The sequence below is a fragment of the Aquarana catesbeiana genome, linkage group LG03 (assembly GCF_042186555.1).
Source record: "Aquarana catesbeiana isolate 2022-GZ linkage group LG03, ASM4218655v1, whole genome shotgun sequence".
NCBI lineage: Eukaryota > Metazoa > Chordata > Amphibia > Anura > Ranidae > Aquarana > Aquarana catesbeiana.
Window position 1 is genome coordinate 682,114,707 of NC_133326.1, and position 70,099 is coordinate 682,184,805.

Genomic DNA, 70,099 nt, shown 5'->3' on the forward strand with positions numbered 1-70,099 from the left:
AAGTGGCGAAAGTTATGTTGCTAAAGAAACAGGGAGAAAAATCCTGTGTGATAAAGAAAATTGGATAAAGGAAATTAAGAAAGATGGTGATTGTATTCTGTATGTGTATCACAGAGTTGATGATACAGTATGTGAAATTACCACGCTATGTTGGAACTTGAAACAAAAGGAGGGGAGGGACAGCACTGCCCTCCGTCTAACAACCACTCCTTTCTCACCACCCAAGCACAACCCACTGTGACAACTCAGCCCGGCGGCCATCTTAGTGCACCCATGCCTTCACTTTCTACCCAGCCCAGTGCACTTCCTGCCGGTGGCCATCTTGGTACACCCAGTAAGCTTAACCACTTCCCTACCCGCCCATAGTCATATGACGTCCACAGATGGGATCTCCCATCCTGGGTGGACGTCATATGACTTCCTGGGATTCCCGGCCGTCTAGGGGGCGCGCGCGCGCCACGTTCCTCGGGACCCGGTGCGTGTGCCCGGCGGCCGCGATGTCCGCCAGGCACCCGCGATTGCCCGTTAACCGGGCCGGCATGTGGATCTGTGTGTGTAAACACACAGATCCACAGCCTGTCAGCTTTGAGGAGAGCGATCTGTGTTCCCAGAACGGAGGAACACTGATCGGTCTCCTCCCCTAGTGCGTCCCCTCCCCCTTCAGTTAGAATCATTCCCTAGGAAACATATTAACCCCTCATTGCCCCCTAGTGGTTAACCCCTTCACTGCCTGTCACATTTACACAGTAATCAATGCAATTTTATAGCATTGATCGCTGTATAAATGTGATTGGTCCCAAAAATGTGTCAAAAGTGTCCGATGTGTCCGCCATAATGTCGCAGTCACCAAAAAAAATCGCGATCGCCGCTAAAAAAAATAAAAAAAAAATTTTTTTTTAAAAATGCCATAAATCTATCCCGTATTTTGTAGACGCTAATACTTTGGCGCAAACCAATCAATATACGGTTATTGCGATTTATTTTACCAAAAATATGTAGAAGAATACGTATCGGCCAAAACTGAGGAAAAAATGTGTTTTTAAAAAAAAAAATTGGGATATTTATTATAGCAAAAAGTAAAAAATATTGTGTTTTTTTCAAAATTGTCGCTCTTCTTTTGTTTATAGCGCAAAAAATAAAAACCGCAGAGGCGATCAAATACCACCAAAAAAAAGCTCTATTTGTGGTGAAAAAAGGACGTCAATTTCTTTTGGGTACAACGTCGCACGACCGCGCAATTGACGTTTAAAGTGCGACAGCGCTGAAAACTAAAAATTGGCCTGGGAAGGAAGGGGGTGAAATTGCCCGGTATTGAACCGGTTAAACAGCCTGTACCCAGCCCTCCCTGTTTTAAACCAGGATGGTTCGTACCACACATCTGTCTTCCCCAATACGGAAGCATCACATTCCCAGGCCGGATATGTTAATGATGAAGAAGCATCTGAGTGGGAAGCCCAACAGCAGGCAGCAAGGCCACCCACTGATTTAACCCCCAATCCGGCTCCGGACTCACAGTTCCAAGAGGATCTTAAACAGATGCTGGCAACCGTAAGGAGTAGTGCCCCTTGCCAGCCCCCGCCCCAACAACAGTCTCGGTTACCAGAAGGGGCACCAGTGATGTATGTCGCTTTTACTCCATCACAAGCAGAGGCCTTAGTGACAAGTCTGCCTGACCCAGAGAAGCAGCCAATTCCCTTCTACCACAGGATAGTGCAGATACAAGAAACTTACTCAGCTGCCTGGAGAGACTTGATCAGCCTATGCCAAATCAAAGCAGGACATGTCTTTTGGCCAGTCATGCAGTCATGCAGCCGGCCTTCAATGATGCCTGCCTGACAAGTGCCACTTCCTACGCCTCAGGAGTGGAGTTCTGTGCACAACTCCACGACTGGGCAAAGGAGAAGTTGACGGATCAGAAGACCACAATCCAAGATATTACCCAAGATAAAGGGGAGTCTGAAGAAGTATCATGCTAGACTAGTACAGGCCTTTGATGATCTGAGTTTCTCCCACTATGAAAAGAGACACACACGTTTCCTGCGTGGGAGTGGATGGGTTGCCCCGCTCCAGTCCATTTGTAGAGCCACTCCAAGTGGGGACATTTCCTGATTTGCTTGCCAGATTTGTGGTGTCCTCTACATGTCCCTTGAATCTACTAGGAGCTGATGTGTTGTCCAGACTACAGGCCTCAATCAGGACACGCCTGAAGGGGGGATGAAGTTACATACTCCCCTATCTTTAGAAGACTAATCTGCTTTGTGTTCTCTGCCTCTCCTGATGACACTTAATGAAGCAAAAACTTCAAGTTCAATACTGCAGGAAGTACTTGACGGAATCCCTGCGTGCCTATGGTCCACAGGACCGGAAGACAGCGGTCACTTAAAGGTGCCACCAGTTTCAGTCAAGCTAAAAGAGGGCGCTTCATTGCCCCGGAAACCACAATAACCCCAAGAAGAGAACCCCTAAAGAAGAACCAGGTACCTGCTGTGGATGCCTTTGACTGCAAAATACCTCACAGAGGTGGACCTTACAAACGTTTTCTTCAGTGTCCACCCTCACCCCTCCTGCTGGTACCTTTTTGCATTCATCCACGGAAAGAAACTGCAACATACCTAAATAGTTGTGCCGCAAGGGGCACAGATCTTTCCAAGCCAGTTTGCAAAAGCTATGGCTATCATCCTTGACACATGACAAGAGGAACACCCGGAAGTGATTCTCTTCCAACATGTTGATGACCTTCTCCTTTGTGTAGCTGACTTACCCCCTGTTGAAGTCACCTCAGAAAGCCTGTTGTGCTATCTTGCCAACCAGGGGTGCAAAGCCTCAAAGCCCAAATTGCAGTGGTGCTCAACACCTGTCATTTTCCTTGGACACTGTTTGTCCCATGGGGCAAGACATCCCACTGAAGACAGGGTGCAAGTAATCTGATATCCCACTGCCACAAGGTTAGAAATCCCTTCATGCCTTCCTTGGACTAATTTCCTAGTGCAGAACATGGATTCCAGAAGCCTTCCTACTGATGCTCTGCAATCAGACCCTTCCAGATGTCTCCTGAAGAAATATCTAAGTTTGAGGCCCTTAAGTGCGCCACCTCCGGCGCTAGGGCTCCCAGCCTACGACAAAACGCTCAAGCTCTTTGTATCCGAACGTCTGGGACATGCTGCAGGTGTACTCACCCAATCACACGGCATCAGCCTACGCCCCATAGGATATTATTCCTGTTGGCTGGATGCGGTAGCAAGAGGAGGCCTATTGTGTCTGCGAGCTGGCTTTGCTATACAAGCCTTGCTTGACAAAACTTTGAACTTGGTCCTCGGACACTGCCTCGTTCTGCTTGCTCCCCATGACGTTGTTGCCATATTCAACCAAGATCCAGCCGAAACACTTGTCCACTACCAGACACTTGAGACTCCTGTGTTCCCTGCTACTGGACAGCATTACTCTATTAAGTTGTCAAACACTGAACCCTACCACCCTTCTTCCACTTCTCGAGGGGGGAAAGGAGGAGGAGGAGTAGAGTCTTGACTTGTCACCCCATGACCACACAGGACACGCGGTCACCACTGAAAACACTGTTCTACAAGCTGAAGCCTTACCACCGGTGATGTCTGCACAGGAGGCAGAGCTGTAAGCACTTACTACAGCATGTAAATGGGCAGAGGGAAAAAGAGCCATGATTCATATGGACTCAAGATATGCTTTCAGCATTGCCCATGATAATGGTGTTATCTAGGACAGAGGATTCCTGACGGCTGCAGGAACACCTGTGAAAAATTGATGCCTTGCTTCTCCCAACCCAAGTGACTATTCTGAGTAAAGCAAATGACAAAATGAACTCAAAGGAAGCTCGAGGCAATCATCTAGCCAATTCAGCTGCCAAACAGACAGCTGGTGGTCCACGGGAAGTGGACAGCAGGGTGGTAGAAGAAGACCACCCTGTGCTTACCTTACAAACTCTCCCAGTGGACAGAGTTTATCTAAAAGAACTACAGGAAACAACAAGTCCGGATAAGAAGGAAAGCTGGAAACGGAGAGGAGCAACTCTCAGAGATGGACTATTCGAGTGCAACAAGAAGCCTTGTCTACCCAGGAGTATGTACCCAGCCGTGGTGCAATGGGCACATGGAGCTGCCCACTTGACAAAGACTTTTAAGAACTCTCTTATCAACAAGTGTTGCACCAAGAGTTACTCCACTGACCGACAACTTCTGCAGATAATACATTATCTGCACCAAATGTAACCCAGGACGCACAGAAAAAAAACACAGAAGAAGCACCTGGCAAAAGCCCTATACCCCATTCCAGAGGATGCAAATTGATCATTCTCAAGTGCCAAGAAGTGGCAGATTCGAAAACGCCCTAGTGGAAGTGGTCATGACTGCCAGGACCACAGCTAAGAAACTACTGAGTGAGATAGTATGTAGATTTGGGGTCCCAGAGGTGATATTGAGAGATCAGGGACCAGCCTTAACAGCAACCCTTACAAAAGAGATTTGGGCAGCACTGGGGGTTCAGTTGGCACTACACATCCCATACCACCCTCAAAGTAGCGGGAAGGTAGAAAGGATGAATGGGACACTAAAAACAGGATGTTAAAGATGGCCCAACAGACTAACATGAGTTGGCCAGACAGTTAGCCCATTGCCCTGTTCAGTGTCAGACACACCCCCGGGGGAAACATGCCCTATCCCCTTATGAAATTTTGTTTGGTTCAGCTCCCAGACTTGGTTGTTACTTTCCACAACAGTTACAGTTGCAGTCTGATGTGTTGACTAATTATGTAACCACTTTATCACGAGAATTAACCTGAATGCATGTCCAGATGTTTTCTTCCATTCCAGATCCTGAATTAGATACAGGAACACACCAACTACTGTCTGGAGATCCTTGAGCCAAGATATGATGGTCCATTCCAAGTTTTGCTGACCACAGCCACCTCAGTCAAGTTGGCCAGGAAGAACACCTGAATGCACGCTTATCACTGCAGTAGAGCGTGTTTTCGGGTGCTGCATATCCTTTTTCTGTTTGATCTAGAGGGAATCTGGACCAGTGAATGTGCCCTTGCAAAGGTCATTATGCCCCCCCATATCCTAACCGAAGATACCCCTGATACATACACTGACCCAGCACACAGTCAGGGGAGGAAGCGAGCAGCTCTCTCCGGAAGCTTTGACCCTCATGTGTACATAGATGACATAGGGGTTACAAGGGGGGTCCCTGATGAGTTTAAAGCCAGGGACCAGGTAAAAGCTAGTTTTGAGTCTTTGATCCCCATAACAACTGTCAACAAGAATGTAGATTGGATTGAATACATGTCATGGTTATGCAATAGAGTTTGTCGATCAGCATACCTGTCTCCATGTGTTCCTCTCTAGAGACCAGCTGACCCTCACCTGACTGCTTTTGTAACCTCTCCTCTAAGCATGGCCCCACCCCAGGCCCTATCAGGGAACCCTATATTAACCTGTGCACTGCAAGCCAGCAGTGCTGATCAACCATTGTGTGTTAGCCTCTGTGTGTACTTGCTGTGTTTCCTACATCTGATTCCTGTTACCGACCTTGGCTTGTCCCTTACTTTCCTTGTTGTTCCAGCCTGCTGCCTCCTTCCTCTTCTCCTGTAGTCTACCGTGAGCGTGAGCTGTGAGACCCTGGGGGCCCCGACCTGGAGCCAGACTGCAGCGCAGTCCATCCTCACCACTAGAGGCTCTGGTGAACACCTGCTGGCTCTTAGACTCCGCGCCCTGGGGAATCTATGCTCTAGCTTCCAGTGGGATCTGTGTCAGTGATCCAGTAGACCTGCTTCCTGAACCTCCCAGGGTTCAATCCGCAGCAGTCAGCCGTAGGGTCCACTACCTTGCGGTGCACTCCTGATCCCAACGGTGTGCATCTGTCACCCAGCCTCTAGGTGACCTGACACTACACATATTATAACCAACAGAGATTTGTAAATTACACTAAAGATGCCCTCCAGGGAATTGCTGACCAGTTATCCCCCACTTCCTACATGACATTCCAGGACCGGATGGCCTTAGACATGGTGCTAGCTGGGAAAGGAGGTGTTTTGTAAAATCATAGGAAAAAACGGGAACCTGTTGTACATACATTCCTGATAATACTGGCCCAAATGGTAAGGTTACTTTAGCTATAAAGAAATTAGAAGATCTGTCATTGGAGTTGAAGAAGAACTCAGGTATCACAGACCCATGGGATCAATACTTTAGCTGGATGAGTGGGTGGCAGAAGGTGCTCGTCCAGATACGGGTAAGGGTATTAATAATCCTGGTTCTTCTAGCCCTGATTGTATGCTGTATTCTACCTTTTGTAAAAAGTTAATGAGCAAGGCTGTAGACAATAGCACACCTACATTTCTCCACCAAGAAGAAGAGGACCCCCTTATGATGGAAGATGACAAACCCTTCACTCCTCCACAGTCACTCCCTGTCCATAACCTCACAATCCTATAGGGTTTTAGGGATAGATAGCACCTGACTGCACCTCTCCAGCTGTATCGAGGAGGGTAGTGAACAGTTGCTGCCCAATTCTATATACAGCCTAAAAGAGTTGCTGAGGAGAAGGGCCAGGCCAAAGTAGGACCTTTAGTATTAGGGACAGAAAAGAGAAAATAGTCATTTTAGGGGGGATTGTGAAGGAATGTGATGTAGATAATAATAATAATCTGAAAATGTCTATTATCTTATGTGCATACATATTTTTCTGCCTTACTCATTATATAAGTATACAGATTTGCTCTGTTCCTATATTTTCTCAAAATGGCGGGTACCCCCTACATCCCACACATCAGAAGAACGCGGAACTGAAGATAAAACCAAGGACAGCCAAACCTCGTTATGAAGATTCTCCATCTTCTTCTTCTTCTTCTTCTACCAATGAGATGTATCTATTGAATAAATTAGAAGTGTAAAAAGTAACGGTGCTGAGCGTGTCTCAGAGTGTTTACTTTTATATGCATGCATAGCCACACTTTCCAATTAGAGACAGCAGCAGATAACCTTGGGCTCTATTGGAGCTCTTAATCATTTCCATAACACACCTGCCACATACATTAATGTTGTGCATGTAAATGGGAGTGGGGGGCTTTACAATTTTTTCGATGCTTTTTTTTATTTATAAGGTTTTTTGCCTGAACCTTCCAAAGGGCTTCAGCCTCTCTTACACACCAGGTTGTATTAAAAAACAAGTAAACAGTGAAGTATGGCAAATAAATCCTATTCCCCAATCATAGTGCTATATCAAAAGCAGTTGCCAAACCAGTTAACATAGATAATCTTAGGCTGGGTTCACACTGGTGTGATGTTAGACATCGCATGTGATTCGCACCACAGATCACATGCGATGTCTGTGCGATGCAAATTCAGCCATCTGTATGGCTGACTTTGCAACGCATTCCCACCAAAATGGTGCAGGACCCTTCTTTTGGTTCGACCTGGAATCGGTTCCTGCACCATTTGACAGTTCGCACTGCAATATGTGAACCAATCTGGGGGTGTCCATAACAGTGGTTCGAATAGGGCAGTGTGAATTGCCTGTGAGTCCTATGCGATGCGGAATTGCACTGGAATTGCTCTGTTTCTCGCATTGCATTAGTGTGAACCGGGACTTAGGCTCCATTCACACGCGTTTTTGAATGCATTTTGCAGAAATGCATGGGAATTTTCTAACATGGGTTCCTATGGAACATGTTCACATCAATGCATTTTTGTACCTCTGTGTTTTTGGAAAGGGTCAGGGACTTTTTTTCATGCACAATGCAGCATTTTGTATGTAATAGAATTCAATGGACCAGCATCAAAAACGCAAGTACAGTGTTTTTACAGCGTTTTCGCAGTGTTTTTGACGCGTTTTGCGTTGTTGCCGTTTTTTTTTTTTACACTGTATACAGTGTAAAAAAAAACTGTAAAAAAAAAGCCAAAAACGCAAAACGCATCAAAAAACGCAAAACGCATCAAAAACGCTGCAAAAATGCTGTAAAACCGCTGCAAAAACGCTGCACTTGCGTTTTTGATGCTGGTCCATTGAATTCTATTACATGCAAAATGCTGCATTTTGCATGAAAAAAAGTCCCTGACCCTTTCCAAAAATGCAGAGGTACAAAAAGGCATTGATGTGAACATGTTCTATAGGGACCCATGTTAAAAAATTTCCATGCATTTCTGCAAAATGCAAAATGCATCAAAAAACGCGCTAGTGTGAATGGAGCCTTAGGCAGGTTGCAGTTTGCATATTGCAGGTGCATTTTGTGTTTTTCAATACACGTTTTCATCCATTGAAGTCTATGGAACCAAAAACCAGAAAAAAGTCTCTGGCCTTTTCCATAAAATGCACAGATGTGAACTACATCCATAGGAAACCATGCTAAATGGACTGTAGTGTGTTTCTGCAAAACTGAAAATGCACTAAAAAAGATGTGTATAGATGTGCATAGATGTGAACCAGGTCTTAAAGCGGGGGTCCACCTATCTATCGTTTTTTTTTTTGGAGTTCATTCACAAACTTTTCTTCTCATGATTATCTACTCACATGTTCTGTGTAATAAGTCCACCTGTGTCCGATTTCGTTGTAAAGAATAACTTATAAAATTCACTGAAGGCGGTTTTTATCTTCATTGTGGGCATTTGAAGCCCACAAGCATGTATTTCCTGGATGCAGTGAATGCTGTGCTCCCAGCATTCACCGAGATGTTGTGATGATGCTGTTGCACAATGCATGCTGGGAAGCCTGAGACTAGCTCCCAGGGGACTGTGGGAGGTCTGGGAGAGGCTAGAAACACACCTACTCCCATGGGAGGAAAACCAGGAAGTGCTAAGAAGATTAGAAAAAAAAGGTAATTACGGCGATTTAAATTTTTTTACACAGCATGTCAGCATCTAGGCAAAGAGGAGAATGCATAGAGATAATATTCAAAATTTGGGTGGATCCCCGCTTTAATGTGATTGAATATTGTGCTTAACCCAAGCTTGGCAAATGAATCAATCAAATTAAATGAAGGTGAGAAAGTAAAAAACCTGACTGCAGCACTCACTGATATTCACACATACTGTAAATATCAAAAAACAGCTAAAAAAAATAGTGTTGTCGCTGTCGCTGAAAACTTCTAATTCAATATATATAGTGTGTAACAAACAAAAAAATTAATAAACTCTCCTCCTGGGGGAATTAGGCAAACAAATCAGAAGACGATATATCCTTGGTCAAAGGGTTTTCTACGAGCATGGGAATAAAAGCGGACGCCTTTTGGCCCGTACGATCCAAGCTTCCAAATCCTCAACCACAAAATCACACGCCCTGAATGTAACGCTTCCTACTCAGGAGGTATTTCACTGTCGGGATGTCTTTCCATTCCGATGGGAGAAGGAGGCGATCACATACTTGGAAAATCAGAATTACCACCCGGCTGTGGGACCTCTATATGTTTAACTTTCACATAGCCCTCACCAAAATTTAAACCCATCTGAAGGAGTGGATGGGCTTAAACATTTCCTGGTTTGGCCGTTCTGCACTGATTAAAATGATCATCCGGCTGAGATTACTTTATCTTATGCAAACTATCCCCATCCATCTCATCTCATCTCTTTTTTCTCAGCCTACCGCAAAACTTGTTCTGCCTTTATCTGGAAAAACTCTCCACCTCGCATAAAATATTCTCGCCTTACGCTGCAGAAAAAGGATGGGGGCATCGGCCTTCCAGATCTTTACAGATGCTACCTGGCATGTCATCTCACTAGGATAGTGGACTGGAACGTTCACACCACTAGAAAGACCTGGGTGGCCCTGGAAAAATCTCTTAAACCGGGTCCTTTACATCTACTTCCCTGGTTATCTCACAAACACTGGCCAGAGGCGACCTTCACACATCCTCTCATCCACCCCTCCCTTCTGGCCTTTAAGGGAGCAACCAAGTCCGGGGTTATCTGCCTCAGTGCCAGGCCCTTTAACTTCCCTAAGAGAGAACCCAGCTTTCCCCCTGCCCTCCACGAATGGCTACATGATGACGTCCTAGCTCTCCACTTTTTCTCGAAGGGAGCCCCTCTCCCCTTCGAGAGCCTGGTAAACATCTCCAAAACTACCTCATTCTCCTTTTGGTCGTATAGACAAATTCGTCATTTTCTCTCGACCCATTCACATCGGTCTTGTTGGGCCAGACAACTCACTCCCTTCGAATCCCTTTGCCACCACAAATCATCGCAAAGACACCTAATATCCACCCTTTACACTCTCCTCTCATCCACGCTGACCCCCTCTCCAGCCTCCTCCCAGATGGCTTGGGACAGAGTTTTTCAAACGCCCCTCACCGCGGAAACGTGGGATACCATCTATGAATATGCCCACAAATGCTCCCTAAATGTGGCCATTCAGGAAAATGGCTACAAAATTGCCACAAGATGGTACAGGACCCCTTCGTGGCTTCATAAATTTTCCCCCTCCGTTCCCAACACATGTTGGAGATGCAGAAGACAAGAAGGAACTATGCTCCACATCTGGTGGGACTGCGAACGCCTTCAACCATTTTGGAGAGAGGTCAGTGTAATTATTTCACATGTTACTACTTTTACCCTAGACTATACCCCCGCACAATTTCTCCTACATCACACATCTTTATCAAAGAAAAAATACTATAAGTCTTTGGCTATGCATATGGTGAATGCAGCCAGATTATGTGTCCCAATCCACTGGCGCTCCACACACACTACAACGATTGGCGACCTCTCCCTGCTTGCCCTACCTTTTCTATCTTAACCTTTTTGCCCCTTCCTCTCCCTTTCGCCCCATACCCCGTGTCTTTACCTTTTCTTCGTTGGCTACCTGATGGCTGACCATCACAATCGCATCTCACCAAGACCCTACCCACATGCCCTTACAGATACCTCACTCAAGATGTTTTTACTGTACCCAACCGTATTAGCCACCTCCCTTCCTCAGTTGGGCCATACCACCTGGGGGGGGGGGGGGAGGGGAAAATGGACAATGAGCCTCCACCCCACCTCTACTACAATGTTTATCTGGTTGTGTGACAGGTTACTCTATTATTATAACCTACATAAGTTATATCCTGTACTCTTTTTGTCTTTGCCTTTATATCCTGCTTGTTAAGTGTCTTATCGCGTCATTTGATGTGAAATGTTACCTGTTACCTGTACACTAAATGGGAAAAAAAAAATTATAAAGCCCTATAAATAAAATATCAAAGTCCACCCAAAATATGCAAAATCTTCATGCAGTTGCTGTGCACCAACCACCAAGTGATTATAATGCTGCTTACTAAATCCTTAGACCCCCACAAATCAAGAGGTTTAAATCAGCAATTAAAAGATGATAGATCCAGCATGGATGGATGGCTCCAACTCTCTTCCTCGCACACCTCATCAAGCCTCAAGCCTCAGAGTTGCCCCTTGGAAGACGTCCCGTGGAATGAAATGTGCGTAGGGCAGAGTTTAACTGTGACGTTATCACACCAGCCCTGAGAGTCGGCGGTGCTGTGCGATGTTCATCAAACTATGTGTTTTGTGAGTGTTCACTTGGTTAATAATAAATGTTTTTTAAATGGTACTTCACCATGGGATTTCCTTGCTCTTTCCTTGGTATGTATTTTTTTTTGTTTCAAATATTTTATTGAAGATTGAAAAGATTTTACAGCAAATGTGTAACAAACATCAGAAAACATAGATCATGAATTCTTTTACAGAATGAGTTTAGAAAGAAGAAAAAGAACTTTTAGTAAAAAATCCCATCCGGTTCAAAAGGTCATCAGCATATTATCGATGCCAATATAGGGTATAAAACCCAACCAGGGCCGTCTTTAATTTTGATTGGGCCCTGGGCAAACATTTTCTTGGGGCCCCCCGTCCATTCTGAGATATACAAAAAATAGCAGGTAGACTCAAAATCTGTTTACTGCAGCAGATCACGCAGCGATTGCAATTGTTTGCCAGATGTTACAGCCTATCATTACTGCTCAATGGCTGGTTTCTAGAGGTTACAACACATAATTTTTGCTTGCCGATTGGTTGCTAGAGGTTAATGTACATTATTAGCGCTCACTAATTGGTTGCTAGGGGTTACAGCACATCATTAGCACTTACTGATTGGTTGCTAGAGATTAAAGCAGATCACTACTGTTTGCTGATTGGTTGCTAGAGGTTCATGCACATCATTACCTCTCACTGAGCAGTGGAGCAATCCCAAATAATTGAGCAAGTAAAGGGGCACATTAATACACATACTACAGGAGAGGTTCAGAGACTGCGGACATACTGCAGGAGACAATCAGAGACTGCGGACATACTGCAGGAGATTATCAGAGACTGCGGACATACAGCAGGAGACAATCAGAGACTGCGGACATACTGCAGGAGACAATCAGAGACTGCGGACATACTGCAGGAGACAATCAGAGACTGCGGACATACTGCAGGAGACAATCAGAGACTGCGGACATACTGCAGGAGACAATCAGAGACTGCGGACATACTGCAGGAGACAATCAGAGACTGCGGACATACTGCAGGAGTCAATCAGAGACTGCGGACATACTGCAGGAGACAATCAGAGACTGCGGAAATACTGCAGGAGACACTCAGAGACTGCGGACATACTGCAGGAGACAATTGGAGACTGCGGACATACTGCAGGAGATTACCAGAGACTGCGGACATACTGCAGGAGACAATCAGAGACTGCGGACATACTGCAGGAGACAATCAGAGACTGCGGACATACTGCAGGAGACAATCAGAGACTGCGGACATACAGCAGGAGACACTCAGAGACTGCGGACATACTGCAGGAGATTACCAGAGACTGCGGACATACTGCAGGAGATTACCAGAGACTGCGGACATACTGCAGGAGACAATTGGAGACTGCGGACATACTGCAGGAGACTATCAGAGACTGCGGAAATACTGCAGGAGATTACCAGAGACTGCGGACATACTGCAGGAGATTAGGTAAACAATACTTTCGCGCCCGTGATAGTAGTAAATATAAAAAAAATTATGAAAAATTAATAATTGTAATAATAAGTGTATAAAAAACAAACCAAAAACAAAAAACAAAAACACAAAAAATCACAAATGCAAGCTGCTCCCCTAATTTTGAATGAAACAATCAAATAAGTAGTGGTGTACAGTAGGGGGCGCTAAAGACCTGAAAACATATGTATCTGTCACTAGATACCCACACAATCCACATCAACCGCAGTGGATTAAATAATACTGTTTGTGCTGAAATGAAAATATACCAAATACATAATATGTAATAAAAATATACAAATATATAAAATAAAAGTGAAGAGTGATATTAAGATCAAAAAAGTTCTTAGTGCAAGTGTGATAGATGAATTCGTGATGTTTGATTGTCCCAATCCATTGAAAAGATTAGAGCAAACAGTTAGTTGAAACCAACATTAAAGCTGACACATAGATCTTCAAAGATGCAACAAATCTTGCGATGATATATAGATTCCGTCACCCAAGAGGAAAAAACACCTGAAGATAATAGATATCTGCTTACCAGATACCAATGACTCCTTTAACTAAAAAGAGAGTCATTAGCGCTTGTACAGGATTGTGCCTGTTCACATGAAGGCTGGAAGACTGGATGGTACTTTAGGCATAGATCCCTCCCGTCCCATTCATTCAGGATAGGAAATATGAGAAACAAAAGGGAATCTCCATAGCGTAAAACCGTTTAATGTATAAAAATAAAGAACAATAAAATAGCCAAATGGCCTCTTACATTGATCGGTGCCTACCCGGCACTGGGACTGCTTGCATGTCAGGGTGAATGGTATCAGAAACCCTTCGCATCACATCGCACATGCGGCGTGCGTTCCACCCCGTGCGTCTAGCTAACCAGATGATCCGGAAGTAGGTGGGACGATTCTGGACATGTGACCACGTACCGCTCCCCGCTTTTGGAGCGGTACGTGGTCACATGTCCAGAATCATCCCACCTACTTCCGGATCATCTGGTTAGCTAGACGCACGGGGTGGAACGCACGCCGCATGTGCGATGTGATGCGAAGGGTTTCTGATACCATTCACCCTGACATGCAAGCAGTCCCAGTGCCGGGTAGGCACCGATCAATGTAAGAGGCCATTTGGCTATTTTATTGTTCTTTATTTTTATACATTAAACGGTTTTACGCTATGGAGATTCCCTTTTGTGTTTCTCATATTTCCTATCCTGAATGAATGGGACAGGAGGGATCTATGCCTAAAGTACCATCCAGTCTTCCAGCCTTCATGTGAACAGGCACAATCCTGTACAAGCGCTAATGACTCTCTTTTTAGTTAAAGGAGTCATTGGTATCTGGTAAGCAGATATCTATTATCTTCAGGTGTTTTTTCCTCTTGGGTGACGGAATCTATATATCATCGCAAGATTTGTTGCATCTTTGAAGATCTATGTGTCAGCTTTAATGTTGGTTTCAACTAACTGTTTGCTCTAATCTTTTCAATGGATTGGGACAATCAAACATCACGAATTCATCTATCACACTTGCACTAAGAACTTTTTTGATCTTAATATCACTCTTCACTTTTATTTTATATATTTGTATATTTTTATTACATATTATGTATTTGGTATATTTTCATTTCAGCACAAACAGTATTATTTAATCCACTGCGGTTGATGTGGATTGTGTGGGTATCTAGTGACAGATACATATGTTTTCAGGTCTTTAGCGCCCCCTACTGTACACCAATACTGCAGGAGATTACCAGAGACTGCGGACATAATGCAGGAGACAATCAGAGACTGCGGAAATACTGCAGGAGATTACCAGAGACTGCGGACATACTGCAGGAGATTACCAGAGACTGCGGACATACTGCAGGAGATTACCAGAGACTGCGGACATACTGCAGGAGATTACCAGAGACTGCGGACATACTGCAGGAGATTACCAGAGACTGCGAACATACTGCAGGAGATTACCAGAGACTGTGGACATACTGCAGGAGATTACCAGAGACTGCGGACATACTGCCGGAGATTACCAGAGACTGCGGACATACTGCAGGAGATTACCAGAGACTGCAGACATACTGCAGGAGATTACCAGAGACTGCGGACATACTGCAGGAGACAATCAGAGACTGCGGACATACTGCAGGAGACAATCAGAGACTGCGGAAATACTGCAGGAGATTACCAGAGACTGCGGACATACTGCAGGAGATTACCAGAGACTGCAGACATACTGCAGGAGATTACCAGAGACTGCGGACATACTGCAGGAGATTACCAGAGACTGCGGACATACTGCAGGAGATTACCAGAGACTGCGGACATACTGCAGGAGATTACCAGAGACTGCGGACATACTGCAGGAGATTACCAGAGACTGTGGACATACTGCAGGAGATTACCAGAGACTGTGGACATACTGCAGGAGACAATCAGAGACTGCGGACATACTGCAGGAGACAATCAGAGACTGCGGACATACTGCAGGAGATTACCAGAGACTGCAGACATACTGCAGGAGACAATCAGAGACTGCGGACATACTGCAGGAGATTACCAGAGACTGCGGACATACTGCAGGAGACAATCAGAGACTGCGGACATACTGCAGGAGACAATCAGAGACTGCAGACATTATACAGGTGATGGTCAGAGAACTTTCAGCAATGCACAGCTTTACAGTTAAATAACACAGCTCAGGGTTTAAACATTCAGGCATTTTATGGTTGTAAGGACATACCTGACCAGCCAAACTCACTACATACATTCAGGACTGTGGGCGGGGCTTCCACTCTCTGCTGTCACTAAAGCAGCTGGGAGCTCCACTGATGCTTTGTTGGGGGGCCCACATCACCCATGAATGGTCGCCCCGATGACAGCTTTGCAGAGCGCACAGAGGACATGGGAAGATGTATTCCGCGCTAGACAGCTGAGAGGGGCGGGGCTGGGAGCTCCACTGACGCTCTGACCCCGCCCACGTGCAGCCTGTGTACTGGGTATAGAGCGCCTGTAGTCAGAGCCAGTGATCGGAGTGGGAGTGTCATTGGAGCTCCTGGCCCCGCCCCCAGACCTCTGTATTCACCAGCCAGTATAGAGGGGGGCGGGGCCGGAAGCTCCACTGACACTCCCACTCCGATCACTGGCTCTCACTACAGAAGCTCTTTTCCGAGTACACAGGCTGCACGTGGGCGGGGTCAGAGCGTAAGTGGAGCTCCCGGCCCCGCCCCTCTCAGCTGGCTAGTGCGGAATACATCCTCCCATGTCCTCTGTGCGCTCTGCTAAGCTGTCATCGGGGCCCTAATTCACGGCTAGCGCGGGCCCCCCAACAAAGATTGGGCCCAGGGCAAGTGCCCTGTTTGCCCTGCGCTAAAGACGGCCCTGAACCCAACACCTCTCTGGGAGAGGGTCTTAACCATCTAGGGGTTTAGACTCCCTCGGCAGTTTGTTCTGTGTGCTATCATATAGTCGGTGTGGAGTATGTGATTGGTACATGTATTCATGGGGAGACTACGTCCGAGAATTTGGGGTCTCGCTTTATTCATGTCAGACACTCTCCCAAATCTCTGATACATAGTTCTCAAGTTGTGTATCTGAATATTATGAGGTGTGAGTGAATTGCAGGCTCATAATAAATATGAGAAACCAGGCGTGGGAGGAGAATGAGGATGGGGGAGAAGGGAGGGACGGGTGTGAGGGGTAGATAGGGCATGAGGGAGGGGGAAGGAGGGAAGGGACAGGTGGGGCTGGGAGGTCTCTGACTCCTCCATATGAGGGTGGAAATGTCTGGGTATTTCCAAAATGTGTGAGTATAGAACTATTAGGGGATAAGACCTCAGTGAGGTGGGGGTAGAGGGTAAATATTCTCTGGGCTGTATATGTGGGTGGTAACCTTAGTCAGCCATGTCACTTTTATGTAGGAGAGTTCAAGATGGACTTGTATTCAGGCAGAGTCTTAAAGTGGGTCCAACATGCCCATTTGTGGCTAAATTTCGCTGGTGTATCTTGGGCGATATGTATGAGTTTTTCCATTTCTTCTATCTTGTTTATTCTGACGAACCATTCCGCCAGAGTGGGTGTCTTGTTTGATTTCCAGTGTATGGGGATGCATTGTTTTGCTGCATTGATCAAGTACATCATAAGTGACTTGTGGTATGTGCTGTGTGGGTGGGGAGATAGGTGAAGGAGGAATTGAGCTGGGGCGAAGTCTAGATTATAGATGGTGATCTGACCAATCAATTTGTGGACCTCCAACCAAAAAGTTTGGAGGGGGGCGCAGGACCACCATATATGGAGTAAAGTGCCCTTTTCTTGATGGCATCTCCAGCATGTTTCGGGAATATTGGTCTTGAATTTGTGTAATAATGCTGGGGTATGGTACCACCTCGACAATATTTTGAATCCATTCTCTTGAGTGGATACATTAATTGAACCTTTATGTATGTGCGAGATTATTCGCTCCCAGCTCTCTTCCGTGATTTGTATAGAAAGATCCTTCTCCCATTTTTTGCAGAACTGACTGTCGTTTGCTTTGAGGTCAATAAAAAGCATGTTGTGTATTTGAGAAATAAGGTGTGTTTGTGGTGTTGATTTGGTGCATAATTTTTCAAAGGGTGTAAGTTGTCTGGAGCATTGACCCGTCTTGTCAAGCGTTTGGAGGTAGTGTGCTATCATAAGATATGTCCATTGTGGGATAGGCGTTTTTTCAGAGCGTGTTGCCAATTGCGTCCTGGGGATAATTTTGCCCTGATGGAGGAAGTGATGGGCTCTAGTTTGTCCATGTGGTACGTTGTCATCTAAGAACTGATGGTGCATGTCTGGAGGGAAGTCCGGGTTCAGTTTAATTGGTGTCAGTGGACTGGGAGTGGAAGAGAGCGAAACGGTTTTGCAGGTTAAGTGGAAGCAACGTAGGGTGGGGCCAATCGTCGGGTGAGTTTTGATCTCTTGTGGGAATTGGTTAAGAGAAATCCATGGGAGTGATTTACATTCTAATTTCGTAAAGGAGGCTTCAAGAGAAACCCAGTCTTTCTGTTGGGTGTGAACATTCCAGTCAACTATTCTGGTAAGATGGGTAGCTATGTGGTAATTGGAAATGTTGGGAAGGCCTATTCCTCCTAGGGTTTTCGGGCGGGAGAGCAAGTGGTGGCCAATTCTGTGTCTGTGTTTACCCCATAAGAACTGAGGACTGATCTGTCTATATGACCTGAAAAATAGAGGAGGAATCTGTATCGGGATCGTCTGCAGTAGATATAAAATCCGGGGGAGAGCGTTCATTTTTAGTATGGCCACTCTGACGAACCATGAAACTGTCAGTTTGTTCCAAGTTTCAAAGTCAGAGGCTAATCTGTTTAAAAGGGGGAGAAAATTTTTAATGTATAGGACTGAGAGTGTGGGTGGGATCTGTATCCCTAGGTACGTTAATGAGTCTTGTTTCCATTGGAATGGGAAGTTGTGTTTACATTGGTCTACTATGTTTTGGGTTAGTGATATATTAAGAGCGAAAGATTTAGAAAAGTTAATCTTCAGATTGGATAGGGATTGGAAGAACTTAAATTCTGATAGTAAGATTGGTAAGGTGGTTAATGGTTGTGAAAGGAATAATAGTATGTCGTCCGCGTAAGCTGCATACTTAAATTCTTTTTCTGGTGAACGAATTCCCTTTATGTTTGGGTTACGTTTAAGTTTCCTTAGAAAGGGTTCTAGGGTTAAAACAAACAGGAGGGGTGACAGTGGGCACCCCTGCCTCGTTCCATTGCGGATCGGGAAGGCGTTCGACAGAGTACCGTTGATCCTTACTTTCGCTGCTGGAGTGCTATATAACGACATAATAAAGCCAATCATCTGAGGACCAAGTCCTATGGCTTGTAAGACTGCAAGCATGTAGTCCCAAGATACTCTGTCGAATGCCTTCTCCGCGTCTAGTGACAAAAAAAATCCTTTTTGTTTGGTGCGTGCAATCAGGTGATGAAGGTTAATTGCTTTTCACGTGTTATCCCTGGCTTCTCTGCCAGGGATGAAACCGACTTGATCATGGGATATGATGGAAGGGAGAAGTGTTAACAATCTGTTGGCTAATATTTTGGAGAAGATTTTGATATCCACATTTAACAGGGAGATCGGTCTATAATTACTCGTGTGTAATGGGTCCTTACCTTCTTTAGGGATGACTACTATGTGGGCTTCTAACATTCTACTTGTGAGGGAGCTTGTAGGGGAGAGAGAGTTAAAGGTCCTTAGAAATGGAGCTTGAAGGGTGTCCGTAAACGTTTTGTAATAGGCGGCCGGGAGGCCATCTGGGCCAGGGCTTTTACCGGGTTTAAGCTGTTTGAGTGCCTGGGACCATTCCATAGAGGTAATAGGTGAGTCCAGAGATGCTGCTATCTCTGGGGATAGTTTCTCGGGGACATATAGATCTAAGAATGATTTAATGTTTTGGTTTCTTACTGATGCAGGGGTAGATGTTGGTTCTGATGTGCTTAGGTCATAAAGGGAGGAATAATATTTCGCAAATTCCTTTGCTATTTCTTCATTTTGTGTAAGGGTCTTTCCGGAGGTGGATTGTAATTTATATATTGTGTTGTCAGCTCTTTGTTTGCATAAGGCCCGTGCTAGCAATTTGCCACTCTTGTTACCAAACTCATAGAATAATTTGTGCGAGAGGATGAACTTTTTCTTAAGGTTAGAGTACATTTCTTCTTTGATAAGTGTACGGATCTCCGTTAGTTCAGAATGGGTGTTTTGTGCTAGTGTTTGTTTGTGGGATGCTTCTATTTTTTTTAGTTTCGCAAAAAGGTTGTATAGATTGACTTTCTTGGCTTTTCTGATGGAGGTAGAAAGGGATATTAATTTCCCTCTTATGACGCATTTGTGCGCTTCCCATTGCGTCAAAGGGGACGTGTCCAGGGTGTTATTTTCTATGAAGTAATCCTTCAGACAGGAATGGATTTCTTCTACCTGTATATCGTCCGTTAGGAGTGTGTGGTCTAATTTCCACAAGTAGGGTCTTTGGGGTGTGTCCGAGAGATTGAGCGACAGTGAGATGGGGTGGTGGTCTGAGAGTGACATGGGGTCTATGGTCGCTGATGAGAGGGTAGGGAGGTCAGGTTGTGATATGAATAGGTAGTCGATACGGGAATATTTATTATGGGGGCCGAAAAGAAGGTGTAGTCTTTGTCTTTTGGGTGTAGGGTTCTCCACGAGTCATGCAGAGATAGTTCTTGTAGACAGTTTTTGATCTGTTTTAGGGCTTTGTACGGTAGGTGGGATTTACCTGTTGAGGAATCTACAATAGGGTCAAGGGGGACATTAAAATCTCCCCCCAGGATCAGAAGACCTTCCTGAAAGGATGTTAATTCTCTTGTTATTGTGCGGAAGAATGGAACTTGAGAGGTGTTGGGACTATAAATGTTTGCTAGGGTGATTGGTCTGTTTTTGAATGTACCTTTGATAAAGATGAATCTGCCTTGTGCGTCTGTTAATGTGTCCGATATTTGCAGGTGTGTATTCTTGGAAAGAAGAATTGAGACCCCTTTTGTCTTTGAAGAGGGTGTAGTGGCATGATAGCAATGGGGGAAAAAGTGGTTCGTCAGTTTAGGGATGTTTGCGCTAGAGAAGTGAGTCTCCTGAATGAAGATTATGTCTGCCTTAGAGCTACGCATTTGAGCCAGTAGCTGCGAGCGCTTCTCCAGGATGTTTAGGCCCTTTGCATTGATGGATATAACTTTCAGCGAGTGGGTAATTGAGGGCGCCTGACGCGGGGCCATTATTACCCCTAAGAAGCTTGGATATCTAAGTTTATGAAAGTATTTAGGAGGAGTCAGAGATTGGGTTGTGAGTGTGTTTGGGTTGAGGGTTGAGGGATAGCGGTGTAGGGTTAAGGATAGGAGTTGGTGTAGGGGGGTAAGGGGAGGGTGTGTGGGAGTGTGACTTCAGGGGGAGTACAAGGGGATACCGGTTGTGTGGGCTGGCCTGCAGACCCACTTAATGATTATGGGGGGACCGGTATGAGTCAGCTAGAACCACTGGATTCTGCTGAGTGTGGGAGTGGAAGGTGTAGTTCGGAGAAAGGAGAGTGTCCTGTGTCCCATAGAGGTCATGATGGGCTATCTATGTGGTTGCTTAATACGCGAGTCGGGGCTCCAATGAGGATTTTGAAGGGATCTAACTGTGAGCCCGATCAGAAATTTAGTTGTTTTCTGACTATGGTGTGTTAAAGTTAGTATCGCATCCTTAGTTTAGGAGATCTATAAGTTGTGAGGGGAGTTCTAGGTATCGTGGATGTAAGAAATTATTTGGTTTGAACAGTGTATTTTAGAGAGTTGACAATTTCACTAACGTGTGTTCTTTAATTGCGTAATGGTGACAGTGTCAATCTGCCTCTTATGCCAAGTGGGTTGAGGTTGGCCGGTGCTAAGGTGAGTAGGGTAGATATTGTTGTCTACGCATATAAGACTATACAGGCCTCTGGAAGAGTTCTGGAGTGTGTATGCATTCTAATCTCAGTAAGCCTGGAGACATATAAAACATTGAGCAAACTTGCTCGGTTGCAAACTTAACAAACTTAACTGAACCAAAGATTAACAGTAATAATTGTACCTGCAAAAGGGAAGATGGATCTTCAACAAGCTCTTTCTGGTATCAAGAGGGGTGTGCCCAGTCATAATCATTGGGTAAGAACCCAGTGGATTGCCCTCCACAGGTGGTTAAATAATTTGTACTATAAATTTGACGATGGAGGGTCAAGTGAAATTTTGAGTATACAGAGTGTGTGGGTATATATTTTCTTGGTAAAATTCACTTACCTGAGCCCGCCCCTGTCGATTTCCAGATCAGTTAAGGCATTCCAAGTTGTCTAGGAATTAGTGTTTTGAGTTATTCACCAGAAAGGAAAGCATGAGAGAAGCTAGGGAGGGGCAGGATTGTGTGATATGGCCTCTAAACGTAAACCTAACATTAGTACTTCTGCACATAGATATCCAGAAGATTGTTGTTGATAGGATAAGATAACCCTCACTGGAGAAAGTATACTATGAGGTGGGACTCTGAGCTAATTATTCTGGGGGGGGAGAAAGCTAGGGAGGAGGCCCTGAGAGATGAAAATAAGGCAGTGGGGGGAGAAAAGCATGGGTATGCAGGGAGAAACAAGAAATTGGATAGACATATATATTTACTGCAGGAGTCCTTGAAAGTATGTCAGAGCAGCTTCTCTTGATCTTCTGTTTGGGCTTCATCTGGGATCCAGATCTGTGTGGGTGGACATTACAAGTACTACTGGTCGAATCTTCTATGTCATGCGAGTGGTGATAGAAGTGTTGAGACCCGGGAGACAAGGGGGGTCTTTATCTATGACTCTGTGTAGTTCTTTACGGTTATAGGAAATGTCATTGTCTCTCAGTGGTGTTGTCTTGGCGGAAGTGGCGAGGGATCATGGGTGACATATCGAATCTGAATGAGTGGTAGGGCTGTCCAACGTCATGGTGATGCAAGGAAAAGTGTGTAGGCCTTTCTGGGCTGCTTTGTGCAGGTAGTTGTAAACGTTTAGCCTGACTGACTTAAGAGTCATACAAAAGGATAGAGAATACTTTACCATTCCATTAAGTGATCCTGGCTCTGCGATGTGCAGGGGAAGCTGTGGGGCTGCCGTTCCTCGGCAAGCCTGGATCTCGTGGCAGAGAGAGATGTGACCCTTGGTGATGTCGGCGACGTCCAAGGTGGAAGTTTCCTGCTTCTGCTATGCCGTCCATCGATGTGGCTCTGTGCATCTGAGGGAGACGGAAATCACTGTACCAGTCCGGCAGAGCGACAATCAGGATGTCTTGGTATGTATTTTTGCTCCTGAGACCAGTATATTAGAAGTGATCCAATGACCACCTGTCACAAGGTGAACTGAGGTGCCATTTAGAAAAAATTTCACCACATCGCACCAACACAGGTAACACGTGTTGCTGCAATGCCATTTTGTGAACAGACCCTAAATACAGTGTAGACATCTGCTTAGATGACAGGAGGCGACCCATATATGTTAGAGGTCAGCCAATTAGGGGGTGAAAAGCCAATCAGAGAGATGGGATTGATGGTCCCCAAATATGAGGGATGATATCAATTCTCCACTAATATGAGGGATGATATCACTGGTCCCCTAATATAAGGGATGAAAACATTGATTTGTAAGCACTTGCCTACTGGACACTTTCACCCCCTTCCCACCTGCTTTTAGCGCTGTCACTCTTTGAATGACAATTGCGCAGTCATGCAACACTCTACCCAAAATTTTTATAATTTTTTGAGACAGATAGAGCTTTCTTTTGGTGTTATTTGATCACCTCTGGATTTTTTTCGTTTTTTGGTAAACAAACTAAAAAAAATTGAAAATTTGAAAAAAAAAGGTTTTCTTAGTTTCTGTTGTAGCCAGGAGCTGGATATATACCTATTCCTGCAATCAGGAGACACTGTGTGGAGTTGTTGTAGGGGGAGCCGTTTCCCTCTAGTGTTGAGTGTGATGCTGAACAGTTGCTTCCTTAATCAGAGACAAGCAGGGCAAAGCATATGTAGTCTGTATGGATAGGATTCGCCCTCTGGCTGAATTATGTGGCACTACAACTACCAGCTGGTTGATGGGAGAGACTATAAGAGGGTTGGATTGAGGCCTGGCGCGCGCTCTTGGGAGCCAGTGTGGATCTGTGTGCAGGGAATCTCTGATAGTGTAAGCTGCAGCTGAGTCGTGGCCTGCACTGGCAGAATTGTCCAGTGGATATCTGGAGGGACACCTGCAAACAGCTCCCCTTAGCTTAGCTGTTCCTATCTCATCCATCCTGCTTGCAGTGGTATCAGATTCGGGTGAGCCGTAACGCGGCCGGAAGTCATCCCTTGAGCCACGTTCCTGAGAGATCATTATCATCATCATCACCATCATCATCATCATCTCCTGTTCCAGTGTGGTGAGCGGGCAACAGAACAATCTTATAGACACTGTATATAGACACCATTGTCTTCCGCACTCCTTGTCAGCTTTAGTTCCAAGGATCTAGACCAAACATCATAGACACTATATACAGACATCTTTGCATTCCATTGCTCTGCTTTTGCTTGTAGTTCCACAGAAAGTAACATCAAGTCAGTGATCACTGTGAATCCAGTTACAGTTTAATTTACACAGGAAGTTTTGCTGTTGTTTGCTGTTTATTCACAACTTATTGAGTCAGTTGCTTTACTTTACCATCCAAAGTTTTCTTGCATGCAATTAAACATCAAGGGTTTGTTGAAGATCAACCGGACTGCCGCACAGCAACAAAGGACTACTTTCACCTCCCTCCCCACTTCAGGGATTTGTGTTACTGAAGCTTATAGAACTATAATTCACCAAGAACTCTTTGAAAGAACAGGCTGAATTGCCATACAGTTCTCTTTGCTAAAAGTTGTATTTGTTATTTATTGTTCTGCCTTTATGTGTAAAGGAGCAGTATAGAGGGGTCTGACACTCATAAGAGCCATTCCTCTGCTCTCCTGTAGCCTGTGCATTATATGCGCTTGGTCTACTGACACCTGCCAGCATCCAATCCAGTCCGTTTGCCATACATTTGGTAGATCGGATGACAGTCAAATGGAAACAGACAGGCAGTCTGTTTCCATCCGATCACCACATGGAGAACAGTGGGCCATGTCCGCTTCCGCTCTGCATAGTAGAGCGAACACGGACCTGTCATCCGCCTGCTCAGCGGGGATCAGCCGACAGATTCAGATCCGCTTGGCGGAGTCCCCCCACCTGAAAGGGCCAAACAAACAGAAAACTGAAAAATGTCCTGGACTGAAAGGGGGTAAAACAATCCGGTATTGAAGTGGTTAGGATAACTGAGTAATTAAAGTGTATGTAAGCCCAAACAATAAAATTGTGTAGATATCTCCCTTTATGGCTTGTAAATGTAGTTATGCAAGTTTTTTTTTGTTATATTGATTTACTTACATTTTTAACAAATACCCACTGATATAGCCAGTTTTTGCTTTTTATGAGGCCTCTTTTTTAATAGGGTGCCCATCAGCTTCCAGTTCTGCAGTTCAGTGTTTACCCTTGACTTTCATCCCAACCGCTGCAGTCAATGCCCTTTGTTGTTTAATTGACAGCTGCTCTGGCCATTTAGCAGTTGAGGCTGAGACCTCCTGCAACCTTACCCAATGCTTTTTGTTTTTGTTTTTTTATTCTTTATTTTCAGATTTTTAAAAATAAAGAGTCATTCAGAAGTTAGACAAACACCATCAAATTACAGTAAAACCACAGAGGTGCAAAGGGAGGAAGTGGGGAAAGACAGGGTAAGATTGTCTCCTGGACGGAAATTCCCCTGAAAACTCAGGGAACGCCAAGAGACCATCTACCTATAAAGAAAAGATAAAGGGAAGAGAAAACAGAGACCAGGAAAAAAGAGTCAAGACAGAAGGGGGTATGTGTGTAACCTGTCCTGAGCAAACCAGGACTAAGTCAATCAAAGACCAGGGTGTCCCAATCTGTAATAATCCTGCATAAAAAAACAGTATTAATATGTTGATCCTGTTGCTGGGAGTTCAAAATCTAGCATTAATTGGCTGAGCAGGTATGATCAGTCCATGCAAACCCCGTTTTTTAGAAACACCCCACCTAACATTTTTGCTGGACGGCTTGACCCATTACAGGGTAATACAAATCTCTTACAGGGGGAACTTAGAAGAATAAATCCATAATTTTAAAGATACTGAAAGACTGCATCATACACACCATTTTATTTATTTTGCCTACAGTTACACTTTAAAGCTCATCTCTGGGCAAAAAAAAAAGTTTTCCCATGCAGTGGGGCTGTGCCTGCACTGCACAGGTTAACTGCTTGTTTTTGTCTAGGGGCGATCCTTCGATCTTCCCAGCCAGCACAAGACCTGTTCTTCACCCCCGCACTCCAGTGGTCTTGAATTGTAGACTGTTCCTGACATCATCAAGCCCAGAGCAGGCTCTATGGACCAGGAACAGTCCACCACTGGACCATGGGGGAGCCCTGTTTTCCAGTGGAATGAAGAATTGGGTGAATATAAGTTTTCTGCTCACCCCTAGACAAAATGAGCAGTTGACGTGTGCAGTGCGGACACAGCCCAACTGCATGGGAATTTTTATTTTTTGCCCTGGAGTTGGGTTTTAAAGCATTTTATCATACTAACTGTACATTACAGAAGAGTGTGATACATTATTATTAACACAACATCAGGAACTGTTACCCAATTGTCAAAGTGTCCTTTGATACTGGCAGCTATGACAAGGGAAAAATAAAATGAAGTAATGATGGTAATAATATCCTGGGAGATTTTTACTCTTTAAAAAAAACTGCATCATATAATCAGATTCAGTCTTATATTCCCTTCAGTCTAATTACCTGAAGTGTATAAAATACCTGTCAGCTACGCTTTGTTGTGGTGCTGTCATGCAAGTGATTGTGTATGTGATATCTCCTTGTAATGAAGTATTGCCTGATAGCTGTTGGTATCTGAAAAAGCAAGAGACAAAGGTAACTCAATTTGAGTGTCACTCGTGCTCTCCACCCTTCCGAAGCCAACTTCTCCATTCGATCAAAAAGTAACTATCAGAGTCTTCACACAAGCGACTACCATAGACCACCATTTAAACATTAAAGCTTCTCTAAGGGCAGACAACTCGCATCACATACATGGAAGTCTGTTATCCATGAAAAGTCTGATTGTCTGTTTCTTTGTCTTCTCTCCAATTTTCTTATTTTTACTCACAATGAATAATGTAAGGTAATCTTCAGCTTTAAGACCAACAAAGATCAAAACACTGCAACCTGTCAATTGCTTCTTTTGTTATATAGTCAATTTGGTGTTTTTTATACAGAAGGTCACTTGTATATAACGCCAATACAACGATTAAGGTTTTCTCTTGCATGTAATATTGGTGGAACTGGGAAGTCTTCTCTTGTATGTTACACTAAAAAACATAAAACAACTCATCTTTTCCAAGACATGGACAGAATAAAGGTGTTGCTTTGTCTGTAACACTAATAGAATGAAGAAGGTCTTGTGTTGTGTGCAACACTGATATCTTAAGGCCTCCTTACATGTGCAATTTTACCCAAAATGTAGAGTTTTTTGATGGTACTGAAGGTTTACTCTGCACAAATAAATAATGGGTCTGTAGAAGTATATAATATCTGGAGCTTCATGGTAGAAAATAAATATAATGGTCTTCTTCTGTGTACATTACTAGCAGGTAACAGAAGGTATAGCATACTTAATTTCTGAAAGGCACATTCTACATGGCCTACAGAGCAGCAATGTTTTTCAGCTACAATGGCATGACCGGGTTGTGCAGTACTATGTGCCTGCTATTCTGTAAGTCTTGGGTGTTTTATGTATTTTTTATTGATGTGTTGGATTGTCTGGAGTCTATGCATGGTTGCCACTTGCCAGTTGTTTCTATCAATGGGTACCTGAGGCAGCCAGGAGATCTGGTGATTGGAGGAACCTTCCCTGTTCATGTGGACAGAAGCTATACTGAAAACACATTTACCAGCAAACCAGATGACCTCAAATGCAAGCTGTAAGTCTATGTAACTTTTAGAACTAAATAAATTATTGCTTAATGAGACATTAAAGAAATAAATACAATAGGTATGAAGTCACAAGTGGGACAAGTCTCTCCTTTTAGTTGAGAATAGCCGTTAATGTTTGGTCAAGTATATTTACAGCATTCTGGTGGGATAGCTCAGGTGGGCTCGGACTATGATCCGAACATGCCTGAGCTCATCCCTAGAAGCAACATAAGAAAATGCACCTCATTTGTACCATATCATGCCTACCTTTAGTGGTAAAGGGTTAGCTCACCATTAAAATAACATTAAAGTAGCACCCACAGGGATCCATGGCCTCCTACATAAGGCAGACTGCAGACCTTCTTCCCAATACTGCACATGTGCAGATTTGTGGATGAGGGGAAGGACTAATTTCATCCTCCTTCCTGTGATGATGGAGCTCAACATAACATTCTATGATGATGATTTGCTCAACATAAAGTCTATCCTAGCTTATATGAAGGATGACTAAAATTGGTCTGGATGCTACTTTTTTGGTCAGGATTTGCGGAGGGTACAGTTGGCCTATAGGTATGAAATTTAAACAAAGTTCAACTTTACTGCTCTTCAACATGATTTGTAACCTACTGGGGACACTTGAATGTGTTGAAAATTTTATTTTAAAGGTAAACTACCCTTTAAAAACAATTAGTCATTATAAAACATTTATTATGTAAGTGCATTAAGGACTGGAAAGATTTCTTTTTCTAGGCACATAAAGAATTCTATGCATCCTACAAAATAAATAATCTATTAGCACTAACTCTCACTGTCCTACCTGTTTTATATGAGAGTCACATGTTTAGAAATGGTACACTGAATTCATGGATGTGCATAGGTTGGAGGAAGCTGGACATTGACTAACTAACCCTGTTTTTTTGTATGCTTTATGAAATATATAAAGAGCATAATTATTTTTATTCATTTCACTAGCCTTGAACTTGACAATTACCAGAGAATGCAAGCCATGATATACGCCATAGAGGAGATTAACAAGAATCCAGGCCTTCTTCCCAATATCACCCTGGGCTACCAGATCTTTGACACTTGTACTGTACTCAGACGGGCAGTAGAAGGAACTCTGTGGATGTTATCCGGAGGAAAAGAAAGCATTCCAAATTATCAGTGTGAACAAACAGGAACTCTTGCTGGTATCATTGGTGACTCTGCGTCTACACGCTCCATTCTAATGGCACACATTTTAGGTCTTTATAGATATCCACAGGTACAAACTAATACTTTTCTTAAAGCTGAACCCTGGGCAAGATATAAAAGATACACCTTAATGCTACTATGTATTCATTATTACATTATTAAATGTATTCTTTTAATACAAGCAATGCACTACCTGAATTTGACCAGATTGTACCCTCTTGTAGACCCTGAATAACAAAGCTGGAGTGTGAGAGGAAGAAGCAGAACAAACAGCCAATCATTTCTTGTGCTGACAAGAATAATACTGATAGGAGAAGAGAGCAGAGTGACAGAGAGATGAGCACACCATGGGCTAATTCTCTTTTCACTATCTAGTCACAGGCTGGGAGAAAGAAGGTCTAGGATAACCAGTGGAATGGCGCTGGCCATCAGGCTGCAGACATCTAGCAGCATAAAAAAGTATTGCTAGTTAAATGTCCAAATTAGAGCTAAACATTGCAGCTGGTTTTGTTATTTTGTTTCTTAATGACCTACTTGTTATTATTGTGTTTATTGCTGGCTGAAGTTCTGCTTTAGGCTGGGTTCACACTATTGCGAATTGGATGCATGTTACCCCGCATCAAGTTCGCATAGCAGGAGATTGTGACCGGCTTTCTATGGAGCCGGTTCACACATCTCCACAGCGGCTCCGGTGCAAATTGCGCAGGAGCCCTATGCATTCTTTGGTCCATTTCAGGTCCGAATTCAGCCCAAAATTCAGACTGAAATCGGACCTGCAATGGTGAATGGAGACACACTGGACTCCTGCTGTGAGCCGCTGCATTCTCCAATGTGAACCCAGCCTGAAATATCTAGAATTGTCCAGGCAAAGGTAAACCCATAATGAGACAGAATAGATAAGTGGTAGCTAATTTTGAGATATAGGAAAACGGTACGGTTTAGAAACATTGTAAGAAACTTTCTGGAGATTCAATGGAAAGTGAGAGCATATCATTCAAAAAAATGCCAGGAATATCCTCTGAGACCGTTGTCACCAAAACAAGTGTTTCCATTGAAAGATTTCCCCTTTCTTGCTCTTCATTTTATAGTCATACATGAAGGCCATTTGGACCCCCAGAAGCCAGGCCAAAAAAAAATCCCAATTAACAACACCCACATTCCATCTTGTTGCTTGGGAAAATCATTGGCTGCTCACTTCCAGAATAAAAGGAATGAAAAACAATTGTTTTCAGGTGCTAGCAACAAGGCAGGATGTAGGGGTTGCTAACTGAGAGTTTTGTGGCCATTCTTCTGGGGCGGGGTTGGGGGGGCAAATGGCCTACAGGTAAGACAAGAAAATGAATGAACATAAAAATCCTACTAAGCTTTACTTCTTTTTTTTTTAATGGGCCACATTTATTTATGTAATGCTTTAGAACTCAAAAGACTCTCCTAGACATTAGATTTTTCCATGTCATGTACATTCAAGTCAACTTGACTGGGAAGACCCCACCCCATGATTTGAAAACATACTGTGGGATCCACAGATTTAACAGGATACTGCAGTGAGGCACAGTGATGTCACCCTCGCCTAGGGGAGTGCACTGGGGGCCAGATATAATATAGCTTTTTTTGATGTCTTATACCTTTTTCTTCATAATCAGATGGTGATGTTCTTCCCAAGAAACGTGATCTTCTTATATCCTCTTAAATGTACGTTACATCCTATACATACATAGGTGGAACCAAACTTCCATGGATCAAAGTTTCCTTGTTTATTCAGTATGTCTAATATAGTTACATAGTTACATAGTCAGGTTGAAAAAAGACATCTAGTTCAACCAAAAAATAAATACAATCCCATGTACACAATCCTTCACCTGCAGTTGATCAAGAGGAAGGCGAAAAACCCCAGCAAATCATGATCCAATTTGCTACAGCAGGGGAAAAATTCCTTCCTGATCCCCCAAGAGGCAATCAGATTTTCCCTGGATCAACTTTACCTATAAATGTTAGTACCCAGTTATATTATGTAAATTTAGGAAAGATTCCAGGCCTTTATTAAACAATCTACTGAGCTGGCCAGAACCACCTCTGGAGGGAGTCTATTCCACATTTTCACAGCTCTTACTGTGAAGAAACCTTTCCGTATTTGGAGATGAAAGCCCTTATCTCTAGGCTAAAGCGTGCCCCCTTGTCCTCTGTGTTGACTATAAAGTGAATAACTCAACCCCAAGTTCACTATATGGACCACTTATGTATTTGTACATGTTGATCATATCCCCCCTTAATCTCCTCTTCTCAAGAGGGAATAAATTCAGTTCCTCTAATCTTTCCTCATAGCTGAGCTGCTCCATGCCTCTTATTAGTTTGGTTGCCTTTCTCTGCACTTTCTCCAGTTCCCCAATATCCTTTTTGGAAACTGGTGCCCGAAACTGAACTGCATATTCCAGATGAGGGCTTACTAATGACTTATACAGGGGCAAAATGATATCTCTCTCTCTGGAGTCCATACCTCTCTTAACCTCCCTGGCAGAATTCCTGAGTGTGGCTCGGGGTGGATTTTCAGTACCAAAAGCGGTAACCCCGAGCCACACTCGGGATCGCATCGCAGGATTCAGGTAGTTACTTACCTTGTCCCCAGGATCCTGCAATGTCCTCCCGCTGTGTGTGCGAGCCGTCCTCTGCTCGATTCATCACAGCGCCGAGCTCCGTTCCCTGTGAGCGTTGCGATGCACGGGGACGGAGCACGGCGCCAAATTCAAAAAGTGAAACACACACTATACATACAGTACACTGTAATCTTACAGATTACATTACTGTATCAAATATTTTCACATCCCTTTTGTCCCTAGTGGTTTGTCCAGTGCCCTGCATGTAGTTTTATATTATAAATACTGTTCTTTCTGCCTGAAAACTGGAGATTGTCCATAGTAACCAAAACCGTCCCTTTACATCAAAAGCGGTTTTAGACCAGCTAGAAAACAGCGATAATAAATTAGAATCACGTGCAGAATTGAGTGATAGTGATTTGTGGGGAAATTCATCATCAGACACTGAAAGTAACAACAGCAATAATTCTGCAACTGAGCAAATTTCAGTTTTTTTGACTTTATTATTGAATAATTTTTATTATTATATTATTATTTATTATAATTATTTATAGTTATTTATTATATTATAATTTATGATTTTGTGTTTCAAACTTTATCATACCCGGGCTGTCTACTAGACTCTTGTTTGGACAGATTTAAGTGTGTTATTCCTAAGAATTACAGGCTTACAATATAGAACGCCAAATTTCCATGCAAAACAATTGTACCGCTTTGAGCATCAAAAATCTGAAATAATCATACCGCCAGGGAGGTTAATACAAAAAAGGACTTTGCTTACTGTGGAAACTGCAGCTTGGCATTGCATGCTATTATTGAGCTTATGATCCAACAAAACCCCCAGATCCTTCTCCACTATGGATTCCCCCAGTTGTACTCCCCCTAGTATGTATGATGCATGCATATTCTTAGCCCCCAGGTGCATAACTTTATATTCATCAACATTTTTTTTATGGTTGAAGTAGATGGACTTGTGCCTTTTTTAAACCTGACTAACTAACATTAAACTTCATTTGCCACTTAGTTACCCAATTAGACAGTGCATTGAGGTCGGCTTGTAAATTGGGAACATCCTGTAACAAGGTTATTCCACTGCATAGCATAGTGTCATCTGCAAAGACTGAAATTGTACTTTTAATCCCAGACCCTATATGATTTATAAAGATATTAGTAAGTAAGGTCCCAGCACTGAACCTTGGGGTACACCACTGATAACCTTAGACCATTCAGAGTCATGCCCCGTACACACAGTCGGATTTTCCGATGGAAAATGTCCGATCGGAGCGTGTTGTCGGAAATTCCGATCGTGTGTGGGCTCCATCGGACATTTTCCATCGGATTTTCCGACACACAAAGTTTGAGAGCAGGATATAAAATTTTCCAACAACAAAATCCGTTGTCGGAAATTCCAATCGTGTGTACACAAATACAACGGACAAAGTGCCACGCATGCTCAGAATAAATAAAGAGATGAAAGCTATTGGCCACTGCTCCGTTTATAGTCCCGACGTACGTGTTTTACGTCACCGCGTTTAGAACGATCGGATTTTCCGACAACTTTGTGTGACCGTGTGTATGCAAGACAAGTTTGAGCCAACATCCGTCTGAAAAAATCCTAGGATTTTGTTGTCGGAATGTCCGAACAAAGTCCGACCGTGTGTACGGGGCATAAGAGTCATTAACCACTACTCTCTTAATTCTTTCTTTTAGCCAGTTTTCTATACATTTACAAATTGATCTTTGCAAGGCTGTAGACTTTACTTTAGACATGATAATATGATTCCTGTAAATTTTTTACATCCACAGATAAGCTACTCCTCAACCAGCCCAACTCTCAGCAACAGAAAAATATTTCCTTCTTTCTTTCGTACTATACCTAGTGATGTTTTTCAGTCCCAAGGTCTTGCTAACTTAATCCTATATTTTGGTTGGTCATGGGTTGGCTTTCTAGCAAGTGATAATGACTATGGTCAACTAAGTCTCCAGGCGGTAAAGCAGGAATTTATAAATGCTGGTGCATGTGTAGCTTTCATAGAAACAATTATGACCGGCCAGGCCAACAGGAATGCTCCACACATTATCAAAGTTATCAAGGGGTCAACAGCCAAAGTTGTGGCAGTGTTGGCCTCCAAACCAGAATTTTTACCAGTTGTAGAAGAGTTAGCAAAACAGAATGTGACTGATAGAATTTGGATAGCCAGTGAAGCATGGTCAACCTCCAATCTTCTTTCTAAAGAAAAGTATCAGCAAGTCTTGATGGGCACTCTTGGGTTTGCTGTCCATGCAGGGCAGTTGCCAGGATTTATGGAGTATCTGAACAGCTTACACCCATCAAAAGCTCCAAATGATTCATTCATAATAGAGTTTTGGGAGCAACTTTTTTCTTGCAGATGGATTAACCACCTGAATTTGGATGACAGGACAAGTAACAAAACAGCACATGATTGCACTGGAGAAGAAAATCTAGGGAAGTCAATGCTGAAAGTTGATTTTGGAGCAACCTTCATGGTCTACACTTCAGTTTATGCGTTTGCATGGGCCTTACACAGTCTACTTCACTGCCAGACAGGAAAAGGCCCATTTCATAATGGATGTGCAAACATTTTGTCATTTGACCCTTGGCAAGTATGTTACTTATTTTTCTCAAAGTCGATTAATTATATGTTTTGTTTGTTTTTCTTTAAATATCTTTCTTCTTAATGTTGTTTTCCAGCTTCTCCATTATATTAAAACAACAAGGTTTCAGACTAAAGACAAGACAAACATATTTTTTGATGGCAATGGGGATCCTCCTGCCCTTTATGATATTGTGAACTGGCAGATAAGTTCTACTGGGTCCTTGGAGCAAGTTACAGTAGGAAGATATGACTCCAGCTCCACAGATGAGAACATCATGAGTCTAAACCATGCTGGCATTGTATGGGTTAATAACAAAACAATGGTACGATTGCACCAGATAAAAAAATAAATACTCATTCTATGTAGATTTATCTTCTTTAGGAAGCTTATCATTTATTGTTTTTCTGTCTATATAGTTTACAAAATACGAAGAACCATATACAGTATATCTGTCCCTGCCCATGAGTAACTTCAAATTTTCTGTCACCACGACAATCATACAAACACAGACAGTTTGGTCAAATACTAGCTAGAGCAGTGCCCTACCTGTGGCCTGGGGACACATGTGGCCCGCGGAGCTCTCTGATGTGGTCTGTGACCTTTTGCACTGGGATGGCTGGTTGGCAAGCACATATCGCGGATTGCTGACCCGCCATCCCAAGTATCAGTGTTGTGAATGAAGTGGTAGAGGAAGCCTTAGGCTGCTTTCAAACGATTGGTCCAACTCAATCAAACCATCCATTTACCTCTATGGAGCGTCAGATGTAAACGGACTTGAGTCCATGTACACCCGCCTACCTCCAATCCGATCCGTTAAAAAAAACAGAACGAGATCCGTCCTTTTCCATCTGGACAGATCGGAAGGCCCATAGAGTAGAGCAGGCTGTATCGGTGTCTACTGTGCATATGCAGAGAGGACACAGACTTGTCATCTGCCCGCTCAGCTCATTGTGGCCCGTGACCAGTTACCAAGTTGCTTAAGTGGCCCTCGCTCTTCAAAAGGTTGGGCACCCCTGAACTAGAGGGAAAATGGTTCTGTGTCAGTTTTATTTTAGTGATTTTGTTTAGGACAGGTTCACATCAGGAATGCGCAGGAACACAACACCTGTTCTTGTGTGATTTCTGCATGTTCCCGTGCAGTGGGATTATTCAGTCCATTCGCTAAAGTAGAAATTGTAGAAAAAATAGGAAGAGTAGCTACTTTCAAGATGATAACTTTCCCTGAACTTCTCTACCTTTTCCAAACCATACCAATTCCCATACCTCAGCACTTACCAACTTTATATGGAAAGGCTCTAAGCCCAGATGTGCCTTCGTACTATGAATAAACACATCCAAGCTGGAGGTCTATCTGTCCCTAATATTTACCACTAGACCAAACTTACTGGTGGAAAATTGATAGCAACAAAACCTGGTCAATCTTAAAATGCGAAGCATTCCCAACTGTAGACACCAAAGTACTACTATTAACCATACTAAATGGACAAAAAATGAATTAATCCCCATTTCCAGCCATCCAGGCTACCATCGACGCAACCTGCAAATGTGCAAAAAATTTTTGCTACAAGACCACAAACTATCCCCTCCCACTACTTACCCAATATCTACAGATCTACATATCACATATAAACCTAACCCTATGGGAAAAGGAGGATATACGACACATCAAGGACATACTAGATGGTAACTCCATCCTTCCATTCCCTACTCTCCAACACAAATTTAATCTACCATCCGCTGAATACTAGATATATCCAAATATACTATCTCGCTAAGCGAAACATGCTACAAATGGAAATTAGTCTGCCACAATCAGTAGTCCGGTACTATGAAGGAAACTCACCAATTGTAAAAGGCATCTCCCTTGTCTACAAAATTATTAGCCGGTCCCACGACTTTAACAGAACAACAACTATCCACAAATGGGAGCACGACTTAGGGTTCACGTTCCCCAATATCACATGGCAAAAAGCTATTAAAGAAACCTATAAAGCATCGCTTTGCATGGATCACTGGCAATTGTACCAAAATATACTCCGCAGGTGGTACCTTACACCCTTTAAACTTTCTAAAATATTCCCTAATACACCAGCTAACTGTTGGCGCCAATGCGGCTCCACTGGCACATTAGTACACATACTATGGTAGTGCCCATCTGTCACATCATACTTGAGCCAAATCTTCAAATTGATCTCTGAATTTACCACTTCACCTGTACAACCTGATATTAACTTAGCGCTGCTATACCTAAACCTAGATACTATACCCAAAGCAGCCAGAACCCTTATTATCCATATCCTCTGTAGCAAGGTCTCCAGCCTCCTTCAGTCTGATGAGAACCTCCAGGTCCAGATATAGCTGACATTCTTCTGTATGTTGTGGGTTGTGAGGCATAGTGGGTGCAAGATGGATAAAGTTATTGGGCGCCAGACACTTCTTGAATGAAAAAGAGATGTTTATTTCTCTTACAAACTTTTATGGGGGAAAGAGGGTTAGGGCCAGGACACCCTTGAGTAGTTGCAAGTTCAAATAGCAGACTCAGAGACTTCAGTAGGAGGACAGCCGTGCAGGGAAAGGCCTCCAGCAAGAAGCCACATCTGCATGTGCAGGAATGCTGTCTCCTATGGCAACAGTCTTTAACAATTCCTACCACAAAGCATAACAGTTCTTTCACCTTCACTACAACTTCTCCTTGTAGTTCTTCAGTACACTGAGCTCCCGGTCTCTCACTAAACACTCTGATTCACGGCCACTGAATCCCTTGAGCTCCTCCAATCTTTACAGTGGTATCTTCCTCAAGCCTCACCCCGCACACTCTTGATACTTCTCAAGCTTCACCCCACTGGCCTGCTTGGTCCCTGGCTTGACAAACAAGGCTGCTCTGCAAGCACCATCTCCGCTGGTTGGGTCCCTGAATTGATCACCGCCTTTTCGATTCTCCACCGTGCCCGTGCGGTGAGAATACTGCTTAGTTACTCACTGTGGTCCCTGGTAATAAGGTGGTTGGTCCCTTAGTGGCGACAGCTTCCCTTCTACCTCAGACCACTGACAGGTTCTCCAGCCAGCAGTACCATCACTTTTGGTTGGACTGCAAGCCACAATCCCAACCCTGCGTTGCTCTCTTGCTTCTGGATAGGCCCTCAGACAGCCTAGCAGCCAGATGCCCCCATGATAGGCCCAATCTCCGGCCTAGCAGCCCGGGGCACATGACACACGTCCACCCAGACAGCCGTCCAGGTGGCACGGAACATAGATCACCTGACTCCACCCTTACAGCTCCTAACCTGTTGAATGTAGTATCCAACCATGCATTAAAAAATGTTAAGTTTCACAAATTCTCTTTGTCTTGTAACCTATGGATTTCTTATAAATACTACACAGGTTATTCAAAGTATACATGTAAAATCTGCTTATTCGTGATGTAAGGTTTAGATGATGCAACACTCCAGATCACTTCAAACTCTATAGATTAGCTATTATATCTACCACATTTTGCAATATTTTACACTGGTACAATTATAGAGGATAGGACTGGTGTGACAGACTTTAACGGTACCGGTGAAGGACATTGAAACAAAATATACTAAATATCTTTATTACAAATTATTTAAAAAGTATTTTACAAGTAAAATCAATTCAATTATATGGCTCTAATCAATATGACCTCCAATCAATTTGATCGGTCATTAGTTATCGATCTCTGTTAATACAATGTCAAGAAGTCGACGCGTTTCACATCTTTGCTTCCTCAGGACCTTACATTCTTGACTTTAAAACAGAGATCCTGTTCAAAAAAAAGGAGAAAAGAGCATGAACATTATTTGCATTTTGATTAGGTGGGAGTGCAACACATTCATTTTGACATACCAACCAATTAGGAAGAAAAACGTGCATCAAAGCCAACTTATGTCTAGAAAGGAGCACTCAGTAAATGACGTGCCAAGTGTCATGGGAGAGCAATCTGATAATGTCTTCAAACAATAGGTAGATAAATATATATAGAAAGATAGTACACTGGTGAAAAGCTTTCAAATGATATATGTTGTGCCTTTGTTTCACTGTACCTATAATCATAATTGTTACTCACCCTTGTTAATGTGCTCTTCTGAATCTAACGCAAAGGAATGGAAAAGGAATCCAATAGACAAAATGGAAAAGGATGGCACATCTCCCATCCAGATGCATCGACCCTAACGAGGAGACATATCTTTCCTCATATTCCCTTTGACTATTGTAAGCCCCTCTAACCAATTCTGAGAGATTATAAGTAGGGCTTAATACTTGGATCTCTAAATGGAACAACATAAGCTCCTCTTTGCAATAGATAATTCCACCGTTGTGTGACTTAATAACGTAACATTTTGTCTAATTAAAATGCAATGTTTTGCTTTATTTTGGTATTTTCCTTTATGAAAAACTCAATAAAAATGATTGAAAGTAAAAGTAGTAATTGCACTACTTTTAAAAAACGCACTAAAGCGCATGGTACTGCAGTAGCATGCAATTTTGGTGCCTGCAATCACACTGCATTTGCTATCTGCATTTGGAGTGCCATTAGCCCTACATTGGCACCCACAGCAGATCACAAAGGCAGTGTGTTTTGAGTGTGGTGCGGGAAACGCTCACAGAATGTGACAGTCAGCCCATGCAGGATTGTGAACAGTGTGTTTGTGTCACCTCGGTCACCTTGTGTCACCTTTTTCCACATACACATGGTAAAGGGCACACCAAGGAAATGAGACTGGAAAGCAGATATGTCCTATTACAATGGAAAGACATCCGGTAGAGGTATTTTTGAGACACTGGAAAGCATGTCACATTGGTTTATGCCAGTCTGGTGGGCCTTGCCAAGCTTGGCACAGACCACGTGGGAGTGCTTTGTATACATGGCAATGCAAAAGACTACGCTACTGGAGTGCTGTCAGTGGAAACACCTTGTGGAGCTGTAAAGCATGTAATGTGTATGGTTAAGAACATGTTACATGGTGTAATACCATAATGTGATTTTCCTTTCTTTTGGTAACTGTGGGAAGAAGGAAAAACAGGTAAGAAGTGCTGAAAATGTGTATGAAGTAAATGGTATTACGAAGTGCTAAAAATAACAGATATACGGTTGGCCAGGTAAGATTTTGGGACCACAGAGTTGCGAATGCTCAGAGCTCCTTCTTTCTTTCTTTCTTTCATTCTTTTTTTCTTTCTTTCTCTCTCTCTTTCTCTTGCTCTCTCTTCTATGGAAACCTGCTGCTGAGTGAAAAGGCTAGGTACTGGCAGAACACTAAAAAGTGTTGCTAGTTATATACACTATATTACCAAAAGTATTGGGATGCTTGCCTTTATACACACACATGAACTTTAATGGCATCTCAATCCTAGTCCGTAGGGGTCATTATTGAGTTGGCCCACCCTTTGCAACTATAACAGCTTCAACTCTTCTGGGAAGGCTGTCCACGAGATTTAGAAGTGTGTCTATTGAATTCTTCCAGAAGCGCATTTGTGAGGTCAGGCACTAATGTGGACGAGAAGGCCTGGCCTGCAGTCTCCGCTCAAATTCATCCCAAAGGTGTTCTATCGGGTTGAGGTCAGGACTCATCCATGTCTTATTGGACCTTGCTTTCTGCACTGGTATGCAGTCATGTTGGAACAGGAAGGGGCCATCCCCACACTGTTCCCAAGTTGGGAGCATGAAATTGTCCAAAATGTCTTGGAATGCTGACTCCTTAAGAGTTCCCTTCACTGGAACACTGGAACTAAGGCAGGTGTCCCAATACTTTTGGTAAAATAGTGTATATATATATATATATATATATATATATATATATATATATATATATATATATATACATACAGTCAGGTCCATAAATATTGGCACATTGACACAATTCTAATCTTTTTGGCTCTATACACCACCACAATGGATTTGAAATTAAACAAACAAGATGTGCTTTAACTGCAGACTTTCAGCTTTAATTTGAGGGTAGATACATCCAAATCAGGTGAACGGTGTAGGAATTACAACAGTTTGTATACGTGCCTCCCACTTTTTAAGGGACCAAAAGTAATGGGACAGATTAACAATCATCCATCAAACTTTCACTTTTTAATACTTGGCTGCAAATCCTTTGCAGTCAATTACAGCCTGAAGTCTGGAACGCATAGACATCACCAGACGCTGGGTTTCATCCTTGGTGATGCTCTGCCAGGCCTCTACTGCAACTGTGTTCAGTTCCTGCCTGTTCTTGGGGCATTTTCCCTTCAGTTTTGTTTTCAGCAAGTGAAATGCATGCACAATCGGATTCAGGTCAGGTGATTGACTTGGCCATTGCATAACATTCTACTTCCTTCCCTTAGAAAACTCTTTGGTTGCTTTCGCAGTATGCTTCGGGTCATTGTCCATCTGCACTGTAAAGCACCGTCCAATGAGTTCTGAAGCATTTTGCTGAATATGAGCAGATAATATTGCCCAAAACACTTCAGAATTCATCCTGCTGCTTTTGTCAGCAGTCACATCACCAATAAATACAAGAGAACCAGTTCCATTGGCAGCCATACATGCCCACACCATGACACTACCACCACTATGCTTCACTGATGAGGTGGTATGCTTTGGATCATGAGCAGTTCCTTTCCTTCTCCATACTCTTCCCATCAATCTGGTACAAGTTGATCTTGGTCTCATCTGTCCATAGGATGTTGTTTCAGAACTGTGAAGGCTTTTTTAAATGTTGTTTGGCAAACTCTAATCTGGCCTTCCTGTTTTTGAGGCTCACCAATGGTTTACAGCTTGTGGTCAACCCTCTGTATTCCCTCTGGTGAAGTCTTCTCTTGATTGTTGACTTTGACACACATACACCTACCTCCTGGAGAGTGTTCTTGATCTGGCCAACTGTTGTGAAGGGTGTTTTCTTCACCAGGGAAATAATTTTTCGGTCATCCACCACATTGGTTTTCCATGGTCTTCCGGGTCTTTTGGTGTTGCTGAGCTCACCGGTGCGTTCTTTCTTTTTAAGGATGTTCCAAACAGTTGATTTGGCCACACCTAATGTTTTTGCTATCTCTCTGATGGGTTTGGGTTTGTTTTGTTTTTTCAGCCTAATGATGGCATGCTTCACTGATAGTGGCAGCTCTTTGGATCTCATATTGAGAGTTGACAGCAACAGATTCCAAATGCAAATAGCACACTTGAAATTAACTCTGGACCTTTTATCTGCTCCTTGTAAATGGGATAATGAGGGAATAACACACACCTGGCCACGGAACAGCTGAGCAGCCAATTGTCCCATTACTTTTGGTTCCTTAAAAAGTGGGAGGCACATATACAAACTGTTGTAATTCCTACACCGTTCACCTGATTTGGATGTAAATACCCTCAAATTAAATCTGAAAGTCTGCAGTTAAAGCACATCTTGTTTGTTTAATTCCAAATCCATTGTGGTGGTATATAGAGCCAAAAAGATTGGAATTGTGTAGATGTCCCAATATTTATGGATCTGACTGTAAATACACTCACCAGCCACTTTATTAGGTACACCATTCCAGTACCAGGTTGGACCCCCTTTTGCCTTCAGAACTGCTTTAATTCTTTGTGGCATAGATTCAACAAGGTGTTGTAAACATTTGGAGCCAGGTGCTGGCTAAATTGCCATGTCATCGGGGGATTCTCTTTAACATCAGCCACAGTAAGTCTGTTCCCTCTAGTGCTTAGCTTGGACACTGTATTGTCACCTCCTGAATGCAAAGAAAGTGAAATCCAAGAAAAGAGCAAAGGATCTTGGGACATGTAGTCTGAAGAGCCAGCTTTAACTTGGGGTCAGACCATTGTGGACTACAAGTTCCAGTTGGCTGGAGAGAGAGAGCAGAATTCTGGGAGTTATATATAGCCTGGGTTGGGGAGTATGCGCCCTCTTGGGGCCATGGCCTTAAGCTGGGAGCAAGAACCCAGACTCTGGTTGCAAACAGCGATGCGGCCTTCTCAGTGTGTAAAGTCTTTGGCGGATGTGTGAGCGGATCCCTTTTTGCCAGCTTCCTGTCGGTTAAGTGACCATTGGGGGTCATCCTCATTGTCCTCAACACAGATCCTGCTGAATCCCAACATCGCAAGGTATGCGGTCAGGCACCCTTCCCTGGTGACAGATTCTACAGGACCCTATCCTAGAACTCTCTATTCCCTTGAGCCTGGTATTGTCAGGATTGGTGAGCGGACAAAAGCCCACCCTCTATACACCCTAAGAGATATTCTATGCAGACACCTTCCTTGCACTAACGTTTTAACAAGGAGACACTTTACACATGCTATTTGCAGTACTGGATGCCATTACACAGAAAATCTCTCTGGGCCATTGTTAAGCTAGCTGAAGACACTGAACATCTACATCATCAGGACTTGGGGTCAGTCATCTTCAAGTGGCTTTCACGGCGGTGGCGCTACACATTCCTCAGAAATTTTGGTCCATATTGACATGATAGCATCACGCAGTTGCTGCAGATTTGTCAGCTGTATATCCATGATGCGACTCTCTTGTTCCACCACATCCCAAAGGTGCTCTATTGGATTCAGATCTGGTGACTGTGGAGGCCATTGGAGTACAGTGAACTCATTGCCATGTTCAAGAAACCAGTGGTGAGATGATTTAAGCTTTGTGACATGGTGCATTATCCTGCTGGAAGTAGCCATCAGAAGATGGGTACACTGTAGTCATAAAGGGATGGACATGGTCAGCATCAATACTCAGGTAGGCCGTGGCATTTAAACGATGCTCTGTTGGTACTAAGGGCTCAAAGTGTGCCAAGAAAATATCCCCCACACTATTACACCACCACCACCAGCCTGAATTGTTGATACAAGACAGGATGGATCCATGCTTTCATCTTGTTTATGCCAAATTCTGACCCTACCATCTGAATGTCGCAGCTGAATTCAAGACTCATCAGACCAGGCAAAGTTTTTCCAATCTTCTATTCTACAATTTTGTTAAGCCTGTGCGAATTGTAGCCTCAGTTTCCTGTTCTTAGCTGACAGGAGTGGCACCCGGTGGTCTTCTGCTGTTTTAGCCCATCTGCTTCAAGGTTCGATGTATTGTGTGTGTGTATTCTGCGCACTTTGGTTGTAACGAGTGGCTATTTGAGTTACTGTTGAGTGTTGACTTTCTATCATCTCAAACTAGTCTGCCCATTCTCCTCTGACCTCTGAAATCAACAAGGCATTTTTGTCCACACAACCGCCGCTCACTGGATATTTTGTATTTTTCGGACCATTCTCTGTAAACCCTAGAGATGGTTGTGTGTGAAAATCCCAGTAGATCAGCAGTTTTTGAAATACTCAGACCAGCCCGTCTGCCACTAAAAACCATGCCATGTTGAAAGTTACCTAAATCTCCTTTCTTCTCCATTCTGATGCTCTGTTTGAACTTCGGCAAGTCATCTTCACCATGTCTAGATGCCTATATGCATTGAGTTGCTGCCATGTGATTGGCTGATTAGCCATTTGTGTTACCAAGCAATTGAACAGGTGTACCTCATAAAGTGGTCATTGAGTGTATATAAGCTTGTTTGGCATCTTTTTCTAAACTCATGGACAATATTATTGAGGTTGCCTACACCCGACCCCCTTTAACAGTCTCCACTTTTCTAAGAAGGCTGTCCACAAGAATCTGGAGCTTGTCTGTGGGAATTTGTGCCCACTTAGGTGAAAGAGTATTTGTGAGGTCAGATACTGATGTTGGATGAGAAGACTTCTTCTCTCAAACAAAAAACCCACTTACTAAACAGGAGAAAGAAAAGATTTTTTTTTTTCTTTGCTTTTAAATTAGTAATTTTGCAGCAAAATACATTTTGTGCTCATCATTAACCTGTAAGAAACCCATGCAGGCAAAGAGAGAACATGAACATGGTGTCCAAAGTAGGGACTAAGAACAGAACCTTATTGTGACAGGGCACATATGCAGCCCACTTATTATTAGAAGTAGAACATCTACCAGTTTTGTATTATTGTCTGTGTTCCATCAGAGATACTGTATAACCTCATTTATGCCATAGTATGAGCCAAAACAACACCCATCACTCCAAACGTCATTGCTCTCCTCACTTGCGGGGACACTGGGTGCCAGGCGTAGGGGCTCATTCTTATTCTATGTAGGCGGCATACAGGAAACAGAAAAGTGTACACCCATGGAAACCTCTGTGCCAAAAACTGACATGCTTTTAGACATTCTTTCTATGTCCCGGTCTACAGTCCTTATGGACCTGTTATTTTGCGGCAGAGAACGTGCCATTGTGTAATTGATATTATAGTATGATTTCCTTAATTATTGTAATGTCACAGTAACCAGTGTGTCTATGTTCTGCCAGCAGTGAACACTGTTGGCACAATTAGCAGCTTGTGATGGCACTATCTGTGAGCTTGACCTCTCAATACATTCACATAGGGATAATTGGATGGGGTCTTGAATGTCCTGGTACAATAAAATGTTGCTGTAGACACACAACACAAGCACATTTCCAGCACTATTCCTTCTATCTACTACCTATATGGTATTCAAATGGTATGGTGTTCAAATGACCACCCAGTACTTCTTAGAGTGTCAGCCTTATTGCTTGTGTGAAAAGCAAGTGACCCTTCCTATGAGGGACTGGTAGTGAAAGGAAGATGGAGGAAGAAACCGAAGGAAGATAGAAGAAAGAAGATAGAAGAAAGAAGATGGAAAAAAGAAGACTTTAAATAAAGGAGTTATCAAAAACTGTCTCTTGTCATTTTTAACATTTTTTACAGTTTTTTTGTGAAATGGTAGGGGTACTTTTGTACCCCCTTACCATTTAACACGGGGGGGCCGGGATCTGGGGGTCCCCTTGTTAAAGGAGGCTTCCAGATTCCGATAAGCCACCCGCCCGCAGACCCCACAACCACCAGGCAAGGGTTGTGGGGATGAGGCCCTTGTCCCCATCAACATGGGGACAAGGTGCTTTGGGGGGCTACCCCAAAGCACCCTCCCAATGTTGAGGGCATGTGGCCTGGTACGGTTCAGGAGGGGGGGCGTTCTCTCTTTTCCTGCGGCCTGCCAGATTGCGTGCTCGGATAAGGGTCTGGTATGGATTTTTGGGGGGACCCCACGCCATTTCTTTTTAAAATTTTGGTGCGGGCTTCCCCTTACTATCCATACCAAACATGAAGGGTCTGGTATAGATTTTGAGGGGGACCCCCACGCCATTTTTTTAAAACTTTTGCCCGGGGTTCCCCTTAATATGCATACCAGACCTGAAGGGCCTGGTATGGAATTTAGGGGGACCCTCCATGCCATTTTTTTTTAATTTTGGTTCGGGGTTCCCCTGTGGGGAATTCCCATGTCGTTTTTATCAATGAACTCTTATGTGTATTGTCGGACCGACAATTCATTAATAGCCGCGAGTAACTTTAAATGACTATTTTTCTTTGAAATGTCATTTTGCTGTCAGACTGTTCTAAACACGGGAAATGTGCATACTATAGACAACCCCCAGGTACGAAATTTAAAGGAATATTACACTTTTATTGTTTCACTTTAAGCATTATTAAAATCACTGCTCCTGAAAAAACGGCCATTTTAAAAACTTTTTTTTGCATTGATCCATGTCCCCTGGGGCAGGACCCAGGTCCCCAAACACTTTTTATGACAATAACTTGCATATAAGTCTTTAAAATGAGCACTTTTGATTATTCATGTTCGAGTCCCATAGACTTTAACGGTGTTCACATGTTCGAACAAATTTTTTTGCCTGTTCGCATGTTCTGGTGCAAACCGAACAGGGGGGTGTTCGGCTCATCCCTAGCCACCAGTCTCAACTCTACATTGTTCATTGGTCATCCTTTCTTACTAAAATGACCACTTAACCTGAGTGTTCAGAAGATGCATGAAAGTAAAAAGCCTTCAGCCTTAAGAACCACTTTCATTATGTTGCATGGCAGGGTTTACCCACATATTAACATTCAGATTCTGCTGCATTTTTTTGGATCTATTTTCTGATTCCTTTATGCATTTTCTATTTATTTTCATTAAGGTTCCACCATCAAAGTGCAGTTCTAGCTGTTCTCCAGGATTTATGAAGATGGCCATTCCTGGAAAGCCCATCTGCTGTTTCCAGTGTGTACCATGTCCTCAGGGACAAATCTCCAATGAAACAGGTGCTTTTTAACATTATGTTTGATTGTGTTAGCTTTCTACACACAAACTATGCTTTTTACAATACTGACAGTATCTTTCTTTTCTAGATGCTGTCAATTGCCATCCTTGCACCTGGGATATGTGGCCCAATCTCCAACAAGATGCATGTTTGCCAAGGCCCATTGAGTTCCTCTCCTACAGTGAAGCACTTGGCATGAACTTGGCTACCATTGCCATATTCTCCTCGGTTGTCCCACTTGGAATTTTGGGATTGTTCATCCATTATAGGACCACACCAATAGTGCGAGCCAACAACTGGTCTTTAAGCTGTCTTCTACTCATATCTTTATGTCTCTGCTTCCTTTGCTCATTGGCGTTCATTGGATACCCACAACTAGATAAGTGCCTTCTCCGCCAGGTTACATTTGGTTTGGCCTTTTCATTGTGTATCTCTTGTGTTCTAGCCAAAACTATTACAGTCGTCATTGCCTTCAAAGCCACCAAGCCAGGAAGTCAGTTAAGAAAGTTTACTGGTGTACGAGTATCCTACACACTCATTGTCCTTTGTTTACTAATCCAAGTATCCATTTGTGTGACTTGGCTTACTTCTTCACCACCTTTTCCAGAGTATGACTCTAAAACTCAGTCAGAGGTGATTATTTTGAGCTGCAATGAAGGTTCTCCTATAGCATTCTGGTCCATGTTAGGATACCTTGGTCTCCTAGCCACCATCAGTTTTATTGTTGCGTTCTTGGCTAGAAGATTACCTGACAGCTTCAATGAGGCAAAGTATATTACATTTAGCATGTTGGCCTTCCTCAGTGTTTGGATTTCCTACATTCCAGCCTCTCTCAGCTCACGAGGAAAGTATACTGTGGCCACAGAGATCTTTGCCATCTTATCTTCTAGCTGGGCTCTTGTGGTTTGTATTTTCCTGCCAAAATGTTTTATCATATTGTTTCGACCAGATATGAACTCTAAAGGACTATTGATGAAGAAAAACTGTGGCTGAAAAAAATGTAGACATCTATCTTATGCGGGACTACAGTTATGTATTCATAGAACTGTTTATGTTGTAAGTACAAAAGTATTTTGTAGATTCATAACTTATTCTGTTCCTGAAGGAATTGTTGTTTGTTTCACCATGTTCTTTCTCTTACTGATTTCTGATTGGGAAGGTATGAATTCATTACAACAACCTGAGCAATCTCTGTGTTGTAATGGAAAAACCTGCAGTGTCTGCATCCCTCTAGAAGTGGATGAGTCTTTTAGAGTGGCTCACCAAATAAAATTCTTATTGCAGGGGATGCCTGAAAATGTTGTTTGTATCAAACCAGAGTAGACTTCTGTGAAAAGCAGGCAGCCAATTACACAAGCAGAGTATGAGATTTTGGCAGGAATATGGGATAGGGATATGCTTATTAACTATTTTTCAGAGCTGTTCCTACAATGCATAGAAGCAACATTTGATTTTTTTTGTACATTTTAGAAAATGAAAACATTTGTAGACTAAAATGGAATAAACTAATTAACAGTTAAAGTGATTGTAAAGTCTTTTTTATTTTAAATAACAAACATATCATACTTACCTCCACTGTACAGCTCGTTTTGCACAGAGTGGCCCCAATCCTTGACTTCTGGGGTCCCTTGGTTGCTCTCTCGGCTTCTCCCCACATCAGATAACCGCCTAGGAGAAGCGCATTCCCGGGGGGTTACCTTGCAGGTGCGCTCCCGGGTCCAGCATTTGCATCCATAGACACGAATGCCGGACTTGGCCCCGCCCCCCGCGCCCGCATCATTGGATTTGATTGACAGCAGCGGAAGCCAATGTCTGCGCTGCTATCAATCTATCCAATCAAGAGCCGGGACCCCATGCAGACAAAGACAGCTCGTCTCCGGCGAGTGACAGCGCGTCTCTGCCAGGGCTCAGGTAAGTAAAATGGGGGGGGCTAGGGGGCCGGTGACTGCCAGAAGTTTTTTCACCTTAAAGCATAGGATGCATTAAAGTGAAAAAACACAAGGGTTTACAACCCCTTTGATATGCATTCTGGATCAAATGCAAAGTATTACACTCGCCTCCTCCCTAATCCAGCCATCCTGTCCTCATTGTAACTTTTTTTAAAGTGCAGCTATGTGTAGTGCTACCCCCATGAGGGCTGCTCAATTAATCTGTACCCCATTGTTTGCCCCAACCTTGCAAGTCCTCCGACACCTCTGAAATCCTGGGTTCAGAAATTTTGGTAGTGACCAAGACAATTAGAAAGACACACACAATTCAAGTGAAACAGTAGAGCTTTGCTTACTGAGGCATTAAAGCAGTTGTAAACCGCGGATATTGCAAAAAAAAGGGAGGGCTTTGTTCCAAGAAATGCTCACCTTGGAAAGAAGCCCTCCAGCACTATAATGTCACTGCTGAGAGGGCTGACATGTACCCCTGTCTTTCTTTGCTCCAGCTATGTGATTGGCTGGAGCCGCGATGACATCTCTCCCATGCATGCCCGCGGGAGCCCTCGGTTCCTGCACGAGGCTCTGAAGTTCCAGCAAGGTATGCTGGACCTTCAAAGTGCATGTCCACAGGTAAGCCTTATTATAGGCTTACCTGTAGGTAAAATGACCAAGTGGGGTTTACAACCACTTTAAAAGCATTAGGATTCAGCAGCATACATTTGTCACTTGCTGATGTTTTACTAATACTGATGGTAAAGAACAGTCAAAAAGGAAACAATAACTGATTGCAGGATATAATGAACACTTAAACAAGATCAAGACGTTAAGTCTTTAACCCGCTCACATAATAAATAGAGTTGTGTGTGAAAGTGGGGCCTTTATAGCACCATGAGTTTTAATTAATTCCTTGTTGGGGGGTATGGTGTAGTCCCTTTGAAAGAAAGAAAATCTTGAGTCTTCAGCTAGCTCTTTGTTAATATGCTGGAGATATCCTGATAAGCAGAGTGAAGAAAATTAGGCTGATGTGTCCTGGCAAGCAGGGAATGCAAAGTGTGCCTGTGGCATCCTGAAACAAGATGAACACTTTTGCTGCTTGGCAGAGAGTGAGTGTAACACAGAGTTCTACAGGTGTAGGCAAAGAGAAAGACAACGTTGTCTGCATGCAGTGTCCCTTGTCATGAGAGGGTGGATGAAATAATTTGCTAAATATAAGTATTATCCAAGGGTGGTTACGGATTCCTTCTATTTATTCCATATATGTATTAATTTGTCTATTCCTATAGTTAGCTAGTCTATTAAAACTCTGATAATGTTACTGTTGATAGTACAACAATATAAGGTTAGCTATGAAAACCAACACACTGCTTAATAAAACAATGTCTTATTTATTTCCCAAGAAAATAGGAAAATGCTAACATGAAAATACTATAGAGCAGTGGTCATCAACCCTGTCCTCAGGGCCCACTAACAGGCCAGGTTTTATGTATTACCTTGGGGAGATGCAGACTAGAATACTGTAATCACTGAGCAGCAAATTATATCACCTGTGATGTATTTCAGTTATCTTTCAAACCTGGCCTGTTAGTGGGCCCAGAGGACAGGGTTGATGACCACTGCTATAGAGCATATAACACAAAGGTACTTACATCAAAGGTACTTATCGCAAGGCTGTACCCTAGACATGGTCTCATCAGCTGGGCTCAAGATGGTAACAGCGAGAGTCATGAGGCTCAGAGAGCCACCAGGCATCATCCTGTCAGCCGTGGTCCTTTCTGAAGCTTGCTTGCAGAGTGCTATCACACCAGTTGGCCACGAGCCAAGCTTTTGTTCAGCCTTGTTCTTCTTTCAGATGAAGATTCTGATATGCTACAAAGGTTTGATGTGCAACTTGTTACATTCCAGACAGCCCCCAAGAATGCGGAGGCTTGGTATATCCAGATTTCATATTTCAAACACATCTTGTATTATGAAATAAAACATGTTGCCTTCCAACAGTGGGTAAGTGCCCGCTCACTGATCCCTGTGACTTGTAGTGTTGAAGAAAGATGTGAAGGCACTACAGCAAACTCAAAGGATGGCACTTAACCTCGTGTTGCACCGCAGCCCAGGGGCAGAGACTGTTATGTTACAGAACACTACAGGGAAGAGACTGTTATGTTACAGAACACTACTGGGGGAGAGACTGTTATGTTACAGAAGGCTGCACAGCGAACTCCCGCAGGATCTTGTTTAAGGGATGGCGCTTAACCTCGTGTTGCACCACGGCCCAGCTGGATCTGCCGTGTTTGTGATGAAAGCAGCCTCGAGGCTGACGCTGGACGACCAGAAGAAGCTGCCAGTGGATGTCCCTGTACACACACACACGTGATGACTCTCTTTAGCATATATTCAAATTTCCACAATATATTTCAATTATTTTTAGCCTACTCCTATTAATCTAAATGATCTTGAAGTTTGTAAACTTACTTTGGGAAGATCCCCTCACCGGGTCCGGTACAAGGGGTGGGCAGGAGGGGCGGCTGCTCTGGGTGCAGTGATTTACTGTAGGGATGGGGGCATCCTGTGCTAAGTTCCTTCTTTTATAAGGCTTACAGGAGTAGTGACAGCAGCATCAATACTCTTGTAAGCCCAGCGCTGGGATTAGTGAGGAGAAAACCAAGAGGAGGTGCGGGTTTCGCACCCCATAAGCTGATCCCCTAAGCTCGCACATCATGAATGGGAAGGGGAGGCACAGTTTGGCAACTTTGCTCTGGGCACTGAATGACCTTGTCCCGGCACTGCCCTTTGCATTCACTTCCTTGAATTCTGTGACAGGTATTCCCCATGCCCTGTGAGTCAGCACTGCTGTGTCACACATTTCACAGAGACTGCCTTCTGATCTACAGAGGTTCTGAGAGGAGGAGTTTCAAGAGGCAGAGTCAGTACAGAAATCACTGCTTGCAGGAAGCAATGTACCATGGGATATGTAGTCCTTAGAATGGTAATGTAGATAGCAGAGGAGGAGCTTCAAAGCATGCAGGGAATCCAGAAAGTTGTGGAAAGAGATGGACAGCAGATAGGCAGCACTCACAACATGAAAACTTCAGAAACCCTGTGCTCCCTCCATCCTCCTTCTCTTCCTCTATATCATCTGCTAAATAAAAGTGCACCTTTCAAAGTGACTTGTGCCCGTTTTTATTCTACCCGGAGGAAAGAACCAACATTGAGTTGGGTGGCCAGGTGGAGGTGTGGAGGGGTGGAGGGGGATGATATCTTTGATGGGGTGTGGAAGTAATAGCTTCCACCTAAAAGCCCAACTTTCTTCAAACAAAAAACGGTGGGGGGTCCCCCAGATCCATACCAGACCCTTGTACAGGCATACAGCCTGGCAGTCCAGGTAAGGGGGGGACGAGCGATAGCCCCCCCCTCCTGAACCATACCAGGTCACATGCCCTCAACATGGGGGGGTGCTTTGGGGTGAGGGGCATATTGATGTAGACAAGGGCCATTTGCCGACAACCCTGGGTGGTGGTTGTGGGGGACTGCATGACAGGGGTTTATCAGAATCTGAAATTGCCCTTTAGCAAGGGAGCCCCCAGATCCCGCTCCCCGTGTGAATGAGTAGGGGTACATTGTACCTCTACTCATTCACCAAAAAAAGTTTCAAAAATAAATGAAGACAGGAGGTAATTTTTGACAGTTCCTTTATTAAAAAATAAAAAAACAATTTACCCGATGTAGATCCATCGTCAATCACGATGCCTGCTGCACCGCCGGACCGATAAAAAAAACTGTTCCTAAATAAGTAAGGGGCGAGGCCACCTGGTGACACCACCCCTTAATTGTTTTTTTATATTTTTAATAAAGGGACTGTCAAAAACTGCCATTGAGTTCAGGGATTTAAGAGTAATTTAAGTTATTTAAAGTAAGTTCATTTAAATTAAGAAACAAATTGAACAGCATTGGCCCCAGGAACACTGGGGCCCACCACTCACCCACCAAAAAAATTAGTTATTTATCTGTAATGCTACCCCCACAGGAACCTATGAATAAGATGGGTCCTCTTTTGCTTGCCTTGACCTTCCAAAGGGCCTCAGCCCCTCTGACACACCAGGTTGAGTGTAAAAAGAAAGTAAATACAGTGAAGCATGGCAAATAATTCCTATTCCCCAATAATAGTGCTATATCAAAAGCAGGCACCAAACCAGTTAGCAAAGGCAATCTTAACAAATGACTTCTGTTTGGGCAGCACTAGGATTGTTTATTCAAATCCCAACACCAGCAATACCCATCTGGAGTTTGCATGTTCCCCCTGTGCCTGTGTGGATTTTCTCCGGGTACTCCGGTTTCCTTCCCCACACCAAAGACATACTAGCTGGCTCCTGTCTAAATTGGTAGTAGGTATGATTGTGAAGTTAGGGACCTCAGATTGCAAGCTCCTTAAAGGCAGGGACTGATGTTAATGTACAATAAATGTGTAAAGCACTGTGTGAATTGATGGCGCTATATAAGTACTTGTAATAAATAGGTATTATCACCTTTAAATAGACTATCCCCCCTTCAGTCCATCATGAATGCTGCTGCCAGACTCATCCACCTTACAAACCGCTCAGTGTCTGCTACCCCTCTCTGCCAACCCCTCCATTGGCTACCACTCACCCAACAAATTAAATTCAAAATACTAACAATAAGTTACAAAGCCATCCACAACTCTGCCCCCAGCTACATCACTAACCTAGTCTCAAAATACTAACCTAATCGCCATCTCCATTCCTCCCAAGACCTCCTGCTCTCTAGCTCCCTCATCACCTCCTCCCATATCCGCCTCTAGGACTTCTCCCGAGCCTCACCCATCCTCTGGAATTCCATACCCCAATCTGTCAGACTGTCTCCAAATTTATCCACTTTTAGGCGATCCCTGAAAACTTTCCTCTTCAGAGAAGCCTATCCTGCCTCCATCTAACACCTGCACTATTTTCTCCATTAGCTCACCCCCCACAGCTATTACCTTTTTGTATAACTTGACCCTCCCTCCTAGACAGGGCCGGACTGGCCTACCGGGATACCGGGAGATTTCCCGGTAGGCCGCCTGAGTTGCGGCTGCAGTGCTCCCCCCTCCTGCTCCTGTGTGTCACGGAGCTGGCTGGGTCTGTGTTCGGCGGCCGCGCTGTAACACGGTCCCGCCCCCCTAGACCGGCTTGTGTGATAGTGGATAGAATCAGTGTTCCGCCTATCACACGAGCCGGTCTAGGGGGGCGGGACCATGTTACAGCGCGGCCGCCGAACACAGACCCAGCCAGCTCCGTGACACACAGGAGCAGGAGAGAGGGATCCAGTAGATGCCCGCCCGTACAGTCCGCCCTGTGTGCCTGTATAGGAGGAGGGGGGCCGCATATAGAGGAAATTAGCTTTCTATATTCCTCCATGCAGCCGCTGAATACTTGCAGGAGGGAGAGGAGGAGAATCAAGTATTCAGCGGCTGCAGGGAGGAATATAGAAAGCTAATTTCCTCTATATGCGGCCCCCCGCCGATCCTCCTATCCAACTTCTTTTACTGGCCCCCCCAGTTCTCCTTGTGCTCCCTCCCATGCTCTCCTCCCCTCACCACACTCTCCAGCCCCCCCCCACAGTTCTCTTCACCCCTGTTTTTTCTGCCCCCCCTGCTCTCCAGCTCTCTCCATCCTACTCTAGCCACCATCCCAGTGCTCTTCACTCCCCCAGTGCTCTCCACTAGGGATGAGCTTCGTGTTCGAGTCGAACCCATGTTCGACTCGAACATCGGCTGTTCGATCGTTCGCCGAATTGCGAACGTTATGGGCCGTTCGCGCTAAATTCGTGTGGCGCGTCACGGCCCATAATTCACTGCGGCATCGCAGTGCATTGCTGGCTGATGATTGGCCAAGCATGCACTATGACCCGCATGCTTGGCCAATCACAGCGCTGTCAGTAGAGAGAGCTGTAATTGGCCAAAGCCAGGGTGGCTTTGGCCAATTATGGCTCAGGGGATTTAGTACACACCCCACACTATATAAGGCCGCCTGCACGGCGGCCCTGTGTAGTGTGTGTTCCGGTGTGCTGAGAGATAGAGAGAGAGAGAGACAGTGTCATTTGATTTGAGTTAGATAGATTAGGCAGAACAGTCAGTCAGTTAGCTGCACTTACAGTGTATTGTGTATATATATGCATCCCAGGTGTTGCATATATATATATACACTGTATTCAGTTTAGCTAGATCCGTTCCTGTTATCTTCTATCTAGACTATTTACATTTAATGCAGTGCGTCCTGCTCACAGTGTTCAGCTAGATCCGTTCCTGCTATTTACATTTAGTGCAGTGCGTCCTGCTCACAGTGTTCAGCTAGATCCGTTCCTGTTATCTTCTAGACTATTTACATTTAGTGCAGTGCGTCCTGCTCACAGTGTTCAGCTAGATCCGTTCCTGCAATTTACATTTAGTGCAGTGCGTCCTGCTCACAGTGTTCAGCTAGATCCGTTCCTGCTATTTACATTTAGTGCAGTGCGTCCTGCTCACAGTGTTCAGCTAGATCCGTTCCTGCTATTTACATTTAGTGCAGTGCGTCCTGCTCACAGTGTTCAGCTAGATCCGTTCCTGTTATCTTCTAGACTATTTACATTTAGTGCAGTGCGTCCTGCTCACAGTGTTCAGCTAGATCCGTTCCTGCAATTTACATTTAGTGCAGTGCGTCCTGCTCACAGTGTTCAGCTAGATCCGTTCCTGCTATTTACATTTAGTGCAGTGCGTCCTGCTCACAGTGTTCAGCTAGATCCGTTCCTGCTATTTACATTTAGTGCAGTGCGTCCTGCTCACAGTGTTCAGCTAGATCCGTTCCTGCTATTTACATTTAGTGCAGTGCGTCCTGCTCACAGTGTTCAGCTAGATCCGTTCCTGTTATCTTCTAGACTATTTACATTTAGTGCAGTGCGTCCTGCTCACAGTGTTCAGCTAGATCCGTTCCTGTTATCTTCCTACTGACAGGCAGGCTTGTCTGGTTACAGTATATAAAGCTACCTGAAGAAAATTACAGGTGTTCTATTTGATCCTATTAGTACCACGGTCAGGCAGCTAGACTATTTACATTTAGTACAGTGCGTCCTGCTCACAGTGTTCAGCTAGATCCGTTCCTGTTATCTTCCTACTGACAGGCAGGCTTGTCTGGTTACAGTATATAAAGCTACTTGAAGAAAATTACAGGTGTTCTATCCCAGCTTAGTGCAGCTACAGGCCATTAGTATGTCTGGAAGGCCAAGAAGGAGAGGCAGACAGTCACAAGCCAATAAGAGAGGGCAAGCAGGCTCTGTGTCTAGTGCTGGTCGTGGAGACGGTGCATCCTCATCAGCACGTGGCCATGGGACACGCTTGGCCTTTTTTTCGGCAGCTGGCCATGTTGAGCCGCAACATGCGGAAGACTTGGTCGAGTGGATGACCAAGCCGTCCTCATCCTCCTCATCCTCTCTCACCCATGCCCAGGGTGCTTTGTCTGGCAAAGCAGCGGCCTCTTCCCTCAGCTCAATGTCATCAGTGACTCCTTCCCTAGCTCCACCATGTCCTCATGAGGATTCCCTCGAACTGTTTGACCACAGTGTTGGGTACATGCTCCAGGAGGATGCCCAGCGTTTGGAAGGCTCTGATGACGATACTGAGCTCGATGAAGGCAGTAACATGAGCGCGGACAGAGGGGGTGCCCAAGAAGGACAGCAATCTGGCAGTCATGCTCCCCCTGCTGCAGCATACTGCCAGGTTTGCTCCAGTGATGAGGAGGGAGGGGATGATGAGGTCACTGACTCAACGTGGGTGCCTGATAGGAGAGAGGAGGAGGAGGAGGAGGAGGAGGAGGAGGCGGCAGCACATCACCAACGAGGCAGGATGCCCTCCAGGGGCCAGCCTAAGGGCAGCACATTGACTGCATCACACCCCAAAGCTCCACATGTGCAGGGCGCTGCAGTCTCTGCGCGTTATTCAAAAAGTTCTTTGGTGTGGGCCTTTTTTGAGACGAGTGCATCAGATCGCACCGCTGCTATTTGCAACATATGTCTCAAGCGTATCTCGCGTGGCCAAAATATCTCCCGCTTGGGTACCACATGCTTGACCAGACATATGTTGACCTGCCATGCAGTTCGTTGGCAAGCGTATCTAAAAGACCCACACCAAAGAACAAAGAGGATCTCTCCTTGCTCCTCATCAGCTGAGATTTCCAACCCCACTAGACCTTCAGTCCTCTCTGAGACCTGCAGTGAGAGGAATGAAGGTGTAGAATTAGGTGTGTCACAACCAAGTACTTGTGGGCAATCTGCTTTTGGTACACCGACGTCAGATTGTACCAGGCAAATTTCCCTGCCCCAGCTGCTGCACCGCCGAAAGAAGTTTGCTCCCAGCCATCCACATGCCCAGCGGTTGAATGCTAGCTTGGCAAAATTGCTAGCACTTCAACTGCTGCCTTTTCAGTTGGTAGACTCTGCCCCCTTCCGTGAGTTTGTGGAATGTGCGGTTCCTCAGTGGCAGGTACCCAAACGCCACTTTTTCTCACGGAAGGCGATTCCGGCTCTCTACCGGCATGTGGAAGGCAATGTCCATGCCTCGCTGGACAGGGCGGTCAGCGGTAAGGTGCATATTACCGCTGACTCATGGTCCAGCAGGCATGGACAGGGACGTTACCTAAGTTTCACGGCGCATTGGGTGACTCTGCTGGCAGCTGGGAAGGATGCAGGACAAGGTGCAGTAGTGTTGGAGGTTGTTCCGCCACCACGCCTCCAAAATGCTGATTGTGACACACCTCTCTCCTCCACCCCCTCCTCTTCTTCTTCCTCCATGGCCTCTTCCTCGGAACCAGCGGTGCTCCGTAGGCGTTCAAGGGGCTACGCAAGTACGCAGGCCAAAAGATGCCATGCGGTGCTTGAGCTGGTGTGCTTGGGGGACAGGAGCCACACTGGGGCAGAGGTTCTGTCAGCTCTGCAGGGGCAGGTTCAGAGGTGGTTGACGCCACGCCAACTTAAGGCAGGAATGGTGGTTTGCGACAATGGCACCAACCTCCTCTCTGCCCTCCGACAGGGACAAATGACCCATGTGCCCTGTTTGGCTCACGTCCTTAACTTGGTGGTGCAGCGGTTCTTGGGCAGGTACCCGGGCTTACAGGATGTCCTGAGGCAGGCCAGGAAAGTCTGTGTGCATTTCCGCCGGTCATATAATGCCAGTGCTCGGCTGACGGACCTCCAAAAGGAGTTTAACCTGCCCAAGAACCGCCTAATCTGTGACATGCCCACCAGGTGGAACTCAACGTTGGCCATGCTGCAGCGGCTGCACACGCAGCAGAGGGCCATCAATGAGTACCTGTGCGACTATGGCACCAGGACAGGGTCAGGGGAGCTTGGTTTTTTTTCCCCACGCCAGTGGGCCATGATCAGGGATGCATGCACTGTCCTGTCACCATTCGAGGAGGCCACGAGGATGGTGAGCAGTGACAGTGCATGCATCAGTGACACTGTCCCCCTTGTCCACCTGTTGGAGCACACGCTGCGTGGAATAATGGACAGGGCACTTGAGGCAGAACAGAGGCAGGAAGAGGAGGACTTCCTTAGCTCTCAAGGCCCCCTTTATCCAGACAGTGTTCCTGCGTGCCCGCCAATCACACAGGAAGAGGAGGAGGAGGAAGAGGAGGAGGAGGAAGATTGTGTCAGTATGGAGGTGGAGCCTGGCACTCAGCATCAGCAGCAGTCTTTAAGGGATCAGTCCCAAGAAACACATGGACTTGTACGTGGCTGGGAGGAGGTGGCTGCGGACCATGTCGTTCTTAGTGACCCAGAGGACTCCGGACCGAATGCCTCAGCAAACCTACGCTGCATGGCCTCCCTGATCCTGCAAAGCCTGCGTAAGGATCCTCGTATTCGTGGTATCAAGGAGAAGGACCAATACTGGCTGGCAACCCTCCTTGATCCACGTTACAAGGGTAAGGTTGCGGACCTTATCTTGCCATCGCAGAGGGAGCAGAGGATGAAACATCTTCGGGAGGCCTTGCAGAAAGGTCTGTGCAACGCGTTCCCAGAGACTGGGAGGTTACAAACTCCTGTTTCTGGACAACGTGTTGCTGAGGCTTCGGTCAGTCAAAGAAGGAGCGGTGGAGAAGGTGGCCGTCTGACCGATGCGTTCAGACAATTTTTTGGTCCGCAGCCCCAAGGTATGATCGGTTCCAGCAACCATCGCCAGCGTCTGTTTTACATGGTGCAGGAATACCTAGGGGCAAGATCAGACTTGGACACCTTTCCCACCGAAAATCCTCTGGGTTACTGGGTCTTGAGGATGGATCACTGGCCAGAGCTTGCACAGTATGCAATTGAGCTACTGGCCTGTCCTGCATCCAGCGTTCTTTCGGAACGCACATTCAGTGCTGCTGGAGGCGTGGTAACCGATCACAGGGTGCGTCTGTCCACCGACTCGGTCGATCGGCTGACCTTCATAAAAATGAATGAGTCTTGGATCACCACCAGCTACCAAGCACCTGATGCTGATGTAACCGAATAATTTTTTTTGAAATCTCAGATCCCTTCAAAGACCAGACATGTGCAGGATGAAAAAATTCGTTTAGTTTAGTTTCGTTTCGATTCGTTATTTAACTAAATTCGTTTAGTTAAATTCGTTGCATTCATTACATTCGTTTTCGGAATTTGTTTCGTTTCGTATTCGAATTCGAAAAAATTCGACCGCATTCGAAAAAATTCGACCGCATTCGAAAAAATTCGACCGTATTCGAAAAAAAACCTATCAAATTCGAAAAAATTCTAACACATTCGAAAAAAATATCAAATTCGAAAATATTTTACCACATTCGAAAAAAAACTGTCAAATTCGAAAAATTTCTACCACATTCGAAAAAAACTATAAAATTCGAAAAAATTCTAACACATTCGAAAAAACTATCAAATTCGAAAAAATTCTACCACATTCGAAAAAAACTGTCAAATTCGAAAAAATTCTACCACATTCGAAAAAAACTGTCAAATTCGAAAAAATTCTACCACATTCGAAAAAAACTGTCAAATTCGAAAAAATTCTACCACATTCAAAAAAAACTATCAAATTCAAAAAAAATTTTACTACATTCGAAAAAAATATCAAATTCGAAAAAATTCTACCACATTAAAAAAAAACTGTCAAATTTGAACAATTTCTACCACATTTGAAAAAAACTATAAAATTTGAAAAAATTCTACCGCATTTGAAAAAAACAATAACTGAATTTGAAAAAGTAAACTATATATATATATAATATACACATACACACACACACATATATATATATATATATATATATATATATATATTAGGGATGAGCTTCGAGTTCGAGTCGAACTCATGTTCGACTCGAACATTGGCTGTTCGCAAGTTCGCCGAACAGCGAACAATTTGGGGTGTTCGCGGCAAATTCGAATGCCGCGGAACACCCTTTAAAAGTCTATGGGAGAAATCAAAAGTGCTAATTTTAAAGGCTTATATGCAAGTTATTGTCATAAAAAGTGTTTGGGGACCTGGGTCCTGCCCCAGGGGACATGGATCAATGCAAAAAAAAGTTTTAAAAACGGACGTTTTTTCAGGAGCAGTGATTTTATTAATGCTTAAAGTCAAACAATAAAAGTGTAATATCCCTTTAAATTTCGTACCTGGGGGGTGTCTATAGTATGCCTGTAAAGGGGCGCATGTTTCCCGTGTTTAGAACAGTCTGACAGCAAAATGACATTTTGAAGGAAAAAACTCATTTAAAACTACCGCGGCTATTGCATTGCCGACAATACACATAGAAGTTCATTGATAAAAACGGCATGGGAATTCCCCACAGGGCAACCCCGAACCAAAATTAAAAAAAAAAAATGATGTGGGGGTCCCCCTAAATTCCATACAAGGCCCTTCGGGTCTGGTATGGATATTAAGGGGAACCCCAGCCAAAATTTAAAAAAAAAATTGACGTGGGGTTCCCCCTAAATTCCATACCAGACCCTTCAGGTCTGGTATGGATTTTAAGGGGAACCCCGCGCCAAAAAAAAAAAAAAAAAACGGCGTGGGGTCCCCCTAAAAATCCATACCAGACCCTTATCCGAGCACGCAACCTGGCAGGCCGCAGGAAAAGAGGGGGGGACGAGAGTGCGGCCCCCCCCCCCTCCTGAACCGTACCAGGCCACATGCCCTCAACATTGGGAGGGTGCTTTGGGGTAGCCCCCCAAAGCACCTTGTCCCCATGTTGATGAAGACAAGGGCCTCATCCCCACAACCGTGGCCGGTGGTTGTGGGGGTCTGCGGGCGGGGGGCTTATCGGAATCTGGAAGCCCCCTTTACCAAGGGGACCCCCAGATCCCGGCCCCCCCCCTGTGTGAAATGGTAAGGGGTTACTTACCCCTACCATTTCACTAAAAAACTGTCAAAAATGTTAAAAATGACAAGAGACAGTTTTTGACAATTCCTTTATTTAAATGCTTCTTCTTTCTTCCTTCATCTTCTTCTTCTTCTGGTTCTTCTGGCTCTTCTGGTTCTTCCTCCGGCGTTCTCGTCCAGCATCTCCTCCGCGGCGTCTTCTATCTTCTTCTCCTCGGGCCGCTCCGCACCCATGGCATGAGGGGGGAGGCTCCCGCTCTTCTCTTCATCTTCTTCTTCATCTTCATCTTCTTCTTCATCTTCTTCTTCTTCTTCTTCTTCTCTTCTTCATCTCTTCTTCCTTCTTCATTTCTTCTGCGGGCCGCTCCGCATCCATGCATGGAGGGAGGCTCCCGCTGTGTGACGGCGTCTCTTCGTCTGACGGTTCTTAAATAACGGGGGGCGGGGCCATCCGGTGACCCCGCCCCCCCTCTGACGCACGGTGAATTGACGGGACTTCCCTGTGACGTCACGGGGAATGCCACAGGGAAGTCCCGTCATGTCCCGTGCGTCAGAGGGGGGCGGGGTCACCGGGTGGCCCCGCCCCCCGTTATTTAAGAACCGTCAGACGAAGAGACGCCGTCACACAGCGGGAGCCTCCCTCCATGCATGGATGCGGAGCGGCCCGCAGAAGAAATGAAGAAGGAAGAAGAGATGAAGAAGAGAAGAAGAAGAAGAAGAAGAAGATGAAGAAGAAGATGAAGATGAAGAAGAAGATGAAGAGAAGAGCGGGAGCCTCCCCCCTCATGCCATGGGTGCGGAGCGGCCCGAGGAGAAGAAGATAGAAGACGCCGCGGAGGAGATGCTGGACGAGAACGCCGGAGGAAGAACCAGAAGAGCCAGAAGAACCAGAAGAAGAAGAAGATGAAGGAAGAAAGAAGAAGCATTTAAATAAAGGAATTGTCAAAAACTGTCTCTTGTCATTTTTAACATTTTTGACAGTTTTTTAGTGAAATGGTAGGGGTAAGTAACCCCTTACCATTTCACACAGGGGGGGGGCCGGGATCTGGGGGTCCCCTTGGTAAAGGGGGCTTCCAGATTCCGATAAGCCCCCCGCCCGCAGACCCCCACAACCACCGGCCACGGTTGTGAGGATGAGGCCCTTGTCTTCATCAACATGGGGACAAGGTGCTTTGGGGGGCTACCCCAAAGCACCCTCCCAATGTTGAGGGCATGTGGCCTGGTACGGTTCAGGAGGGGGGGGGGGGGCCGCACTCTCGTCCCCCCCTCTTTTCCTGCGGCCTGCCAGGTTGCGTGCTCGGATAAGGGTCTGGTATGGATTTTTAGGGGGACCCCACGCCGTTTTTTTTTTTTTTTTTTGGCGCGGGGTTCCCCTTAAAATCCATACCAGACCTGAAGGGTCTGGTATGGAATTTAGGGGGAACCCCACGTCAATTTTTTTTTTAAATTTTGGCTGGGGTTCCCCTTAATATCCATACCAGACCTGAAGGGCCTTGTATGGAATTTAGGGGGACCCCCACATCATTTTTTTTTTTTAATTTTGGTTCGGGGTTGCCCTGTGGGGAATTCCCATGCCGTTTTTATCAATGAACTTCTATGTGTATTGTCGGCAATGCAATAGCCGCGGTAGTTTTAAATGAGTTTTTTCCTTCAAAATGTCATTTTGCTGTCAGACTGTTCTAAACACGGGAAACATGCGCCCCTTTACAGGCATACTATAGACACCCCCCAGGTATGAAATTTAAAGGGATATTACACTTTTATTGTTTGACTTTAAGCATTTTTAAAATCACTGCTCCTGAAAAAACGGCCGTTTTTAAAACTTTTTTTTGCATTGATCCATGTCCCCTGGGGCAGGACCCAGGTCCCCAAACACTTTTATTGACAATAACTTGCATATTAGCCTTTAAAATTAGCACTTTTGATTATTCATGTTCGTGTCCCATAGACTTTAACGGTGTTCGCGTGTTCGAACGAATTTTTTTCCTGTTCGCATGTTCTGGTGCGAACCGAACAGGGGGGTGTTCGGCTCATCCCTAATATATATATATATAACCATCTTCCGAAATTTGAATTTCTTATAAAATGAATTCGAATTTGAATAGGAAAGATAGAAAACAGAATAGACGAAAATATAATATATATATTATATTTTCTTCTATTCTGTTTTCTATCTTTTCTATTCAAATTTGAATTCATTCTATACGAAATTCAAACTTCAGAAACCATGTACCGAAATTCGAATTTCGTATAGAATGAATTCGAATTGAAAAGACTATTACAGAATATATAATATATATATATATATATATATATATATATATATATATATATATAATATATATATATATATATATATATATATATATTATATATTCTGTAATAGTCTTTTCAATTCGAATTCATTCTATACGAAATTCGAATTTCGGTACATGGCTTCTGAAGTTTGAATTTCGTATAGAATGAATTTGAATTGAAAAGACTATTATAAAATATAAAATAATAGAAAAGAAAAGCATAAAAAAACAATAGAAGAGAATAATAAAAAAAAAAAATTATATATATATATATATATATATATATATATATATATATATATATAATTTTTTTTTTTTTTATTATTCTCTTCTATTGTTTTTTTATGCTTTTCTTTTCTATTATTTTATATTTTATAATAGTCTTTTCAATTCAAATTCATTCTATACGAAATTCAAACTTCAGAAGCCATGTACCGAAATTCGAATTTCGTATAGAATGAATTTGAAATTGAATTGAAAAGACTATTATAAAATATAAAATAATAGAAAAGAAAAGCATAAAAAAACAATAGAAGAGAATAATTAAAAAAAAAAATATATATATCTATATATATATATATAGATATATATATCTATATATATATATATATATATATATATATATATATAGATATATATATATATATTTATATATATATATTCTATTGCTTTATTATTTTATATTCTATCTTATTGTTTTTTTTTAGAAAAACGTTTTCTATTTTTTTCGAATTCGAGTATGTTTTCGAATTCGATTCGAATATGTTTTCGAATTCGATTCGAATATGTTTTCGAATTCGATTCGAATATGTTTTCGAATATGTTTTCGAATTCGATTCGAATATGTTTTCGAATTCGTTCGTTTTTTTTTCGGATTCGTTTAAATTCTTTACTTTTGTAATTCGGAAATTCGGATGCATCCGAATTTCCGAATAATGAAAAATTCGTCCGAATTTCGATTCGGAACGAAACGAAATGCACATGCCTATCAAAGACTGCCTATGCTGATGCTGAGTGACTATCCCTGAGTAATTATCCTCTTCCTCCTCAATCATCACGCTGATAGCTTGTAAGAACATTTTTGGTTCTGGGCGCCACCACCAGTGCCTAAGGCACAATTTTTCAGCCCCTGTTTAACAGGGGCGTGTAATTACAATTTTTGATGTAATACTTTGCAGCAGGGCTCGTTCCTGCATTCCAACTAGAGTGTCTGTGAGGGGTTGCAGTGTTGTGGCACCAGCACCAGTGCCTAGGGCCCAATTTTTCTGCCCCTGTCTAACAGGGGCGTGTAATTACAATTTTTGATGCAATACTTTGCAGCAGGGCTCGTTCCTGCGTTCCAACTAGAGTGTCTGTGAGGGGTTGCAGTGTTGTGGCACCAGCACCAGTGCCTAAGGCCCAATTTTTCTGCCCCTGTCTAACAGGGGCGTGTAATTACAATTTTTGAAGCAATAATTTGCAGCAGGGCTCGTTCCTGCGTTCCAACTAGAGTGTCTGTGAGGGGTTGCAGTGTTGTGGCACCAGCACCAGTGCCTAAGGCCTAATTTTTCAGCTCCTGTTCAACAGGGGCATGTAATTACAATTCTTGATCTAATATTTCACAGCAGGGCCCTGTGAGGGCTTACAGTGTTGTGGCCACAGCAACACCTAAGGCCCAAATTTCTGCTGAGTATATAGGGCAGGACCCTACTTTCAAACATCTAACTTACAAACGACTCCTACTTGTAAACGGAAGGAGACAACAGGAAGTGAGATGAAATCTACCCCTAGGAAGGGAAATTCTCTCCTGTAAGAGTTAATATGGGAAAACAAGTTCTCCTTTCCACTGATGCTTTCCAATCCTTGTTCCACAAAAAAACCCAAATTTTCAAAAAACATTTTTCATTGGGACAAAAAAGTGAGGTGAAATCTTCTGAAGAGGAGGAAAGACAGCAAAACAAATGTCACAGGGGTGATAACCCTTCCCTATGTTTTCCAAAAAGCTTAGAAAAGATTTTTTGGCTGGAGCTAAACACGTTAAAAATGTTCAAAATTACAAACAGATTCTACTTAACAACAAACCTACAGTCCCTGTCTTGTTTGCACCGCCTGTATACTGCTGTTCAGAGTATATAGGGCCTGGTGGCCCCACACCTTTCCTTATTTTAATTTGGGTGCGGGGTTCCGCTTAATATCCATACAAGACCCAAAGGGACTGGTAATGGACTGGGGGGTACCCATGCCGTTTGTCTCACTGATTTTCATCCATATTGCCATGACCCGACATGACATTAAACCCGCAAGCAGTTTTAAATGAGATTTTTTCCTTTAAAAATGACATTTGGTGCAGGGACTGTTCTAAACATGGGAAACACGCGTCACTTTACAGGCATACTATAGACACCCCCCAGGTACGATATTTAAAGGAATATTTCACTTTTTTTTTTTTACTTTAAGCATCATTAAAATCACTGCTCCCGAAAAAACGGCCGTTTTTAAAAGTTTTTTTTGCATTGATACATGTCCCCTGGGGTAGGACCCGGGTCCCCAAACCCTTTTTAGGACAATACCATGCAAATTAGCCTTTAAAATGAGCACTTTTGATTTCGAACGTTCGAGTCCCATAGACGTCAATGGGGTTCTAACATTCGTGCGAACTTTCGGTCCGTTCGCGGGTTCTGGTGCGAACCGAACCGGGGGGTGTTCGGCTCATCCCTACTCTCCACCCATGTTCTTCCTCCCCCCCAGTGCTCTTCAGCTCTCCCCATCACTCTCCAGCCCCCACCCCAGTGCTCTCCGCCCCCCACAGTGCTCTCCAGCCCCCCATTCTCCGCACCCCTGTTTTCGGTCCCCCCCGGTGCTCTCAAGCTCCACCCATCGCTCTCCAGCCCCCCCGTGCTCTTTGCCCCCCGTGCTCTCCACCCCTGTTTTTTTTGGCTCCCCCTCCAGTGCTCTCAAGCTTCCCCCCCACACTCCGCTCCCCACCCCTGTACTCTCCACTCCCCCCTGCATTTTGCCCCCACCCATGTGCTCTCCAACCCCCGCCAGTGCTCTCCAGTCCCCTGTGCTTTCCACCCCTGTTCTTTCTGGCCCCCACTGGTGCTTTCAAGCTCCCCCCATTGCTCTCCACTCCCCCCTGCTCTTTGTACCCCCCCAGTGCTCTCCACCCCTGTTTTTCTGCCCCTCCCCCACTGGTGCTTTCAAGCTCCCCCCATTGCTCTCCACTCCCCCCTGCTCTTTGTACCCCCCAGTGCTCTCCACCCCTGTTTTTCTGCCCCTCCCCCACTGGTGCTTTCAAGCTCCCCCCATTGCTCTCCACTCCCCCCTGCTCTTTGTACCCCCCAGTGCTCTCCACCCCTGTTTTTCTGCCCCTTTCCCAGTGCTCTTCGCCACCCCACACTCTTAGCCCCCCCGTGCTCTTTGCCCCCCGTGCTCTCCACCCCTGTTTTTTTTTTGCTCCCCCTCCAGTGCTCTCAAGCTTCCCCCCCAGCACTCTCCGCTCCCCACCCCTGTACTCTCCACTCCCCCCTGCATTTTGCCCCCATCCATGTGCTCTCCAACCCCCGCCAGTGCTCTCCAGTCCCCCGTGCTTTCCACCCCTGTTCTTTCTGGCCCCCACTGGTGCTTTCAAGCTCCCCCCATTGCTCTCCACTCCCCCCTGCTCTTTGTACCCCCCAGTGCTCTCCACCCCTGTTTTTCTGCCCCTCCCCCACTGGTGCTTTCAAGCTCCCCCCATTGCTCTCCACTCCCCCCTGCTCTTTGTACCCCCCAGTGCTCTCCACCCCTGTTTTTCTGCCCCTCCCCCAGTGCTCTTCGCCACCCCACACTCTTAGCCCCCACAGTGCTCTCCACCTCTGTTCTTTTTGGACCCCCAGTGCTCTCAAGTCCCCCCCCCAGCGCTCTCTGCTCCCCATCCCTGTGATCTCCACTCCCCTCTGCTCTTTGCCCCCACCCATGTGCTCTCCAACCCCGCCAGTACTCTCTGCTCCCCCTTCTTTCCAGCTCCCACCCAGTGCTCTCCACTTCCCCAGGACCAGAGGACAGGCTGACTGGGGCCGGAAAATGAGGATGGCTGAAGGTGCAGGTGGCCAGGGACCACTCCATCTCACAGCAAACAGATCCTCTGGAAGGAGCACTGTCCCCATCCAAAACGAGAACAGACCCTGCCTGCTGTTGGCCATCATGGATATCCTGCTGGCATGCAAGGTACCGTACCAAGCATCAACAACACACCTTCCCACAGACAGGGACTGCTGACTGGGCCATGGGGCACAGGAGGGGCTGCAATGATGGCTCACAGTGAAGCTGCATTCCTGGGCACAGTGAGACTGCATTCACGGGCACAGTGAGACTGCATTCACTGGCACAGTGAGACTGCATTTGATGGGCACAGTGAGGCTGCATTGATGGGCACAGTGAGGCTGCATTGATGGGCACAGTGAGACTGCAATGATGGGCACAGTGAGGCTGCAATGGTGGGCACAGTGAGGCCGCATTCATGGGCACAGTGAGACTGCATTCACGGGCAGAGTAAAGCTGCATTTGATGAGCACAGTGAGGCTGCATTTGATGAGCACAGTGAGGCTGCATTTGATGAGCACAGTGAGGCTGCATTTGATGAGAACAGTGAGGCTGCATTGATGGGCACAGTGAGGCTGCATTGATGGGCACAGTGAGGCTGCATTTGATTGGTACTGATGAGGCTGCATTTGATGGGCTCTGGTGAGGCTGCATTTGATGGGCACTGGTGAGGCTGCATTGAGCTCTTGTATCATGTCTGCAGTCTCTGACCATCTCCTGTATCATGTCTGCAGTCTCTGAGGGAGTTTGCAGAGGAGTCAAGAGTGGGAGCACCGCCGGGATGGGGTCATGGGAGAAGTCAGACAAGTGTGGACTGTGGAGAGGAGACTATAGGATAAAACCAGAGCCACCGAGCTGGAGCCGACTGACTGAGCCCTACATGGTGCACCTGAGAGGAGGTCAGTGACAGCACCGCTAGGCCAGTCTGAAGGGGGGGTCACTGATGTAAGGGGGGAGTGAATACGAAAATGTAAGGGGGCACCGATATAAAGCACAACCTTATATCAGTAACCCACCCCCCCTTGCCTTAGTGTATTCTTTCTGCGGAAGGTGGTCCTCCCCCCCTCCCACGTTCTGAGTTCCTGGGGTCCCCCTTGATGATTGATCACTTACCACTTTTAACTGGAATTTGCTTATGTATATATATATATATATATATATATATATATATATATATATATATATATAAAGCCCTATGTGATTTCATATCTGTCTTATCTATATATAATACACTCTTAAAATGTGCATTTTATGGTTTTCCCTTTCATGAACAAGAAATCAATGACGTTATGCTGTTGCGGTGGTATAATAATGCTGTGGGGCTGGTATGAAATTTTTTCCAGGGCTGGATGTTATTCCCAGTCCGGCCCTGCTCCTAGATTGTAAGCTCTAATGATCAGGGCCTTCTGATTCCTCCTGTATTGAATTATATTGTACTTGTACTGTCTGCCCTAATGTTGTAAAGCGCTGCGTAAACTGTCGGCGCTATATAAATCCTGTATAATAATAATCACTCAGTAAAGTTGGCTTGGCTATAATTGAGCTAAGTTCCCTAAGGACTCACAGGTGTAATTGGGAATCATGATCCCCCCCCCCCAAGCTTTGCCACAATGCACGTTATATCTGTTTGTTACACACTCTGCCACGAACATGTGTTTTGCTGACAAAAAATATTGCTCGCACCATTCTTTGGCAGGGCGGTGCCATTTTGTCATACCTGACATCCACACCCTGTGTGGATGAGATCAGCCTCATACATGGGGTGATTTGTCTCCTCTTCTAACCATCCAGTGAGTTTAAGTAGGGTGATACGACCCTTTCTGGGCTGATTTTTGCTCTTTACCTCTGTTTACATCGCAATTATTGCTGTGGAATTGGACTGTTATTCGGTGCAAGGAGTTTTTTTTTTTTAATTCCTTTATTTCGTTATTATATGGCATAGATACATATCACAAAATAAGTCAAATCATATATTCCTGACAATTACATATCGGTTATCACATTTGTTTGGACATGACAATAAAATCAAATGAACATAGATTTTGGAATATTTAGGAAATGTTCTAGCCAATGTTATATCATTTATATAAACAAAAACCCAAGGTGGTCTAGAAAAGAGCCACCTTGTAAAAATATCAAACTGGTCATGAGACAGAAGGGATATGCATCAACTTATTATTCAAATTCAAACAGTTATAATGCAGAATACATTGACATGTATTTCCGACTCACCATGTATTATGTAATTTGTATATGCGAAGTTACCGCCGTCACCACGGCTGTGATAGTGAGCATAATGGTACAGAGGATAGTCAGGGAAAAGAGAAAGACTGCAGAAGTAGAAAAGGATGAAACAAGTGACTGGTTGTGGAAAAGATAAAAGGGGGAAGAGAGGGGGGGGGAGTAGGGGAAGGACAGAAGGGGGTGAGGGAAACAGGGCCGCAACACCACCCCCCTAGAGAGGCTATTGCACTCCCTCCTATATGCTGTGCATATGGACATAGCTAGATGACAGATACCCAACTGTCACCCTACGTATCCAGGGTTTGTACCTGTGCTATCTCTTGTAGGTAGGCACTGGTACTCACAAAATATCTCCAGGGCCTCCATTTGTCATTGAAATGTTCCTCCTTGTTATATAAAGTTGCAGTTAATTCCTCCATGCGGAGGATACAATTGACTTTGGAATATCACAGAACCTTGGTTGGTGGAAGGGGTTGTTGCCACAGTGCGGGGATACATGCCCTCGCCGCATTGAGGAGTTGCATTGTCAGGGTTTTTTGTACTTCCGGGTGGGTCTCGGGGTCAAGTGTAAAAGGCACGCAGCCGGATTGTCTCTTAGCTCAACTGAGGTCAAGCTACGAATAGTCGATGTTACCCCCTCCCAGAAAGGTTTCAAAACAGGGCACGCTCAAAAGATGTGTACCATGCTCCCAACCTCTGTGTTGCATCTCCAACATTTATCAGATAGTGAAGGGTTCATTTTATGGAGCAGATATGGGACTCTATACCATCGGGTCATCATTTTATATCCCGATTCCTGATAGTGGCTTGCAATCAAGGCTTTGTGTGCTAAGAGCAGAATTTTTTCCGTTTGTTGTGGGGTGAACTGCATTTCCAGGTCCCTTTCCCATTTATGTATGAAAGTCGGGGTCGGTTCATCCTTCTGGTAGGTAAGAAGGCTGTATAAGAACGAGAGCATATGTCTTGTTGGTTCCCCGGATTTGCACAGTGATTCCAGAGGGGTAAGGTCACGTGGGGCATATGGCGTTTTCTGAAGGGTCTTCAGAAAATGTCTGAGTTGCAGGGTACTAAGGTTGTCTAGTGGAGGTTCTGTAAGCTCAGAGATAGTGGAGGC

At 44.4% G+C, this 70,099-nt stretch overlaps 1 protein-coding gene across 1 annotated transcript; it reads left to right on the plus strand.

Moving 5' to 3' along the window:
• Nucleotides 1–22,682: 22,682 nt before the first annotated feature.
• LOC141134129 (extracellular calcium-sensing receptor-like) lies at nucleotides 22,683–47,095 on the plus strand. Its single transcript, XM_073623714.1, has 7 exons — nucleotides 22,683–22,808; nucleotides 27,402–27,556; nucleotides 28,521–28,812; nucleotides 33,140–33,958; nucleotides 34,047–34,274; nucleotides 45,980–46,103; nucleotides 46,191–47,095. The coding sequence occupies exons 1-7, from the start codon at nucleotides 22,683–22,685 to the stop codon at nucleotides 47,093–47,095; spliced, it is 2,649 nt and encodes an 882-aa protein (XP_073479815.1).
• Nucleotides 47,096–70,099: the final 23,004 nt, after the last annotated feature.

Bases quoted from the DNA above. Each gene is read 5' to 3' on its own strand.
- LOC141134129 (XM_073623714.1), top strand. From the start codon at position 22,683: ATGTCGGCGACGTCCAAGGTGGAAGTTTCCTGCTTCTGCTATGCCGTC. The intron at 34,275-45,979 runs GTACGATTGCAC...ATTTTCATTAAG, and splicing joins GGGTTAATAACAAAACAATG to GTTCCACCATCAAAGTGCAG. The intron at 46,104-46,190 runs GTGCTTTTTAAC...TTTCTTTTCTAG, and splicing joins ACAAATCTCCAATGAAACAG to ATGCTGTCAATTGCCATCCT.